This window comes from Mesitornis unicolor, unplaced genomic scaffold, assembly GCF_000695765.1.
Source record: "Mesitornis unicolor isolate BGI_N332 unplaced genomic scaffold, ASM69576v1 scaffold6264, whole genome shotgun sequence".
NCBI lineage: Eukaryota > Metazoa > Chordata > Aves > Mesitornithiformes > Mesitornithidae > Mesitornis > Mesitornis unicolor.
In genome coordinates this window covers 1-60,202 of record NW_010180692.1, presented here as the reverse complement: position 1 = coordinate 60,202, position 60,202 = coordinate 1, and the positions used below count along the sequence as shown (strand labels likewise).

Below are 60,202 nucleotides of genomic sequence, written 5' to 3'. Positions count from 1 at the left end.
GTTCAGCACCTCTGCTTACCTCGAACAGGGCAGGGGAATTGAGAGGAACTGCTCAGAGCACACAGCAAACTGCTCCTGGCTCACTTCTCCCTCACAGTCCCTGCCCTCAGTCAATAATGATCCTCTGTGGACACAGGCCCAGTACCTGACAAGGCTGCTTGTTCTTATCTTAAATAAAAGACCTCCTGGGTCTCACCGGAGAATGTTGGGGTTTTTATTGGTCAAATAGAAAGCATTACAGTTGTAATGTTAAAAAGAAAAAATACCAAGGAAAAAATAAACCAAAAGCAAACAAAAAAAAGCCACCAAAACCCAACAGATCTCCCAAGCCCTCAAGGATGTCATTAAACAAGCCCAAGGCCACAAACACAGCACCCAGCCCCAGTCTGATTTCTCAAGTGAATAAACTACAGGCAGGAAACCCCATCCTCACAAACACAGGGTTGTAATGACCACTACGTGGTGTTTCTCAGTAGCATTAATTCAGAATAATAATGCAAATATGGCACTAAAGTGTTAAACAACAAAATTCTAGCAAAGGGCTAAAGGTCACAGGAAGAGATGAAGGATGCTATTGTCCACAGCAGTTCCTTGGTTTGGTATCCACTTTGCTATAGCCAGCTCTTCACACCATGTATTTCAGGTAAAAGCTGGAAAAATGAGCTTATTTGTATGTAGAGCATGACCTAAGGGCATGAATACAGACACCAGTATGCACAAACCTTCTGGATACCTCAGAAATATCCCACTATTGAAAAGAAAGGTGTCTTTGGACAAGTAGTTTTTTTCTGGAGTACCATAATAAGTAGAAAACAGCACTTCTCCAATTCCAGCCTTAAAAGCAGACCACTGAACTCGTCTGGGATTATTTCTTCCCCAGACTGTATCCCTCAGGACAGGATCTTACAGCAGAAGGGCTGACTCCAAGTGACACAGCAAGGAAAAACCAAGCTTTTCTCCATGCAGAAAACCCCACAACAGATGATGCTGTGTCCTGCACAAAAATACAACCAGCCCCAGGTCCTGACCCCAAGACTGTAAGTGCAGAAGGTGACAGCTACCACAATGCGACTATAAAGGAATTCTCAAAATAAGCCTCCGTGGGACAGTGACCGGACCAACACCCGCCAAGCTGTTCTGAAATGACTCCTGCGGCCAAGGGAGGACCCAGAGCAACAGCAGCTCTGGGAGCACTGGAGGAACAGACCAGACCTTGCTGCATCAGCCCACAGTGTAAGAATCATTTTTAATAGATGCTGCAGCGTGATACATTGACCACGTTCACCAGGCAAGGAGGGGAGCTCTGTGTGGACACGGCTCTGCATGTGCCACCAGGCTCCTCTCTCGAGCAATTCTTGCTCCAAAGCCTTTTGCAGAAGGAAAATGTAAACTCTCAGTATGTGAGAAACTCTCATACAACTGACGTCTGCTTTCTCAAGGAGAATCCAAAGAGGTGTTTGGAAGAACCCCTCTGATAATGCCCGTTTTTTATACTGCACTTAAATTACACGAGTAGAAAAGTTATGCTTATTAATAGTTTAATGTATGAAGGAAACATCCAGATTTCTGAATATGAAGGTACATATCTCACATTAATTTAAGTCTACATAAAGTAGAGCCTCTATACTGACATATTGAAATTTACTTTCTGCTTAGCCATTTGTTATGTAAACAATTGTACATTTATTTGCCATTCTAAAACTTCAGGATCAAGCTAAATTTCTGTGTTTGCTCAGAAGCAGTTTACAGTACTAAAACCAACCAGCCAAAGAACAGCTTCAACAGAAAGTTATGTCAAAAAAAAAAAAAAAGAAGAGGAAAGGAAAGAATAAAGGCTAACTAAGTTGAAACGTATGATGGTGGGGAATGGGCGGTCACAATGTTCACAGAAAAAGGTCAGTTAGTAAGTTCTTCTGCAAAAAGCCTACACACTTCAGTCAAGCACATCAGTAGAATGATCTGGGAGCACATAAACTGTTTCTGCCGTTTGTGTCTTCCTCTGCAAAAAAGGAATCCCAGGCGCTAGCACGTTGATCCCACTCAGCCAAGTTGGTTCATATGCACGCTGTTCATGTGAGGTGTCCAGGTTCCAGTCCACACCTGCAAGAGAGACCCGGTCAACACCGTGCTCGGGGGCTGCTCAGAACAGCTCACAAGGCCAAGTTACACTGCAGTGCAGTGCAGTTTTCACTGCACCAAAGTAAAGCCCGGCATCAGACAACGCAGCAACCATCAAACCACCCCAGTTACTCTCATCACTTGTTTTACTCTGCTGTAACTCAGGCAAGAAGAGAGGGAACTGGGGTTTTCATCTTTCTGCCCGTAGCTGTTAACCTTGGCCACAGGTCCCACCTTCCTCTTCCTTTCTACTTATTTTTAAGCTTTCCACAGGAAAAAGCACCTCTCCTTAGACCCAGGAAAACAAGGACACCCTCCAAAGACGCCAGGTCTGCTGTCAACGACAGTTAACAGGACTCTGTAGATCTGCAAAGTTATTTACAAGGACAGCACCTGAACACTTGCAGCTTCCAGAGCAGGAGACTGCCTTTCCTCTTCACCTTCAGCAAGTTTGGGCAACCAAGAACTTGGTTTCTGGCACTTCAGCTATAAACCCCCAATGCATAACAGCACCCTCAGCTCTGGAGAAACCCAAGGATAACAAAGTAAAGCCTTCTCTGGGGGACAAACTTCTCATGAAATCAGGAGTTGCCCCACAACGACCAGCTCTTCCTCTGCACACCTACGAGCTGGCAGCTGTCCTGTGCAGCCTGGACCATTCCCAAGCAAATCAAGTCCCAAAATATCTTTATTCAGTAACAGTGTAAACGAAACTCACTGTGCAATTAAACACAAACACAGGATACAGCATAACAGGAGCTATGGATGCTCCATGATAACATTAGTGGCTGGCTTGAGTAGGAATAAGAGGTTTAGGAGCACATAATCCCTGTACCTAAGTTATCCCTTTACACCTAATGCTGGTTTTTCCCCTTTTTGGGAAGGGAAGGCTTACGCAACAGCAAATAAATGGCTTTTCCCAAAGGAAATCGATTGTGTGTTCCCAAATGCAGAACTGCACAGACAGAAATCACAGTCATTTAGAGTAAAATATACAGCGTAAGACTCCTGTATCTAGACTGGCTACAATGCCACCAAAAAGGTGATCTGCAGCAATTAACCAGATTAAATAGGCAGCTTCTCTGAGGTGCACTGGATCTTATCTTCACCACCCTGCTTCTTACCTTAAAACGGAACAGTGAATATAAAAATTGCGAGATTACCGTCTGAGGGCCGTTGTTTTCTGTGGAATTTGAAACCATCTTTATCAGTGAGTTCCACGATGGGTCAGCAGCATGAGGCCCATTAAATATAGGGCCTCCAGTACCATCTGTGATGGGGGCTACGGGAGGAATCATTGCGTTCCCATACACAGAAAAAGGCATACCCTGAAGGGGAGGAAACAGCACGGATCAGTATTCATCCACAAATATTGCTACTACTGCATGGACACCATGACAGAAGGGGATTCATGCTAAGGAAATTCTGTCTTAAAGCAGTAATGAAACGCCTCAATTTAGGAAAAAATTTGCTATGCATCCTTACTGCATCACAGACAAGGGGTTTTTTATTAGTTCAATGCTTCTGCAGCACGCTGGGGACTACTTAGTGCTAGAGGTTATGCGTATTCAACTGCACGGGGAACGGTGTCTCTCTGCTGTTCACCTGCCTCGTGCACCGACAGGGAAACGGAGCCCAGGAAGGTCCTTACCCCCACTTTGGGGAAGTCCATGTATCCTGCAGGAACGGGCTGATGGAATGTACCGGAAGGCGTCACGATTCCCGTGCTGTCTCTCTCCATGGCTTGGTGCGAGAACACCCCTGGGTCAGACATGGGCCTGTGCATCATGTGGCTCCCCATCCCGCTGTGACACCAGTCCACTTTATCTGACAACACAGATGACACACACCGCTCGCTAACCATCCCCTCGCCAGCCAAAAACCCCCGCAGGTCCCACCTGACACCATCTCACGATTCCCTCCCCCCTCATTCCAAGCAAACAACACACCAAATAAAAAAACCAACCCCCCCAAAACCAACTTGAAACAAATTCAGCTGCCTCCTATAAACTGCATCCAAGACTCCTGAAGCATTTGCTGAGACAAGCTGTCCCATCAGTAACGTAAGTTTTCGGTTAATTCTGAAATACTCAGTTTATGTGACTACAGGAGAGCCAAGAGACTTGTGTCAGTGAAACGGAAAGAGAACTGGCGAGAACAAGGAAGACACGCGTTGAACATAACCAATTCAGAAAAATAAACCGCATGGTTGTCATCACAAAAAGCTCAGTTTGGGCTGTGAATTAAAGTATTAACTCTTCTGTACTAGATCATCTGTTTACCAACAGAGGGAAAATACAGAGTTACCTTGAGACTCCTGCATTTCCCCTCCTGTTCTATCAAGTGATCCTCACTCAGTTCATCCCTGGAAAACCTGTGGGTTTATTTTCCCTGTTGTTCCTTGCTTGAGTAACCAATCTTCCCACTCAGGGTGTTTCAGAACCCTGATGTTTCCTGAGACCTTGCTAAAGCACAACGAAGCGGATGGAGGGCAAACTCGAGTCCCTGCTGTGACTGCTGCAGAAAAAGCACTCCTGCATCCTGAGGCACTCACTCCTGCATCATCCCTCAGCTCCAGAGGCAGGTTAGGAAAGCACAATATTGGGGTTAACTGCAAAGGCAGGGACACCCATCAACGCTGCGTACCTTGATTGCCACCTATACCTTCGAAGGACCAGATGCCGCTGTGTCCCACTGGAGCTGCCAAGTTGCTCCCGATAACAGATGGGGTCGAAGTTCCAGTTTGTCTAATGCGTGCAGAGCGTTCAGTCCCAATGGGAACAGGAACTTTTCTGTCCTGAGAAACGTTACTGGGTTTTTCTGATCCCAAGGACACTGCTGAAGGGGTGGGAGATGGTGCTCTTACTCCAGAAGACACCGACTGAGCGGGAGATTCTGCAAGAAAAGCAATGAGGACACTTCCTAATAGCAGCCAGATCCTCTCCAGTCACCACAGACCCATCCTTTCATGGCCAGCCACGCATCAAACAAGTGACAGTGGGGTTTGATAAAGCCAGATCCATACAGCAAACACTTCCAGACTACTTTAACAGTTTGTTTCATATCACAGACATTCCTCATTACTTTAGACTCTTAGGTAAAATGATTATCGTGCCCTACCAGCCCAGCTGCTGGCCACACACTGCTGACCGGTCACCACAGAGGGGTCAGAACCCCAGCTCAGCGTTACCGTGTATCAGCAACAGAGGATTTGAGGATTACCACCACAAGCAGAGCTGCAATAAGCCCGTGGTGGTGTTGGGTTGGGTTTTTCGGGTTTTAATCCTGATTTGTTCTCTGTGGGGTATTTTTTTGCTTCTTTAGCCACTAAGAAAACCAGACTAGAGAGCAGAACCTCCATAGCAAAACTTTATCTCAAAAATGTGATTGTATAAAGGTTTAAAACACATCAAAAGCCCTGAAGTTACACCTAACCCAAACCAGGCAAGCCCACTTAAACCAGGCAGTACCTGAGGCCACTTGGGTTATACAACAGCTCTCACCTTGCTCCCCCTGACCAGAACTCACCATTTGATGCTGATGAACATGGAGGCAACAAACTAAGCGGGGAAAAATGCTGTCTGTTGAAGTTAGCAGCCGCAGGCGCTCCGCCAAGAGGCGTCCCAGGCGCGTAGATCTGACCTCCCGAAAGGTTGGAGGCGAAGTTACCCAGGTGTGTAGAAGACGGTGTTACAGAAGCGTAGGGTGAATCCATACTGACAATACCTGCCAGAGAAATCGGCACAAGTGACTCCATGCACACAAGGCCTGTGAAGAGCTGTCCCATATCGTGGAAATAACACAGAAAACTTGGCCAATAGGGTTTTTTTGGTTTTGTTACCGTCTTCCAAAGAGAACCGGGACTCTCAAGCTGCACGCTCTGTATGTGGCAGTTGGGCTGTATACATAAGAATCATTCCTGACTTATGTTCTTATGCAGGTACCTTGAATGCAAACAAGTTAAGGGAACAAAACACACGTTCCGATGTAACTGGACCTCAGAGAAGTGACTAAGCAATTTATTAACCTGTAATTTAGGTTTCACAGATTTAGGAAGTATGATTTTGTACCAGGAAGAGTGGAAATACTACTAAGGATTTGAAGACTTTCTCCATTCCTTGTTTATTTAACATCTTTACGCACCATGATCAACACTGAGGTGTTTTTTCCAACCCAGGGACACATCTTCACTTGTGTTACAAAATGGTATTTTATCAAGGCCCAGTTCTTGAAGAGCAACTCACCTTAGCCAGGGTATTCAAAACACAAGGATTACAACTCCCCTCATACTCTCCTCATTGAAGCAGGGAAAGAAACATTTCGAAGCCTTTAAAAAGTTTCCAAAACCACTCAGGAAGCCTGCTACCACCCAACTGCTGTGCCACTTCTTCTCTCATCCTCGCAGTCTAAGGACAAGCAGCACATTATCCCACACTAGGAGAGTCATGAACTGGTGGTGGGGAAGGGAGACGGAAACACCAGTCAAGTGGTTTGTACGATCTCGGCCACCACAGGAGAACGTGGCACGGCAAAAAACACCTCAGCTCGACTTTTATCAAGTTCATCACCTGCAAAATAGTTACTGGATTTGAAAAGTGCCACTTCAAAAGGAGGATGGACTCCACTTGGCTTCCAGAAACAACAACAAACTCTACCTCAGCGCCCTTTCCTTGCAGGCCAGATGGCGCTTTGCTACAATGACCACAAAAACCGAGGCAGAAACCATCAGGTGGGCAGAATGAAAACACGCAGCGCTTATCAGTTAAATGTATTAAGGCATAAACGCAAAACACAGGCTTACCTGAGGGACTTGGAGCTGGCCTCTGTAACGGTGGCCTAAAACCTGGGGCTTTGGAAGTATCAGACTGATGTAAAGGATCTGAATTTGGCAAAAACGAAGACTTTCCTGACAGCATGGACTCTGGCGTTGTCTGCGACGAAACGACGGACCCCCCCCAGAAGGCATGAGCAGACGTGGGGCTGTTCTCGAACAGCGTGCTGAAGGGCCCGAACGGCAAGGTGGCGCTGAAGTTGTTACCCATGGGCTTGCTTGCTGGGTGGGCCGAATTCTGAGAAGCACTTTGTGTACTTAAGGTAGAAGGAAGCTGCACCGCAGAAGGAACGCTGTTGGGCCGTTTGATGTGATTAGCGTTGAGGACCGCGGCAGGCGAGTTCTGCACGGGAGCTGGGTTCTTATGGACGCCGCCGGTCGCGTGGACAGGGGGTCTGATGGCCGGGGTCTCCATCTTCGCCGCGGGCTGGGAAGACCCCACTGACGTCTGAGACATGGGGTAGGTCATCGGGGCGCTCGTCGGCCCCGCCGCGGGAGCGGATGAGCTCGGCGCCGCTAAATTGGGAGGCACAACCATTCGAGGATCTGGCGTGGGAACCTGAGGTTGCTGAAGAGGGGGTCTCGCCTCTTGCGGAGGAGCTCCCGGGGGCTGCTGATGAGCAGGGTGCACGGACGAGCTGCCGGCGCCAGAACTGGGCTGCCTACCGCTGGTCGAGCCGCTCGCGTCCGCCGCCCGCGGAGGACCCACGAAGGCGCACCTTTATTGGGAGAGGTCGCCGCGCAGTCGGAAGGGCTGTTTCTGGAAACGCCCGCCGGCTGCGCGGGAGGAGAAGGAGATGACGGGGAAGATGCGGGGTAGTGTTCTTTGGCAGTAGGAATTGGATACGTGGCGTTCGTAGGCGCTGTGCTCGTGTTACTGGCCGTGGTCGTCACCGTGGTCGTCGTGGCGTTCGAGGTCTTCACAACCGTGACGAAGAGCTGTCTTCTGACCGAGGGCGAGCTGGGGCTGCCGTTTGCAGAAGAACCAGGCACAGTAGAAGCCACCGAGCTCGTCGTCGCTGTCGGACTGGTTGTCAAAGAGCTTGCCGAATTCACCTGAGAACCGCCGCTGTTCTGACTGTTATGGCGAGGCACCACGTGAGGTTTGGGCGAGTTGGTGGCTCTTGCAGGGCTCAACGGCCGAACAGGAAACGGACCCCACGTGGACTGGGCTGGTGGGAAGGTACCTCCGAAGTGCGTCATGGGCAACCGAGGCGGACGGATTTGCTGGAAAGTCTGAGCAGCGAGTAAAGCGTGTGCAAACTGCGGAGGAGGATATGCTAATGGGAGAGAAACTTGGAAGCCAGGCCGCACATTATTCACTGGGTTCTTAATGGTTTTGTGAGTGGATGCTGAAGAAATTGCAGGCACGGTGAGCGCGGAGGCAGTCTGAGATGTTGAAGAAGCTACGGTGGTCACTTTGATGCCCATGAGAGAGCTGTTAGCAGCTGTAGTGGCGGCAGGCGTCGACGACCCTATTTTGGAGTTTGCAGCTGAACTTTTCAAGCGGTTCTTTGGAATAAGTTCATCGATCTCCTTATCCGGATCCTTAATCAGAGCGTTGATCAACTGTGTGGCCTGTCTTGTGGATTCCGTGCCACCCCTACGGAACAGAGGGGAAAAGGAAATTGCACCTAAAGCGTTCACACACATCGCAGCAATGACCCACCCTGTCTTCTGTCATGCTCACACAGAGAATCAGCTCTGTCTGCAAGCTGAGATTGGCACATTCGTGCTGCTGACAGCTATTTAAGAAGCTCAAGTCGAAAAGTCTAACTTCCCCAAAACCCCTAACAGTTAAAAGTTTCCTCCCTCAACAGGCCTATATATCCAGACACGTCTAAACGCAGAGTCCTGCACTTACATCTCTGCTTTATCTCACAGCTCTTTTCATACAAAGTTGATGGTAGCGGTCAGCGGTTTTTCTTGGCTTCCCCACCTCAAAGAACTGTCTCAAAGCCACCTCGCAAGGGACGACGAGGCCAAGCCTTTCAGTTTTGTACACAGAAGCGTGTTTCATAATGAAAAATCTTCACAGGAACGAGCAAATCCAGCAGCCTGCTTCCCTTGTCATTACTCTGCTATTGCTTACCGTATTGTTATTATTCTATCTCCAGTTTTGTCCTTCTGTTTGTCGATGTCTATGTGCGCTCCCGTGCACTCGCGTATGGCGTTGATGTTGCATCCTCCTCTGCCAATGACTCTGGAAATTACGGTTGACGGAACAGAAACCTTCTTGGATCTACACAAAAAGGAAACCAAGTGAGCTGGGGAACACTTCAACGGGCTGGCAGTCAAAACATCTTTACGAAGGCTCAACTTAAGGAGCAGCAGTTTGGGGAAGTTTATCAGTTCTACTAGAAAACAACACATGCAGCAATCCCAGACATCAACAAGGGGCACTTGGGGAGTGTTTTGCTTACCTTCTCACAACTTCCTTCCAGCCTTCTTCCCTCTTCTGACCACGCTTGGGACTCGCAATGGTGAGTTTTCCGTTTGGAGAAGAAAGGGGAGAAGGACCAGATTTTGTGCAAGTAGACAAGGAGTTACTTGTCACTTCACTGATAACTTCAGACAACCTGGAAGAGAGGTCAGATGCTGTCACTGCGCAGTCACAAAAAGCCAGAAGGTTGACTTGCATTTGGCTTATTCTTCAGCACCAACCCTTTTTCTCTTTTAACACAAAAGCATCGTATTATTATAAGAAGTTGCTTAAATTGTAAGACTCGCAACTCAAAATACCCCAATAATTCTCTAATTCCAGATCCACAGCAATGGTTCTGGCTTCACGACCTACCACTTAGTTCAGGTTCTTACTGCAACAAGGTTTACACTCCTTAGACACACCACAGCAAGGGATTTAACAACACACGCCCACGAAGACAAGGGTGCCCCATTCACACGTAGGGCAACCACCACCTCAAAACGGCAACTTACTTGATGGATGATTTGCCAGTAGCTGCTTTCCTCTCGTCCTTGGGACAAGTGACAAGGACCGACGGTTGCTTCTTGTTGCTCTGCGTGTTAGGAACGGCGGTGGAAGAATGATTGTCGCTCTTGTGGCTGCTGTTGCTATTGCTGCTCTCGTCGCTACAGCTGGAAATCCGCATGTTGTCGCTGTCACCGCTCTCGCTGGTGCTGCTGCTCTTCGACTCCCCGTTCACTTTCTCTGGCTGGCTATAGGAAATTGGGAGCTGATCATCAAACAGAATCTGGACGTTATCGGGGGTCACTTTGTTTTTCCTGTTTTTTCTTTTGGAGCTCGTCGTGGTGATCGTGTTATTCCTCTTCCCATGGGAGCCTGCTAAAGTTGTCCAGGTTGCAGAGATACCGATGGTGGTTGTAGTGGTGGCACTCGGAGGCTCCGTTGGGACCTCGGGATCATCTGATGGGAGAGTGAAACACGGTACTGGTTTAGCTGGCTTGAGGAACCATGCAGTTTTATTTCCCAAATCAGACCTGTCCTACCAAATCACTCATTGGTAGCTTCACAAGGCTCCAAGAAACAGGTGGATCTCTGTAAAACTGTTGCTTATGTCACACCGTGGGGCCTCTCCCCTTGTTTATGCTAAGTCACAGAGTTTCCTTCTGCTCTGGGAAAAAATGCAGCAGCAATTGAACAAATATGAAATTGGATTCAGGCACAGAAAGAGAGACACAAGCAATCAGGGGGCATAAACAAGGAAAAAAAGGTCTTCCCTTTCATTCAGCGTATCAGAGAAACATCAGTGAAAGCCATTTCTCAGCACACTGGATGAAGCTCACTGTCACAAGACACAAAAAAGCCAGGTTTCAATGGATAAGATGACATCGTTGCCATTTTTTCAGCTCATCCTTACTATGATTCAGTTCGTGAGCTAAAAACCCAAATATAACTGACCCGGTTTTAAGTAGCGGGACCTGGGAGAAAAACCCCAGGGCAACAGCATCCCCCGGCGAGGCGAGCCCACGGCTCTCCCTGAGGCTGCTGTCAGCAGTTCCACGCCACAGCACAGCACCAGGGGAGCCATCGTGCTGATTTACGGGCTTTACAGAGCAGCCAAACAAAAGGAAAGCTCAGCAGGACATAAGAAAGGCTGTGTTCAGATTCTGACAAGAAAAGCCATTTTTCATACTGACAATGCAATCAAGGCCGTGTTTCCAAAATAAGGCAAATATTTTCAATCACCTTCAGCTTTTAGCTTCTCTTTCTCCTGAGCTGCTTGAAGTTCAAAATTCTCCTTATTTTTTGCCTCTATTTCTTCTAGTTTTCGTCTCTGTTCTTCTTTTTTCTTTCTCCTTTTCTCCTTTCTCTTCTCTCTTTTGGCAGCCAAAGCCAGCCTCCTGCTTTCTTCTCTGAGCTAGAAGTCAAGCACGTGGAACAGCATTACAAGATGTCCCATGCGTTTCAAGAAATGGAAATGCTTTATTTCCTAGGAAGCTGAATCTGCATTTCAGACAAAACATTTATGAAATGGAAGCTACAATTCTTAGGATACGCATTCTCACGTATTCACTTCTTCCAAACAGACTGCTCATTCGTGTTAACAGGAGGCAGATGCAGAAACAGCACAGACACCACACAAACTTCAGTCAGAGTTTCCCAAGGTGTATTTTCAGGATCCTGTGCATAACCTTTGAGTCTCAGCAGCACAGCCTGAGCAATGCTCGTCTCCCTTACGAAGGTTAGAACATGAAATGGTTTCACCTAGCTTGGATATAAACCCTGTGCTCGTTTGATGCTACACTTGTACCTCCATCTTTCCATTGCATTTCTGCTATTGCTGACTCATCTAATTTAAACTCTGCTTTTACCTTGAGAGCTTGGACTACATGATTCTTGTAGTCCCTTCCAACCCGGGATTCTATGATTCTACTACAGTACTATGGGTTCTAGTAACATTATTAGCATATTTTTTAATATATAAGACACAAAGCAGGGTTTAGACCTGAAATCCATACCTATATGACTGCAAAACACCCATCTATAACACACTTGACTAAAAACTCTACTCAGAAATCCTCTTTTTGGTACACTACTATTCCAAAGAAGAAACAGTTACATTAAAGAGTTTCTTGATGCAATTTCCCTGAAGAACAGTCAAAAAGTAAAGCCCAACGTTTACCTGAACACCCCGATGCTGAGCTCTAGACACTGCAATTACAACAACTACACATACTCCTGTACTTCAATATCTACTTTCACCTTCAGTACATGGTATGTACTTGCACTTTCCTCTTGAAGGAAAGTGAAGTTGAGAGTTTTATCCGTTAAGTACTCCCAGCTCCAAGCTCTTTCAAACTTGCCTTCTCCAGGTCCAGCTCCTCTAGGAGGATGCTTGCGTTTTTGTTGGCTTCGGCAGCCTGGCGATCTTTGGCTTGAACAATCGACTCCATACACAGGTGGCACTTCTTCAGCATCTCCTGAAATGAGAAAGTACATCAACACTGCTGGAACGAGTAACGCTGCGTGTGTTTGAATACAGCCACAGGTGTGAGGTGCAGTCAGTAACCTGTGTCTCACTGTGCTACAAACTCTACAAAGACAGATCACAATCTGTGCTCGTTATCAGGACAAAAATGTTTATGAATTAAAGGGAAAGGGTCTGAAAAGAGAAACAGCAACAAAAGTAAGTTACCAATCTAGCATTAGCACTTCTTCAGCCTCAACACTCAAATTGCACAGAGGATCAGAAGCCTTATGCCCGTATTTCTGCACCAGTTGCTGCTCTTGTTTCTCTTACTACAAAATAGTTTTTGACCTGCTCATCCGGACTGAAGATACGACTGAACTTGCACAGGGAAGAGCAGCAGTCCACTTGCTATGCTATAAGAAACTGCTTTACCCTCTCAAGCATCATTATCTTCTGCGTAGTACAAACCTTTTCAATAAGATCATGAATCTCCATCCTCAGCTCACACACTCTTAGCAGAGGTTCATTCTGTTACCTCCACCCTACTGCAAAAGCAGTCCTAAATGTCGTACAAAGTTACACACAGGGAGGAACGCAGAGCAGAGTGAGATAAGGAGTGGGATAAGGACTTGAAAATAGGCACAGACAATAAATATCACCACCTTCACTACTACTCTCACATCACTGAAGCGTTCAAAGTTACTGTGGCTGCGTGCTCCCATTTTTTCCAATGCTTTTTCTGAGAACTCCGATGGGACCCAATTTGGCTGCAATCTGGCGTGCCAGAACGCTCAAGACCATTTGTAACAGCTGCTCTAAAGCGGTGTCACAGCACTGCTCCTTCTCTAATATCTTCTCTTACAATCTCACCTTATCAGTAATGGTTGCTATGTATCTCATGCATTCCGAGTCCGATGGAAACTGGTTTACTTCTTTCACTAGGTAGCGCACCACTTTGACGTGACCCTGGAAAAGGAATTGGATGGATGTCGTTTTGTACCAGGGCAGCTGCTTCTGGTTTGCCAAGAAACCCTTTAGTTCAAGCACGCGTTGCAGAACATTCGTTTTAAGCACCTTCACGTGCTGCTCTCAACACATTCGTTTTAAAAATTAAAACTATTACCACTTCCTCGCTAGTGAGGCACGTTTCTTTACATTTATTATGAAAGAAAACACAAGAAATTACCTGTTGGCAGACTGCCCTGGCTCCAGCCATGCTTCCACGTACTTCTTTTCTTTTGGTAGTTTTCTAATGCCCATTTACAGTTGCAGGCTCCTACCACTGTCTGCAGTTTCTCAAGTACCGCAGCACTTGAACTACGCTCCCTTGCAAGCAGCCATTATGTCCAGAGTCAAACTGGACTAAAATGCACTTATTTTTTGCTAAAGTGCTTGTTGTCTCTTCCTAAGAAACCAATCCAGTTTCCCTGCAGGTCTATCACATATTCTTGTCACCCCACACAAGTACACTGCAATTTTCACCTCCCAGATCCATGACAATCAGCCTCAGTAAGAGCTTATGAAGCAAATTCCTGCTAGAATTTAACACAGATATTAGACAGGTGACACACAAACCCATTTTTGAAGATTCAATTCAACACTAAAATTAGTTCATATATTTTTAAACATGCATCTGTCAGCTACATCTTATTTATTATAACGGCGTAAGGATGATCGAGACACCGCTACGGCCGAAGCTGCAGTTCACAGCCTACCTTTCGAAAGGCTGCCATCAGGGGAGTTATTTTCCTGTTATCAGCAGCATCCACGTCAGCCCCAGCCTGCACGAGCAGTTGGACCACATCCAGGTGCCCTCCATTCGCCGCCAGCCACAGTGGAGTATTCCCCTTCTTGTTGCGCACATCGATGTGAGCTCCTCTGCAAAACAAACGCCTTCGGTCAAAACGCCGCACCGGGTCCGTTTGATGTGTCAGCTGGACATGCAACACCAAAACCATGGGGTAAAACTCAACACCCATTTGTACATTAAATGTGCGTTCACAGAGTTGCCAAAAGTAGATTTTGGGGTTTTTTTTCTGATGCTATCAAGATGCTTCTGTTGTTCTGATGCTCAACTCAGCCTAAAAGCACTTTTACTACTCTAAATCATGCTGTTTGTCAGCTGTCTGAAGCTCCTCTACCTCATTAGCTCCCATCCATCAGCACACTCTATTCTTCATTAGCTTACCAAGAAGAACTTGCAGCACTTGAAGGGCAAGCCAACAATCCGTGCTACTACTCAGAAAACAAGATATCCAACAGCTACTCAGAAACATAATTACACCAAATGCGCACTGTGATTCATCTCTTAAAAATTAAGAAATCATTAAGAAGTATGTTTTGTGCGCGTCTTCTGTTCTTTAAAGATTTCACCAGCTAAAACAGCGATGTGTCATGATTCCAAGTACCATGTATGTGAACCTTACAATAGACTGTTTATTTCTAACACTCGCAATGCAGTGAGACAGGAAAAACACCGTCCATTTGGACAAAGCAAGCACTCTAACATTGAGGACAACTTTGATCCCTTGTGATAAATAAAAATAGATCGCTAGTAACCTTTTCCATTCCCATGTAGTGTCTATTGGGAAGAATTATTGCACGTTGGGAATGACTTGGTGTGAGTAGGGCCACGTTCCAGATGTTTCTCCTCAAGCACAGTACCTGCTAATGAGCAGCTCACAGAACTTGTAGTGCCCCTTGTCTGCTGCAATGGTTAAAGCTGTGTCTCTGGAGGAAGGGACCGGAGGAGCATTCACATCGGCACCTTTGTCCAGCAGAACTCTGCCCACTTCTGCGTACCCCCCAGAGGCTGCTTCCATCAGCGGTGTGAGACCAGTCTAGGACACACGAGCAGGGAAAACAACAAGTTATTCAGGGATGGGGAGTATTTTTATTACAGAACAGGATGGCACATCTGTGGCAGGTCTCTCTTTTTCTCCCTCTCGATATTGTAGCCATTTTTCTAGGGAACAGCCTCCCTTGCAGTTTCAAGAGCTGGGGTCAACCAAAAGGCTCTCAAGCACACACAGCCCCTTTCATTTCTGCATCAGCACTGTGATATAAGCAGCTGGCCAGACAGGAGAAAACAGACCACGAGCATACGGTTGGACTCAATGACCTTTACTTAAAGGTCTTTTCCAACCCAGGTCGAGATACCAGCTATATTTTGAATACTTTTTTTTTTCCCCACTCTTTAATTAAGGCTTCAGAAGAAACACTTAAGTATTGATGCACTGTATAACCTTCAAAATACTAGCCCTTAAGAGCAGCCGTTATGTTTCTTTACAATATATGGTCTTTCTCTAGATGGCTTCAGAAAAAGATGAGCTGTCCCCAGCAGCCATGACCTTCTCTAGCTCGGTTCACTTGCACAGAAGGCAAGACAGGCAGATGGACACAGCAGTCCTGGCTTGCAAGCGTCTCTTTTTGGAGACCTGTTCAGCCACTCGCTCCTTACCTTGGCTCTGTGCTCCACGTTAGCTTTTCTGTCGAGCAGCAGGCTGACCACTTCAGTCCTGCCTTGGAAACAGGCCAGAGTCAGGGCCGTGTTCCTGTTGGTCTCGATCTGGGCATTTATGTCAGAGCCCATGTCCAGCAACAGCTTGACAGCAGCCGTGTGCCCGTTCATGGCTGCCAGCATCAAGGGAGAAATGCCCAACTTGCTACCAGTTCTGGAAGCAGAAAGAACAATTAACGTCTTTCAATAATAATCACATTTCTGAAGTGACTTTAACAAAACCAGTGAAGGCAGAGGATTTATCCAAGGCCAAAAATCAGCTACACTGCAACTGCTAGTGAAGCCACAAAAGGTTCTTCACTGTAGCAGTGCTTAGGAACACTTCTGCTTACAGATACTACTGCATTAGTTGCTGTAAATTTTAAGGCATCTCTTATGGGGAGCATAACTTGTGTTTAGACTTTTCGTTTGGAAGTTAAAAGAGCATTAGAAAAGCATAGTCAAAACCTTTCATTTCTAACTCAAGGGGTAAGAAGCCCAATACGAATGTGGTCCACGTAGCTGTCAATAAATCCTTCTGGAAAGGGCAAAATCCCAAAAGACTACGAAACCCAGGAGAGAAGAGGTGAGAAGGGAACTTGCCTGGAGTTGATTTCTGCCCCAGCATTCAGCAGAATCTTGATGATGTTCACGTAGCCACCAGAAGCAGCGAGGCTCAAAGGTGTGTAATCAGAGACGTTCCTGTGCTCCTTGTTTGCCCCTCGAGCTAGCAGCAGCTCCACCACCTGCAGCGGTTCAAGAAATAACACCTGCTTTCCTCCCAAACTTACAAACGGCTCTGAAGCCTAAATACATCATTGACATCTTCCCTCAGTAAGACAGCGATTTTACTCAGTCGCTTCCCAACACTCCTCACCTCCACGAACAGATGAGGCTGCAACCACTTCCCAAAGGCACTGTAAAACTTCCTTCAAAAATGGATCGTGATCACCTACAAGCACGCTTAAAACATTCATAACTGATTGTGTAACGGAATTTTATTCTTCTTTGCCATTTTTAAGACTGCCAAAACCAGAGATTCAGTTTGAATGCAGTATACAGAGCAGTCTTGCTTTTTATCCTCTCCTGTTTTAACACTCAGGTCACTGTCACATTAAAAACTTATCCTCAAACCAAAGCTGTGGAGCAAACACAAAGCAGCTGCATGTTTTATCTGACACTCTGGTTACACCACTACATCGTACTGCGTGTAGACCGTATGTGCAAATCTCATGCAGGAGCCACTGGAAAAATTAAAAGTTACATCCCTTGTTGGTTGTCTCTGTACACAAAAGCAACCGAAGTACTTCTTATGTTATCCCTTCCTTATACATTCGTTTACAACCCAAAACATTCACAGCCTCACATATTCTACAGGAAGCTGACATTCTGTGATGTTTCAGTTGCTCCCCTTTCAGCTTTAAAGTGTAAAACGTGTTTAGATTAGACCCGGATGGCTGAAGCCAAGGGCTTTTCACCCACACTATTTTGTCCTGCAAGCACAGGACAGCCATCCTGCCACCTACACAAACTGGGGCGGGACAGCATCCCTGCATCATCCCCGCTGCCCAAAACCCAGCGTCTGCCAATCTGCTTTTCCAAAAAACATGACAGAAAACATGATGTGCTCCTCCAAGAAATGCTGCTTGAGGAACACGGGCCACTCCAATCTCAAACTGCCCCTTGCTGAATGGGGCTGCTGGCCACAAAGGCTGCTAGGAGGGACTTCCTGAAAACTGGGCCTTTCCCTTCACCAGAGAGCACCTGATGGTCACTGCAGCTATTGCCCCCACAGGCTGAAATCTTCCCAGTGGCACTCCAAGCAGGCCAGAAGGGCTGCACGTTCTCAGTAAGGTTTTGTCCAGGGAAGTAATCACCACTTAAATGCCACAGTCCCACTGCTACCACAGCCTGCAAAGTGGGAGAGGTGCCTCCAACCTCATTAGTGCCCAGATGGTCACTGACAGAGGAAGGTGATGCTGCACCAGGTCATACAGCTTTCACTGGGGCTTTTGTAATCCTAGCAGTTAATCCAAACTGGCAACGCTTCTACATCGACAGAATTGTACATTTAGGAGTTTTAACCACCATTAGGGGGGGAAAAAGTATCAAAATGTTTTAATATATACAATACCAAACACAGTATATCACATAACCTTCAAAAAACTGCCCCTACATTTACTTTTAATCCATCATTTGCAAATGTTTGTCTCGTTTTCAGTCAGAGCCACTGGAGTCACCTACAGTACTCCAACATCCCATGGCCTATACAGAACTCATTAGAAAACCCTCTTGGCTCATTTAGGGAGCCGATTCACATCTAACGGCAGCTTCTCAACAAGAACACTTCATATCTCCATCTAATTAAGCTGGTAAGAGCCCCTTAATGAGCCACTAATGATTACAGCCATAAGGTCATCTGCACAGCACTGGACCAGCGTACAAAAATCAAAGCAGCAATTTTTATCAGATATGCTGCAATACATGACTTGGAAAATCGGAAGCTCTTTGCATCCTTTTTAAAAAGCATCACCCTGAAAGAGAACAGTGAACTAAGTTACAGTCACTTTTCTGGAAGACTGCTCGGGTACGCTGGCACAGTAAATAACCTACAAACTACTGCTGAAGAGTCAAAGTTTCACTTCACCTCTTGTCTCCCTCCCGAACACGCCAAAGACAAGGGAGTGTCCTTGGTTCTCTCAGACTGGGCTTCAATATCAGCTCCGTTGTCCAGCAGGATTTCAACAACACCCACGTGGCCGGCTGTGGCAGCCAAAATCAGCGGAGTAAACCCTGCAATAAGAAAGGACGTCTGAAGAGTCCACATTCGTAACATCAGTGACTGAAGTTAAACCACGAATAACGCAAGCCTCAAAGCTTCACAGGAAGACTACGCTGGTTATTTATTCAGTGCGGTGCACTGGAGGAGCAGAGGGTCCGTCCTGCCACAGTGAGACAGACACCCACCTTTCTTGTCCCTGTGCTCGATATTCGCTCCTCTCTCCAGCAGCGTTTGGACGAGTTCTTCATGGCCACCAGCACAAGCAAGTGTCAACGCTGTGTCATGATTACTCTCAGTCTAAAAGAAACCAACATCACACATAAAAACAAGGTAAATATTTCCCTTTTCCGTTACAACCCCTGCTGTATTGCCTATCAGCACAGGTACAACTGGGACAAAGTAAGCTCCTACAAGCTACAAAGATGATCAAGGGAGTGGAGCATCTCCCTTCTGAGGAGCGGCTGAGGGAGCTGGGGCTCTTTAGTTTGCAGAAGAGGAGACTGAGGGGAGACCTCATTCATGTTTATAAATATTTAAAGGGTGAGTGTCACGAGGATGGAGCCAGGCTCTTCTCGGTGACAAACAATGATAGGACAAGGGGTAACGGACACAAACTGGAACACAGGAGGTTCCACTTCAATTGGAGAAGAAACTTCTTCTCAGTGAGGGTGACAGAGCCCTGGCCCAGGCTGCCCAGAGAGGTTGTGGAGTCTCCTTCTCTGGAGACATTCAAAACCCGCCTGGACGCCTTCCTGTGTAACCTCATCTGGGTGTTCCTGCTCCGGCAGGGAGATTGGACTGGATGAGCTTTTGAGGTCCCTTCCAATCCCTAACGGTCTGGGATTCTGTGATTCTGTGAAGCTGATGAGATGTCTACTGGTCATCTCAGTTATCTTCTGCATTCCAGTTCACAACAGCCAAGTGCCACAAGCACCTGCCCTAGCCCAGACTGTGTTTCCAAGGGTTTCTCTTCCTTTCTCACACCTTTCCTAGTGTCCACACTGCCCACTCCTCAGCCATGTTACACATCATCTGGAATTATGCATACAGCTATGCTTGCTGGGATACACACATGGCGTTTGTGATGGCCAGCAAGTCCACATAAAGGAGCCCTCTTCAAAATTACTTTAATACAGCTACACCTCTGCTTTAGTGCAAAGGAGAGCTTGCACTATGTCCTCTTGTGTAGAGGTCTACAAAAATTATTGGTTTCAGTACTTTGATACTTCTGTCAAGGTTGGCGATCTTGGCCAGCAACTTCAAGCACAACTGGAAAAAGCAGTGTGCAACAACTCAGAGCTTTTTGTTTTGTCTTTGGAAACCAGGCCAGAGAAATGTTTTAGTTTCTGTCAGAAGACAACTTTGCTGTTTCGCATAATTACTCCACTAATGAAGAAATGAGAAGTACAAGTGTTTAGCTATTCAAAGGAGCACAGAGGAAAGCGGGATGCGACTCTCCGGGGAGCCGTACAGGCTTGCTAAAAGCCACAAATCCAGTCTCCAGAATGCAATTTATTACACAACAGAGCTGTTTACTATCCATGAATTATTCAGGATGCAGAAGCAAGAGAGCCTCACGCATCGGGCCGCAGCTACAGCTCACCTGCGCATCGATATCTATCGCAGGGTAGATCGGCAGCATGGCTGAGGGAGAAATGATAGGGCTCGGAGTTGGCGTCTGAGGCTGGGAGACTGAAGTTGCAATGCTGTGGGTAGGAGTGTTTGACATTGCAGATGCTCTTCCGCTCACTGCTGTTGAACAGAAGAATGACACTCAGTAAAAGCAAAGCACTTCACATGGGATGTTGAACTTGACAGCAAAGGGACAGTGGGACAGAACTCCCACCGACAGACACAGCTCCCTAAATACTTCATTTTCCATGAATACCCAAGCTTTCAATGTTTAAACTCTTGGAACTGAACAACTATGAAAAAGGTTAACTGGATCAGATCAAAGACACAAGTATCAAAGTGGCACGTTTCCTAGAAGCCCACCACAAAAAATAAAATCATTATTTTCATTAAAAACCAAAGATCTTCGCTACAAACGTCAGTCAGTATTTGGACCAAGAGTTCCATACCTTTAGATGCCGGCCTGCGGGACAACTCCAGTCAATGGGTACCTATGCAATTTTTCTTAAAACAGTTGAAAGATGCTCAGGGAAAAGTCCGTGCGACCTTCAGCCCTCGCCCCAGCCCCACAGAGGTAACACAAAAGCAGCAGTGCTAGCGCCAGGATGCTCACATGGCAGAGTTGTCGCAACGAGAGAAGTGGCAGCTTCCTAACAGCCGTTTTACAAGAACTCGGGTGGAGGGGTTAGGACAAGCAAAAGGCAAAACCGCTCTGACAGCGACCGACACGACACAGAACAGCCCCGGCTGCCACGCTGCCCTGCAGCGCACGTCATACCTGTAACGGTTAAAACTACAGCAGGAACTCAACTACAGCAGCCTTGGGGTTTCTCTGCTTTTGGGTTTCCTTACAACATCTCTGCGTTTTCCCCCTTTTTTCTGCCTTTTCTCCAGGTCTTTGCCAGGGGTGACCAGCAAAGGACAGAGTCAGGCACCAAACCCTTCTCCTGGCAAGTTGGCAAGAGCGCCTTGAACTGCAAAAAGGAAAGCAGTGCAGTTTCCACATTGCCAGTGTCCATCTAATGCACACCACCCAGCCACATTATGGAACAGCAAAATAACACCCCTTCTTCCCCAAATTTCCCAGTCCTGTTTACTTTTCTAACAAGTTCAATAGCCAGCCACATCCCAGTTACCAAACACTGATCATTAGCTCCTGTGTTTAATTCAAAGCTGTAAGTTTTTCAACAGATGCCACATAAGCTGCATCCTAAGATGCCAATGAGTACTCCCTCCTCTGGTTTTAGCCTATTACTGACTTCATCCCTGCACTTCTTACACCAAGTCCCTGCAAATAAACTACTAAAAGCTACTGAAAGGAAACAAAGAAACCCAACTCCTGACATAAAAAGTATGATTAACTGTATATTTAAGAATAAATCAGGATTCAAACACCCTTGATCTTTGTATCCAATTGCTTTTTGAAGTCTGTTCTCTTCTTACAGGACAAATGACTCTAGGAATGGATGAACGGAAGCGTACAGAAGCTGAGCCAAAATATTCCAGGTGTATTGGGTGTGCGTGAGGGGCTGCAGAGGTGGCTCCTGGGAGAAGCTGCTAGAAGCTTCCCCAGCTCCAATTCAGACCCACCTCTGCCTGAGGCCAGGCCCATCGGCACCTCTGCACATAAAATATTTAGGAGGGGTGCAGTGCATGGCCCCTCTGCCCAATGCCAGCCCACGCCAGGAGCTCTTCAGGACCAGATTTGGAGCGGGATGGGAGAGAAACACCACAGTGTAAACAGGAATGGGTTTACAGAGGAGTCAGAGTCTTCATTCTCACATCTGGTCTGAAAGATTCCAATGAAGATGGCAAAATGGACTGGGAACTAACCATACACATGCTTAGCTTGGACGATTTAAAAGCACGATCATCAGATAAAACACGTATGAAAAAAGTTAACCCTGCTACAGCAGCTACAGCTGCTAGGAATTACTGCTGCAGCCCCAGTCTAGGGGCTGATGAGCATCCACTGTACTGCAGGAGGCACTGCTGAAGCTGCCAGACTTGAAAAATTAAAAATAAATTAAAAACCCAAGTAGTTATGAAGGTCTCAGCTCAATTCAAGTCTATGTTTTACAGAGGAGAAAAGAAAAAGCGAGCCCCGTTTAAAAGCCAACAGCCCTCTTTCCACAAAAAAGCAACCTTTGCAACCCATTTGTAAGAGGCTTTATGCATGCCAGTGGAGGAGAATATGCATGTTGACTTACAGCTCTCACATAGACGTATTTCAGGCGTGCTTCAGCAATAATTCATGACAGATACAGCTCGTGCCCCTACAGCACATTTCACTGACACGAGATGGTAATTTCTACGGGTAGTGACTTCCATTATATTTGTTTCAACACCATCCAAGCAGAGATCAAATTTTCAATGATCACACCAAGGGCAATGAACAGGATCTTTACAGTGTCCAAACAAACACTCGAAGTTTCCAGAAAGCCAGAAGGTTTTCACCACAGTCCCGAGCAGTGAAGAGCACCCAACCTGCTTGGTCATCGCATCTGAACGCACTGACAGCCCAAGCTTCATCCTGCTCCTCCACCTACTCCAATAGACCAGTGCCAAAACCTGACTGGAAATATGCACTTCAGCATTAAAAGATCACTACTTCATGCCTGGGGTACTGAAGTCTTCCCAGCTAAGTTCACTAATACAGTATTTTAATATTTACGTGTCTTGGTACAGGACCAGCTACCGGTTGTCTTCACATTACACAACAAGGTCAAGCTCACATATCACAGCACAGTCCTTGCATCAATTTTTTTCCTCACTTATCTCCATGTCCCAAATCAAAAGGTGTGTCTGGAAAAAAGCCTGACATTTTACAAGTGAACATGGGGTTGTTCATGATGTTCCAAGTTCACTACTTCCTCAAACAGTTCGTATTTTCAGTAAGTGCAACACGTTACAGAAACCAAACACCTTCATAGCTCCACTTCGTCTTCGTGTTGACCACTGAGTGTCTTACTAGCGTTGTCTGACTGTGGGCACATCGCTCTGACACGTCTACTCCTCATCTCCTGTGATGCCAACAGCAGGTGGATAAAAGCACTGTTTCACGCTGCATTGCAGCAAGCCAAGATGAGGGACTGAACACAAAGCCATTACAAGAAATCTATCGGATACCTCTGTTTTTCCCAGCTTGTTTCAAGCCAACTCTAAAGGCTTGGTGGTCCACACCTGTCTGTTCTCCTCTGGCCCCAGTTGCTTTGTAGTATTTTAAGCTACAAAAAGCTGTGTTTCTGCCACACGTGCTTACAATGAGCACGGGACACTCCAGATGAGTTACAAGCATCCCAGCACGAACACACAGCATTGCTTCTGTGCAGTGACGGCTCCAGGGATGAGGCCTGAAAGCCAGCCCATCTTCACCATTACTGTAGGGGCAAGGCAGACTCAGTCCATGCAAAAACAACTGCACGGCAAGAGATGGAAGTCTCTTAGCACGGCAAGGCCAGCGCCTCCACTGCCAACAACCAGCTGCACTCACACCGGTGTGTAAAAGCTTGCATCCTCAGCTTCTGCAGCTCCTGTGCAGGTTGTCAGGGGGACAGCACTGATCATTTTGTGGTGCTGGTGCGCTGTCATTGTTTTTTCACTATTGAGTTTGAGAAGAACTTGCAGTCAATGCCTGTTCTTTCTTAAGTGTAAATTAGACAGTTACAGTTAAACCTGACTCATCCCACAGGTAGCTCCCAGGAATTCACCTTATCAAGTGCTTCAAGATTCCTGAAATTCTTGTTGAGGCTCTGTTACAGGACATATCCCTTCAAACAGTTATTACTTTAATTAAAGTTTGCTTTTAAAAACATAATTTTAAAAAAAAGATGTTCTTAAACTACTTAACATGTGCAATATTGCCATTAATTAAGCACAGGGATGAATACGAGATTAGGTCTGCACAGTTGAGGTGAAGCTTGCTTTTTGTAACCAGTGCTACAAACCACGGCTCTTATGAAACTGAAGCCATCTCAGAAACACAGACCCAAACCAGCGGGGATACTCTCCAGGGTACACAAAGTTACCGGTAACCTATTTAGATGCTGCTTCGATGTTCTGTGTTACACTGAACCCACTGCACCTCCACACTGATGTGTGGGTCCAAGCTGGCACTGAAGCTGTATATATTCAGGTCTGTGTCTGCTCTCACTTAAAACGCCCCTAAAATCAGCCACTTGGCAGGAAAGCAGAGAAGGAATCGCATCTGCACAGCTCTTAGCAGCCTTCCAGAGCACGATCCAGACCTCATCCCCAGCTGCACGCGTGGGACTGAGCAGCACAGAAACACTCACTGCTGGGTACACCGGGAGCGCCTGACCTCTGCAAAAAGGCACACGGGAGCATCTGGGTACCTGTCAGATCACCTAAAACCAGAGCGTCAAGACGCTGCGTGCAGTTAAACACAACACGTGTCTGAACTCCAATGTGAGCTTATACCCAAGCACAGCTTAAGTGCATGGCACAGATTCTTTGTAAGTAACTGGATGTACAGCATCTCCACATCACAGAACCACCAGTGCCCGATGGACGTAGCTTTATCTACCTGCTCGTGCACCCAGATTGTTTTTTACCATCATTCATTTAACAGCTTCAAACCTAACGCTGCTTTTTCAGAAGAGACTCTGTAGCTCCCTGAAGTTTCAGCAATCTTCAACAAGGCCTTGCCTGAACATCAGGTTACGCGTTGGGTGCCTAATTCTGAGCTCATAGTTTTAGAAGTATTGTTTCCAACACTTTAAACCGTCACCACCTGGTGTTTTTAACCATGACCAGATCTTCTATTCACTCTGCACCGTTCTCCTGCTCCAATGACCCTGCAGCACACGCAGGACCAGCTCCGCACTTCTGCTGAGATCTGCCTTTCCTCTGGCTCAGCCCCCATCCGAACACGCTTCACAGAACGGACTTGTCCAAGTGGGCAGTGCTTTTAAAAATGGAAGTTCATCAGCTTAACCAAGAGCATCTTGGCAAATTTTTCATTGAGCGATGTGATTTTTCAAAATCATAATTGCTAACCGTTAATCTGTATTCAGCTAAGCAGTCAAAGTGAGTGTTTGAACAACTGCCTTAACACTCACAGGGGGCTAGGTGCAACTGGAGCAGGTGTGCACAGGAAAGCAATAACATCTCACATATTCTATGCTATTTAAAACCTGTTCAATTCTTTTCTTTTCCTAATTTTTCAGGCCTTAAAGCACTGACGTAAGTGGGTAAAGAAGAGTCCAAAATTATTAATAACGTGGTACACCTAAGTTTGTTTTTCGCTGGCAAAGCAGCCACTTTTATGAGGACTTTTAAGACTCCTAAGATCACCATCTCCTTTTTCTTCCGAACAGAAGTGAAAGCTTCCAACGGGCAGACTACCCAGCTAGAGCAGGTCTTGTTGAAAACACAAGCCTACGGGCTCCTTACACACTGTGGGCTGGCTGTGGTGCCTGCTGGAGCGCTCCAGCTCCAGCTCCGTTCCCCGTTAGCTACTCCAAAGCACCAGGCGCCGGTAACGGCCGACTGAGCTACAGACAGGCCCAAACAGCTCCTGTAGACCTAACGCATACCCCCCAAACTACACACAAATAAAAAGGCCCCTTCTGCCATACCAACCTGACAAACAGGCACCAGTTAGCGCAACAAAGGGAAAGGCAAGGCTGCAAATGGAAAAGGTAAAGCTAGTTTTCCGAACGCCGAGACAGGGACGGGAGGCCAGCGGTACTTGCTGCAGAGCTAGCGGGAACACACAAACACACACCCAACACACACCCACCACACACCACACACACACACAGAGAAGTGGACAAACCCTCGACTGGTCAAGCAAATATTATACCTGCTCGTAACAAGGTAAACCCACCTGCCATGATGTCATCCAGCGTGTCATTGAGCGTCTGAGCAGGGCTGGCTACCATTAACCCTTGCTGTGTGTCTGTCAGTATTCCTTGCCCCAGCCCTGCTAGTTGTGCTTGGCCCAACACTGGCTGTCCAACTATAACACCTTGCAGTTCTGTAAGATTTGCGATGGACCCCGGAGGTAAGGAACCTGCCGCCAGAGGCAAAGCTTGCGGCATGGCCAGAGGCTGAATTGGTGCAAAACCCGTCTGCGCGGCAGCTTGCTGAGGATCATCTTTAAGCAAGATGGGGTCCACTTGCTGCAATCGTGCATAGTCTCCCTCTGAGAGTTGTTCTCCTACCCCAACGGGAGTCAGTAGTCCCAGATGCTGGCAAGACTGCTGCTGCTGCTGCTGCTGGAGCTGAATTCTTTGCGCTTTCACCTCTAGATATTGCTTTTTCAGCTGCTGCTGAGTTTTCAGCTGTAACTCCCGCTCCACTTTCTGCAGTTCCTCCAAGATCTTTTGTTTCTTCTGGATTTGCTCCTCTCTCGTTTTGTTCAGCTCCTCAATCTTCTCTTTGGTGAGCTGGTCAGCGTGTGCCAATTCCAAGGACTGCAGCTGAGCGTTCTTCTCTATGGCTTCTTTTATCCTCTGCTCCAGCTCTGTCAACTTGCCCTGAGCCTCTTCTACAATGCTCTCTGGAGACTGATTGGTGATGTAACCCTGTACATCCTGGTTGTTTGCTGGCAAATGACTGCTGGACTTTTGTTTAGAAGCAGCTGTGTGAAAAAGAAACCCCCTCAGAACCAATGGAAGTGCACAAGAATGGCATCCTCATTACAGAGCTACTGCGGGGACGCTAACTGGCCCGTTACGCACCAAGACGCGGCGCCCGCAGAAGGTCAGCGCGCACCGTGAGGCCCTCAAAGGAAACCGTACCTGCCGCTGTCAGTTTTAATACAGCGGTCAGAGGGCAGTTTACCGGTACAGGTTACTGCACGTACGTCCCAAATAGCCCTGCGCTACGTTGACATATTTACTCCAACCATCGTTACGCTCTTGCCAAATGAAGCGGTTGCCTCAAGAGCCGCTGTCCTCGAGCGGTGCTACAAGGTCAGTGGGAACAAAAAGAAAGGATATGCTGTCTCTGCTCGACGTTTTGCGTCTGGCATCGCGTTAAAACACCAGCACGTGGTTACAGCCCTGAAGCACAGCCAAAGCGATGCAAAAAAACATCTCGAGGGACAGGTGACTCTATTCTCTGAGAATAACTCGACACGTTTTTAGGAAGGGCTACGCTGTCTAGGCCCACTGCACCCTGTCACTGCTGGTATCCAGCTCTGCTCAGCTGACAACAGCGCTAGAACCCAGGAGAGCCGTTTCTATTTAACGTGATCTAACAGGGTATGTTTAGCCACTACGTTTTATCCTTAGCAGACATGATTTCGCCTGTGTCAAAACTCAGCTCTCTGCCCAGGCAAGGCCACTATTTCAGCCTTCCTGCAAGAACGAGCGATGGACTAATCCATTTCATCTTTTATGAAGAAGTCCACAGTAACACAGCTGACATGGTCTGCCATACCGGTTGGAGAAGGAACAATCGGTTAATTTTGAAGGGTGAAAGGCAAATAAAAAACCAGGATTTGAGTCAGTGGAGGTGCCCAGTTTCTTCCAGTCATCCTCGCTGTATTTCCAGAACAATACAAGTGCACACACAGTATTAATTTTATGACATGCACGCCTGTATTTGCACTATTGCTGATCCTCGACAAAAATTGTTTTGGAAGAGAGTTCTTAAGTACAGAAAGCGTTAAGTGTCAAAAAGGCAGTATCAAAATAGATGCAAATTTAGTCCTAGGAGGACCTGAGCCACATCAGACTAAATCCTTTAGAGCACAAGAAATTCCGCCTTCAATCGAATCAGTCAAACCCACTCCGAGGCTGCTACCCTAAGGAAACACAAGTTACCCAATCGCTACGGTATGGAGATTAACACTGGTTTTACAGCTTCCGTGACCAAATTTCTATAGGCTTCTGGGTGACAAGTTGCATTAGTCCACTATGTCAGACTAATAGATCTTAAACGTATTTACTTAGGCAGATTTCTTGACACTTTATGATTACAGGGTTAGATGACTGATACTTCGTATCTGGCGGATAAGCAATCCTTCAAAAAAAAAATAAATATGAAAACCAGCCGTTTCCTTGGCTGAATCCATGAACACTCTTCACAGGAACTACTCTGCTACAAGTGCAACCCTCTATCTTCTACCTGGGAAGGATATTTAGAAAATAAGCTCCAGAACTAAGACTGACCTTTATTTCTGATGGGAAGGGTTGTGGCGACATTAGCAGGGGGTTTGTCAGGCTCCTGGGGTGGGACGACCATGGGCAGCGCCTGCACTGGTACACGAGGAGCCTAAAATGTTGGATACTAACAGATTACTTTTCTCATACTCTAATCTAATTATAATTCAATAGAAGGTAAACAAAACCTGTTAGAAAAGCAGACTTTTATGGCAACTAATAACATGTAATACGTTTTTGTTTTCAGTTTGCTGAGTTCAACAGTTAACAATTTGAGACCATCCGATTCGTATACACTTGGCATTTTTAACCTAGGAAATCACTTGCCAAAATTACTTGCCATCTTGGTATGGTGCAGTGCTACGCTCCAGTAAAGCAAACACAAGCCACAGTGGGCTACCAATGTAATTCTGAAGAAGAGCCTCATTAAAGCAGACCTTTTCACTTGCTGGGATGTTTCTCCCCATCTTTTTTCCCAAAAGTCGTTTACGAGCAAGAAAAACAGTGACAAAAGCACTACACAGCGATGCTCTAAGAGCCTTCACCGTTTTCACGGCAGCCTCAAGTGATTTTCAGTGTGATCACCTACAGTTCAGTAGCTCATGAAATGACACGGCTCACTCCTCATCTTTAAACTCCAGATTAATTGGCAAGAAATAAAACCCGCAAAATAAGCCCCCAGACAAGCAGCCCTTCAGTCTTACCCTATTTAAATCATGGGATGGCGGGGTCAGCTGAGTAGCATCAGGTGGAGGAGCAGAAAGCAAGTTGTTTGGGTAATCTAGAAGGTAACAAACCACGCTGGTATGACCACCTTTTGCCGCCTCTATTAACATAGTCGAGCCATCCTAGAGAGGGAGAGATCGCTGCATTAGAAAACAGCACCAAGACACGACAACACAGAGGCATTTTTGGAGATACGACACAGCAGATATCGAGACTGCTTTAACAGATATTTGCATACATCTGCATTAACTCCACATCGAAGCTTAAGGACCCTGTTAAATATTTCCAAAAAACCTAGTACTTGTAAAGATTCTCCTTCCTTCCTCTTCCACAGTTATCACCTGGCAACCTTTACATTCACAGTATTCAACAGACCCGCACTCCTAACTCCGACTTCATGAGCATAATCCCTGCTCATGGGAATACCACCACTTGCATCTTACTTCTGCTCAGGTCACGACACGTTGGGCCGGTTACACGGCATGTAAATGAACCAATTCACCTGGACATCTAGTTTTGAGACTAATGAAAGAGCACCTCGGAGGAAAACAAGGCAGCGGAGCGACAAACCTTCAGTCTGTGCGTAGGATCAGCACCGTGAGCCAGCAGCAACTCCACAACTGCTAAATGACCTCCGGCACAGGCCAGCGACAGCACCGTGTGATCGTTGTTGGCTGTGGTCCTGTTCACGTTAGCTCCTTCAAAAACAGAAGGGAAAAGACAATTTTACAAGACTGCAACCCAATCTCCTCTTCCAAAAGCGACAGGAAGTTAATGTGAAAACCTGGTTCTCCATGGCTGCAGCCTTACAGCTGACAAATTACACCTAACAGGCTGTTATTACTATTATCAAAAGACCATTTAACATGTCACAGTCACTGAGCCCAAGGTCTTGCCAGCTGCCTAACAGCTTTAAGGAAACGACAAAAAGAAGCTAAGATGCAACACACGGACCCATGCGCCTCGGCACCAGAGAGCAGATGGCCAGCTGTAGCTCTGCTACCTTCCTCTACAGCCTACGCACAAAGTTCCATCACACTGCAAGTTTTAGGCCAGTATCACCCCATCCTTCAATATCATTCAATCCTTAATATCAACTCCAGAGAGAGCAAACAGCAACTCTGAGCTCTGCATCAACTCTATGCATTCAACAGAGATGTAAAGCTGGAGTCTGGTAGTTCTGACATCAACCAAGTTGTATTCAAAACTTGGAATCAAACAGGCACGTGAAGTTATCTTCTGTACAGACAGCTCCCAAAAGCTGCACCAGGAGCAACCACCACTACTGTCACTGCTTTCACTAGGAATTAGACTGGAATACAAGTATTTTTACTAGTAGCTGCTGCTCCCACTAATGTCACCAAAATCCAGAGGTGATCACAAGGTGTCTGGTTTGAGAATCAATGACTCTGAGTTAAAGTTTCTGAAACAAACCCCAGGCAGTCACATCAGGACTGACATGGTCTTAACTCAAGCATTCCTAGCAATAGGAAACCAAAACCTTTGCACGCTCTTACCTTTGCTAATCAAGAACTGAACAGTGCAAACATGACCTGCCCTTGCAGCTTTCATGAGAGGGGTTCTTCCACCTTCTGATTCATGCTCCTAAAGCACAGAAAGAAAGGCTTACAATTCAAAATTCCACAGTAGCACATCAAAGTATGCAATCCAACCTTTTGATATTTTGAATGGAAAGACACCAGACATGCAAGATCCCTTTTCACAACTTACAGACACTAATAAGACAGTAACATTTCAACTGATTTATATTGCTGACAGAGGACAGTATCTGCCTGCCTTTGTATGGGTCTGAAACTCCTGGACAAGCAGCATTCAAGCACATGGTGGGGATTTTAGTTAAACTAAATGTGTTCTGCCATGCTTCCTACACTTCTTGGTAACACACTGGTATACAAGCTTACTGAATAATGATCTGTTTACCTTCATCTCATCTTAATTCCACCACAGTCTCCCCAATAGATCACATCAGAACAGAACTATCAGCTGTTAGCTGCTTAAGGAACCAGGTCCATGCATTAACCCATACCCAGCCTAACAATTCCAAGCTGAATACCTCTCAGGACTAAGGAATAAAATCCCCTACTTTTCTGTACAAGCAACCTTGAATGGCTTGGAAATGCTTAACATAGCAAGCACCAAAGTCCTGCATCTGACCTACATGCTTGTTTTCAGCAGTGAACATGGGACCAAAACCACCACAAGCCAGAAAACAACATACACGTCATTCTATTTCCTAACTATTGGTTTTAAGAAGGTAATGGCTTACCAGATCTGCGCCTGCCTGCAGTAAGACATCTGCTACATCAGTATGGCCATTTTCACAGGCGTACGTCAGCGCCGTGTCACCCGTCGCTGTGGTTGCGTGCACGTTAGCCCCTGGAGCAGCAGGAACAAGCGTGTAAGGGCCATGGGGTTCATACAGAAAACATGCAGGTGGTCTCATCATCTTCACCAGCTCAGATCACAAACCTCATTTCCCACTTCCAACCCAAAAGCTATGAAATTGGTAACTTAACCAAACTCCAGAGAAACTCTGAAAAAGGCAAAACCCCTAGAGCTCCAGTTCCAAGCAAGTTCACACCAACTCCATCTTCAAGAGCCGAATTAGGGTCCAACCAGAACTACTTAAGGTTCCACAAACCTTTCCATCAACTTCCAGAAGCTGCTAATGAAAGTGTAATGGATATGGGAAAAAGGTATTTTATTTTCTCAAGGTTACTTCAAGTCTCTGCAAGACGGTTAAGGAAATGACTCCATACCTGCAGCTAATAAATATTTCACCAGCTCCAAATGACCCTCTTGAGCAGCCTCCATCAGAGGTGTGGAACAACCAAGTTCTATGTCAGCTCCTGCTTTAATAAGGAAATCTGCAACCTCCAAAAACCCTCCGCAGCAAGCCAGAGTTAATGCAGTTTCTTGCGTCTCCTCTGTCTGAGCATTGATGTTCGCTCCTTCAAAACAAAGAGACAACAAAGCACCAAAACCACACATACATCAGAAAACACAGGTTACTGAGACCAGCATCAGCAGACAAAGCCGTTTTGTGATGCATGGGGCATCTGCTTATTACTCATCTCGTTTCTACAGCTGCAGAAGTTGCCTTCTAAAATTATGGTGTATCTAACGACACTATTTCAACTTCCTTTACACTACTTTGGAAACGTCTCTGAGGACCTCAGAGCGTTCTCTGCAGCTTTGCAGCAATGCCACAATCCCAAGATACGCCAAGGCCACCGTGCAGCGTGCAAGTTGGCCACATTAACTGCTTAGCAATCGATGTCTGTCTGTAAACACCAGTGTGACTTTGTATTAAGAGCAGAGCAAAGAAGATTTAGCAAGAAAACCACAGCAACAAAAACCCAAAGACTAAATAATCAAAACAAAGGGGGCAGGGGAGGGTTCAGGAGTTAATTGAGCAGGGAACAAATTACTTTAACTTGGCTTTTTCTTTATTTAATTTAACACATGTGAACGCCTATTGAAATACAGCCCAGGGAAAGCACCCCAAATAGTTACCTTGACCAAGTAACAGCGCCACCATCTCCTCATGGCCTTCTCTCGCTGCTTCCATCAGCGGGGTGTATCCCTCATCGTTCACCTCCTCCAAGTTAGCGCCACGCTCGATTAGCAAAGCCGCCAGCTCGACGTGCCCGCCGCAGGCCGCCAACGTCAGCGGAGACTCAAAGGAGTCAGCAGGCATGTTGACCTGAGCTCCGCTGTCCAGCAGCAACCTGGCTACTTCCACGTGGCCGTCCTACGAATTCAAAAAAAACAAGATCAGAAGATGGTCAGTGTAGAAAAACCGGTGTTCCTCTCCAAAGCTTTAAGCAGTCACCAACTCAAATTCAGAATAGAAACAAAGAAAATACTTGAGCATATGGTCTTTGTCATGTTTTCACTGTGTTGTAAACCCAGGAACTACTGAGGTGACTTTTCAGCTCTGTTTACACTGGAGGCCTGACAGTGACAGATGCAGGTGCCATTCGGTTCTGCCTTTGTTTAGAAAGGGGCAGAGATCAGCGCGGTCACTGCGGTCCTGCACCAGCACAGACTCTCCGAGCTGGTTTTCTCCACGAGGAAATCATCATCATCATTCAAACTCGGAGTAACCCTTATGGGAAAGGGCCCGACACACAGCACAGGAGGCCTGCACCGAAAAAGCAGCAGCTTACGGAAACACAAGGCTATGCTGAGGTTGTCACTGAGCGAGGTAACTGCACCTTGATCTCACATTAACCAGTAAGCAGCAAATGGTAGCCATTGCCATCCTCCCCAGGTCAGAAACTACAAACCCAAACCCCTCTTTTCCAGACAAAACACACAACTGCATCTGACAGTTTTAGGCTTTGCTTTCAGTGTTTTATACCTTCTTCTGATATCCAGGGAGCAAAACATGATCTTCTCTCAGAAAAAATATCTAGGACATATTAACTAGGACATATCCACCTTTTACATGAAACGACAACACTACTTTAGGGAAAAACCTCCAAGACTCCATAAAGAAGCTTTCCTCAGGGAGATGCAGAGATGGAGCCTCGACCACCAGGCTCTGGCAAGACAGGCCCCTAATCGTTCCTGACTGACTCACACCGTGCCTAGCAAACAGCAGCATAAAGGTTTGCTCCACAGTTTCTTCTTCTTCCACGGGCCAAGCAGCCCTGAGAACAACTGCTGGTGTTCAGCCACACCAGGAACTTTTACCTGTGCTTTATGAAGCTTTGCAATAGGGTGGTGCTACTCAGTTCTTCTACAACAGCCTAGAAAAGCCTCCACGTGATGACAAGAAGCCATCTCTCCAGCCTGCACAAGCACACCCGGTGTATTTGAAAGTTCAGCCGCTGTGAGCAATCAGCCCTCACTGCACACGATTAGATTACTCCAGTAAAAGGAAGCACCAACTGGACAAACCTGCTTTCTGCTCTCCCAAGGCAAGTCACATTGCCCAACAACTCATCTGCATCACACTGATATTACTGCCGCCTACAGAAAAGCTCTTGGGCAGAAGACTTCCTAAATGCCTTGCAGGACAAGGTTTGAACGTTTAAACAGGTCTGGAACACCTACTCGAGTTCAATGCTATCCTAGACAAGATCTTCTTCTGTTACTGGAAAGCAACAATTGCTTCTGCAGAAAAGCCGTGCTGGGATGAGCAGTCTCTGCACTGCTTTATCAGTCTGCAGCAGCAACTCTTCTCTCTTCTGCAGAGCTGGAGGCACTGAGACTCCCAGCTATCTGCCAGTTCCCAGCAGCAGCGTGGAAATGCCTACGTAGGAACAGTTTCTTGCAGGAATAAGGGAGATTGATTTATTTCCCCCTCCTCTATTGCTCAGCATGTATCAATAAGAAAGAGGCCTCAACACTTCTGTGAGTCCAAGGGACCTCTGTCAGTCTGCTGGTGGAGGAAAAGGGCAGAAAGGGTGGCAAGGAAAGGCAGCTTGCTCCGTGGCTCCAGGAAGCAGCAGCTTTCCCTGCTGTGCTCTGCCAACAACGTTAATGGTATCACCACCTTCCTTCCAGGGAACTCGGTGCGAGGACAGTGCCCATGATATTTATATGGCCATCTATTAAGATTGCAGAGTGAGATAAACAGTAGCTGCAGTCTTGTTTATCTACATGCCCTTCTTTCTAATGACTTCTCAAGAAGTAATGGTTTCTGTTAATGACTCCCCTTTCTGAGGCCATTAACTTCCTTGAACAGACATAACTAGCTGATCTGAGTTATTTCAGGAAAGGGAAGGCTAAATCAGGATTTGCAGCACTCCTCTGTGACCACAGATTCACGATGAGATGCTACACAAGCCTAATGACATAAAAAAAACCCAACCCGTAAGAAATCCAGTCAGAGAGGATGGTAAGAAAGAAACATAAAAGACAAGTTTTCAGATGAGGGACTTGGAATATGTCAGCACAAGGCATAAACAAACTACTGACCTACCTAAGCACGCTGCAGCTCTGCATCCTCAACAGTGAGGAAACCTCTGCAGCTAGCACTGCACAACAGGCTACTGAGATCCAGGGTCCAACCCGTAAGAAATCCAGTCAGAGAGGATGGTAAGAAAGAAACATAAAAGACAAGTTTTCAGATGAGGGACTTGGAATATGTCAGCACAAGGCATAAACAAACTACTGACCTACCTAAGCACGCTGCAGCTCTGCATCCTCAACAGTGAGGAAACCTCTGCAGCAAGCACTGCACAACAGGCTACTGCGATCCAGGGTCACAAACAAAGTGGGGGCAACTGGGGAGGATGCCCATTGCTGCTCTGTTTTGGTTTGCTTTCTGTTCTCCAGCAGGAAAAGTTTCACACCAGTCTCAGTTTTAGAAACACAAACCGACACCTGCCAGACTTCTCACTCTGCTGGCTCACCCCTGCCAGCCTTTGGCACGGAGCAGCGTTAACGAACTCATGGCAGTGCATTAACTGCATTAACTGCTCTGAGGGGGGAACCAGAGTCTAAGAATTCCCAGAGGAGACAAAGGGAATAAATGGGCACATTTACTCATCATCAGAAGAAATCTCCAAAGCAACTGAATCCTCTTATCTCAGGTAATATATAGGAAATAGACTTTCTGTTTGAGGCACCGTTAGGTTTGAACAGCAGTGTAAGTCTCGTATCTGCATCACCTGGAACGCACACAGCCTATCTGAAACCTAACCACATCCATTTAGGAAGTTTTCTTCACCACAAAAGCCTGGAAGAATCCCAAGTCTGGCACTAAGTATCTGATTATTATTTTATACCATTTTGGTATTAAAATACACCTAAACATAACCCTTGCTATGGAAAGCTTCACAAATATTTGTGTTCTACAGCAAGGAACTATTATCTAAAAGTCAGAGTTGTTCTCAGAACAGTACTAAATTCTGTAAGAGGTTAATGTATTTTACACAGTCGTTTTACAATTGCCTCAGATGGGAAAAGCTGAAACATGAGAGTACTCTCATTAGTGAAGAGCTGATAATTGCCCTTTGCAGCTGGACAGACAGAAACGCAGTTATTCAAAGGATGGGTCAATAGAGCTGTCCTGCTAATACACACCTGACATGGATTTTAGAAGTCCCTTAAGAAGTCCCTTAAGAAGTCAACTACTTTGTTAGCAACAAGAAAGACAAGTTTGAATTGTGCTGTATCAGAAGTGCTGTTTTCCAACCAACGCCTTGCCCCATTTCTCCTGCCCGAGGGCCACCAAGTGCAGAGGAGAACCAGAACACCCCAGTTTGGTTCAGTACCCAAAAACAGCCAAAAGCAATGGCTGTGTTCATCTCCAGGACGCGAAGAGCGCACACCTCGCTGCTCCAGCCACGCAGTCCTTACCATGCAAGCCTCCATGAGAGCAGTGTGCATCTCATCCGTCTTGTGCTCCTGATCCGCACCAGCTTCCAGCAGAAACCTCACCATTTCCAGATGGCCTGCATGGAAAAATAAGTATTTAACATCTAGAAACAACTCTGACAAGCGTATTTCACAAGTCATACAAAAGGCCTAACGTACACAATCCGTTGTTAGTTTGAGTCCTGTCATTCTCAACTTCGGAGTTAAGTCACTGCTGTTATTATAGCCTGTTTTTCTGAGCTACCAGGTTATTGGTCAAGTATTACAGAAATGATGTTACACTTCCAATAAAACTGAAATTGCTGCTAAATCAGAACCATATGAATACCTCATCTGTGACAGAGAGGGTAAGATTTTTTTCCCCCTCTTCTTGCTTGATATGAAGGCTTTAGGGTGACAGTTTCTATAAGCAGCATTGTAACCAGTCCCTGAGCTCACACCAGCCCTCAGCCCATAAAACATGAAGCAGATGGACCTTCACACTTGCAAGAATACTGAAGATTCAACCATCTGTAAGAGTCCTCCCCAGACAAGGACACCTAACAGCTTTTGGAAAGTGTTTGCTTTCCACCACTCCATCAACTCGTGGCTGCAGCTCCCCAAGTCCACGTGTGCGCCCACGTCCACTTCACAGCCAAGCCCAACACGATGTGCACACGTAGAAAACCAAGTCAAAGGGAAAAAATGCCATTTCATAACACACCGGCTAAACCTGAGCACTAGGAATACACCCAGCAGCACCGTGAATGGCACAGCATGAGGCTGCTTTGGCTTTCCACCCTTTCCTAAGAAAGTCAGCAGCGTATTTTTATAATCTAAACATGAGATCTGGAGCAACACAGAAATGCACAAGGAATGGACAAAACATACATGGCTAAGGGGGAAAACCACAAAGGCCTGAGTATCTTCACTTCTGTTCTGTCCCATCTATCACAGTGAACAACTGACTTACCACAGGCATCTCTGCTTTCCAACCTCACCTCAGGATTCAAAGCCTAAGCACATTTTTTCAGGAAAGGAATGCTTTGGGGTCCCACTTCCCTCATTCACACACAGCCTTTGCTCTGACAGCCACCACAAAAGGAAACTACCACCGCTCATGAGGGTGCTCAGCAGCAGCGAACCAAGAATTCATCAAGGCAGGTAAAAGCAATAGGTATGAAAGACTAAGAGCATCTTCCACTGCTACTGACATCAGTTACTTGACAATGCCAGGAGCCATGCTAACAGCTCTAATAAAACACGTCCTGAGTGACTACAACACCAACTGCTCCGCCGTTTGATCGGCTTCATCCTATTAATTAAACATCTCCACCATTTGCTTGGGTGATGCCAGACACTACTACTTTAAGGGAGGCAAGAAAGGCCTGTCATCTAGGCAAGGCCCTAGATTTTGCACGTTTTCCAAATGCTAAGTCCTTTAAATCTAAGTAATTGCTGAACCTAAGCAGATGCATCTTGTAAAATACAGCTACATTACAGAAAGCGTACCATACTTAACTCTACGATCAAGTGTGTTATTTCTTCACCTCATTACTTGTTTAACAGAGCATAGAAAAATCTGAAGCATTCTAAAGACTCAGGAGTTTTGTATCTTGATGCTTACACTCCACACACTGACCACTTCCCATACAGTGCACACGTGCTCCGTGCTATCAGAGTCACGACAAAAGCAGTACAAACTGTTTCTAACCTTTAAGTTCATGTAGTCCTAGACTGCAAGGCTGAATAAATACACGTTAGAAAAGGCCTGCCACACCTGTCCACACTCATTACACCTCAGCACCAGGTTTGGCACTCAGCACTATACCTTTGTAGCAAGCCAGCGTAAGCGCGCTCTCCTTAAACTCATTGGAATGCGTATTTATGCCCGCTCCGTTCTCCAGCAGCACTCGGGCCACTTCCACGTGGCCAGCACTTCCCGCTTCCATCAGAGGAGTGTGACCGTTTTCATTATGGTCCTCGATGCTGGCGCCCGACTCCAGCAGCACCTTCACCACATCCACGTAGCCTCCAGCACAGGCGTATGTGAGGGCTGTATTGCCTAGAGCCAGGAGAGAGAAAGGTTTGAATACGTAACTCAGAATTTGAAAGCGTTTCTATATCGGGAACTTCAGCTTATGCTCCATTTCACCCCTTTCACCTGGCTACCTTACAAAACGCTTTTCTTCTCAGGCCACAGACTAACAACTACAAGGAGAGGAAAAAAAAGCTTCTCTCCCAGCTAATGCCAACCTCTGTCACAAAACCCACCCTTCTCCCGTTCACCAGCAGGGTCGTACTACGCTGTAAAAAGGAGAGCTGCAGACAAGCAGCAGAATGAACCTGCTGCTTCTAAACCAAACCTGAAACACCTCGAAAGGGCTAGTTGGAAAACGTCCAGTCTCTGCAAGGAGACGAAACCAGTCTCCGTGGAAAAACTACAGGAACACATCTGAACAATAAAAAGCCTGCCTTTATGAAAGATATCTTGAAAAACGTAAAGGTCAAAGCCGTATTGCTACTCAGAACTACTTCACTGAAAAAATCAAAATAAGGTGTCTTCTGACAGCCCCCCCTTCTCATCATCCCGGGTCTCTAACCCATCTGTCAGTGACTGTTAACTACACAGCATCGCTCCGCTTCAATGACAAACCAAGAACATTTCCCAAAGCACAAATGCCTACCAAAGTGCGTGGGAAAGGAGCGCAAGAGAACGGGGGCCACCTTTTCGTGTTTACTGATTTCCCTTGGTTTCCTCAACCTGACACCAAGTAATTTTCAACGTACACAGAAACTTCTCAGACTGTGCTTAAAACACCACATGGCACCAAAACCTCTGTACACAAATAGGCTTCGGTTACTCATTGACCTTATCCACCTGTACATGTCTGCAACCAACTAATATTTTACAGCTTCTCGAAGAACAAAACCAACACAGAAGCTAAATAGCAAGACCAGAAGGAATGACTCTGAGCTGCTCGGCTGGCTGAGAGATGCTCCTCCTGCATTTCCAGCCCGTTTCCTGCACACTGCAATTCTCACTTGTTCAGTCGTTTCCCACAGGCTCTCGCACACTCTTTACCTGTTGATGACTGTGCATTCACATCAGCACCATGAGCTAGCAGCAACTTGACGATTTTGACGTGTCCACCGTTAGCAGCAGCCATTAGAGGTGTTATGTCTCCTTTAATGCCACGGTCCTCTACATTAGCATGCATTGCCAGAAGAACCTGTGAACAGACGGGTGATCGACAAGTGACAAACCAGCGCGTTGATGGCTAGAAAGCTGCGCCAAGCCCCCACCTTCACCACCACACGGTTCTGTGTTAGGAACACTTTCAGAAAGCAAGCACGACGAATGCATTAGCAGCATTCAGTTACATCCACACCTTCACTTGCCAGCTCACTGACATTTTCCAGTACCTTAACACCATCTTCCAGGTGCTATGGGCTGGAATTCATTAATTCTACGCTGATTTTTTACACAGTATGCACGTACTGAAAACGGCTCGGAAACCAACCTGCGCAAGCTCATAATATCCCGCTGAGCAGGCTAAACAAAGGAGGCTTTCCCCTTCCTCTGTGTGCTCGTTCACACTTCGGCCTTCAATTAGCAGCTTCCGCACAGCATTTACATCTCCTTCTGAACAAGCCTCTGCCAAGCTGCGGCTACGAAGACAAAAAGCATTTAGAAGTGAAAAAGGAGCATGCTTGAAATGCAGAGTAAAAACCCCGTGTGCCGTGAGGATGCAGACAACACAAAAGAAGGCACCAACATCTAAAAACCTGCCAGCCGCTATTTAAAGAGGTGCCATCTTTACCTTGTCTGAAAACTGAGCGATGTGGACGCTCAACCACTCCTGCTGCTCACTTTTAACACAAGCTGACAAGACAAACATCTGCAGGAAGACCATTTACCCACTGCTGCAGCATGGACAACCAAATCAGAACACACGTGGAGAGAAGGCACTACCGTGAGCTGACTGATGGGCTCAGCCCTACACATGCAGCATCACGTTATGTCGTACAAAACCTCCTTTTAGTCAGCATTTAAGAGTCTGAGATGTGATCTCTCTCCCTTTTGAAAGGCTAATCATACAGCACTGCTAAGAAATCACTGGTGATTTCCATGACTAATTTCTACGTAATATTCAGTCTCGGTCTATTCCTGCTCTGTAGTTCTAGTTTGAAAACAGGTTTTGTGCCACTCGTTTTCTCAAGCAACCACTACTTATCATATTCATGTTCTTGTTTGCCTGTGGACCAAAGGACAGGGAAATCATCTGGGCAACTTAACAAAACAGTTTTGTTTAGCAATGTAACTCTTAATTCAATTAAAAGAAATCACCTGCATCCCCCTTCCATAACGAAACAGGTAAATACCCATCTGTCCTGTGCTGGAAGGCCCAGGATTTTCTAACAATCCAACATTTCAGCTGTGGCCTAGCTCAGCCAAGCAGAGAAGGGTCATTTTCTCCAGTTAAGCCCCAAGCCAGAGTACTTGTGGTTCTCCTGTCACTTCATGAGTTCACACTTTTATCATTCCAACTCTGTTTCAGTCGAAAAAGGGTCTACTGGATCTCTATTTTCAACTGCTCTGATGCCACCTTCAGTCTATATGGCCTTCATTCTAAAGCAGCTCTTGCTCTGTGAGAATTCAAATTCAAGCCTGACACATTTCTCTACTCTGCTCCAAGTAACTGGATCAATAACTATACATCCAGGACCGCTGGCCTCATCCATCCCACCCACTGCCTTTTCATCAACACAGAACTCGCTCAAAAAGGAATGGATAAAGGAGGGAGTCATTATGAGACTTCTGCAAACTGTATTACTCAATGCAAACACGAGCAATTCTTAAAATACTCAAGATTCAGAAGTGGGTATTTGTGTAGCAAGGTCTACCTTATACCTGTGCATCGCAGCCACTATTTCATTTATGCCACCAGACACCATTTAATACATGGAGATACATTTCTCAAATACGTCTGTTCACTCCATTTCCCACAGTCATTTTCATTTCCCATATCCTGTGTCCTGGTAACAACTTTGGCAATGGCTCATGTTCACAGGAGAAGAGGTAGACGGGGTTGGACTGAATGATCTTTAAGGTCCCATTCAACCAAAACCATTCCCTGATTGCAGCTGGGGGCAGTTGTTTCTAGCTGAAACACTTTGGTATTGGTTTTTTTGTCCCTAAGCTAGTTTCATGCTATCACTGAATGACCCATTTTGGGAGTTGCTGTTTTTTGGCACAGTTCTAAGGCCCAGGCTATTTAGCAGCTTAAAAATTTTCTTTGTCTAGCTCATGAAGTTAAACAACTTGGAGTGTGATTTCTGAATTTTAGGCAACATTAATTACTTCACTTCCCACTGCCAGACCAGCCAGTCCAGGAATATGTAACAGCAGAACCACAGGTGGCAATTTAGTGCTAACTCCACTTGAGTAAGGTCCATCATCCTGCAATCAAAAGTGATACCGCAAGGAAAAACTGCTTCAAAAAGCAGCAAACGGCTGGAAAGCACGCAGTGTAAGTTCTGGCTTACTTGTCCGTCTGCCCTGCATTTGCTGTGCTCTCTGCTCTCATCCGGGTAAGCGCAGCGGCAGCTTCATCCAACGCGCAGCTGACCGAGGACGTCAGCCTGCGGAGCACCTCAGGATCTGCGAAGGCTTTCCCGTCCGCCGTAGACAGCTTGCCTATTCCTTGCGTTCCAATTCACAACACACAGGTGAGCGTGCCAGAAAAGGAGAAAAGAGAAGCTGAAATTGAGCCTAGGAGATCTGCTGGCAGAAACATTGCAGGCACAACGAACTCCAGCTTCCAAAACCAAGGGCTGTTTAACAATTTACTACAGTACCTTAAAAGCTGCACTCAGAGGCGATGTGCACAAATGAAACCCTGCAAGCCACAGAAGGCCTTGTTTTGCAGCTATCAACACCTACATCGTATACGTGACCAGTAAAGCTTTTTATACAGTAATGGGTATAAAACAAAGCCTCGCTGAGCATTTGAGGTTTTGATACAAGGCTGCAAGCCAAGGCCAGGGGTCAATTTTTACTCAGGCGTTCAGAAAAGCACCACTGGAGGAATCTATATTAGAAGCACGGCCTTCACAGGAAACCCTGTTTATCCAAAACTCAGAATGCTTTAAATGCCTTTCTTGCTCATCACATAACCTTGCCAAGCTCACACCACCTTACGTTCTGCATTGATATCATGGTCATATGGATTAGACTTATGCAAGCAGTTCCAGCACCATCTGATGTGGAAGGGCTTTGGGGTTAAACCCGTATGGGACACGAGGACTTACCTGCAGCTTCAAGTAAAGCTTCTAATCTGGCCTGGGTTTCTGGGTCCACTGTTCTCAGGTCAGCACCATCGGCAGTACTTGACAAAAGCAATTTTGAAGCCGTTTCCAACATCGGGTTTTCGAGATCATCCTGATCCAAGATAAACGACTCCACCTGAAAAATAACAAACCTGGTTTGAGAGACCAGAATATACTGAAAACGCAAAAAAACCCCACAGTTTCGTTTATCACTTAAGCACTTGCTTTTTAAGTACTTTGCTGGTCAAACCATCTCCAGTTGATACAAAAGGGCATTATTTCATCAATGACAGCAACGAGGTTTTCCAAAACCACATGCAAAGAACGTACCTTATACTGTTCTGTCCATCTGCTCTAAGGGCAGAAGCCACATGATAAACCAGAGAGGTTTCAGTTTATCTCTACTCCACACTGTACAGATTTCAAGTCCAACTTCACACAGGGAAAGCAAAGTGAACTAACAGATATCACTCCCAAAGGCCTGAAGGTAGCAGCTGCCCCAGGTTTCTATGCAAACTGTTGGCTGGGGGTTTTTTTCCTCCCCAGAGCACCAGAGACACATACAGCAAAGAAAGAATTTCCAAGATTTCCACTAATTTCAAAATCGCTGAAGACCTCAATCATTGCACACCAGTGCCAGCTGAAAACTAAAGCAAAGTGTCTCAGCAGCTTTTGCTGCCACTAAAACAAACACCGCAATCCTCTCCGAAATGCGGCTCTCCTGAAGAGAAAATTGCTTCTAGCCCAGCGAAACCAGGACACCCACCTACCCTCAAATGGCATCTAACTCTGCTTGCAAAATCCACTACAAAATTAAAACATTACCTACGGAACACACAACCCGTTATATCTGCCTTTTCCAGCAAACAGATGCTGAGTGGTCTGAGCTTTCCTCAAGTTCCCTTTGCCCTGTGCTCTCCACTGGTTCTGGTTGTGAAACGCAGAAATTAAGAGCAGTCGATTGGAGAGGAAAGCCCCATGTGTGCATTTGTGTTGCAGGACTGGGTCAGGCAGTTCAGAGAAGACAGAGAGAAGAGTTCATAAACACACCCGTCAGTCTAGGAACTCATCAGTGGACCCTTTGTTAATTAGATTAGAAAGATCAAGCTCAACAGCCTCAAAAATCCTCATCTTCAAGAAATGCAAAATGGAAATGCCAATCTAAACGCCAGTCTGCCAGACAAACCAACCACACATCGTCACCCCTACAACGTGACTGAAAACTCCAGACATCTCGGGATAAAAGCAGCCACTGTCTGCAATACAGCAGGAGTCTATTTCTACGTGGAAAACAGTTTATCAGGCCAGAAAGACAATTTATTTTATTCTCCAGTTCAAAAGCAGTCTCACGAGCATCACGAGCTCAGATCCCTGCGGATCAATGCCCCGAGGATCCCAGTGGGCAGACAAGCCCAGAGTGACCAGTCTCTCCCAGCACTCCTGAGGTCTCTCCCATCCGTTCTGTCACCAGTAAGAGCTCGCCCAGCAGCTTCCCTTCTGCAGGCTGCCTCCAGCCCAAACCTTGCAGGGATGTGGTACGAGCACAGGGCTCCAACCTGAACACCTGGCTTGGGTAGGAAGGAAGAGTGAGAACTGCTTTCAAAGTGACTTACATGGATCACTTGAATGATACTACTGGGTTAATTAAAACTATCTGTCCATTCTGGGCAATACCCTATAGATGTGTAGTTGTGCATCTCTGAAGCCCCCTTCCAGCCCTTGGAAGCCTCTTTGCCCTCCTCCTCCCAGCTGGGAACACAGCGAGCTCAAGGGGATGACTTGCAGCTTCTGACGAGAGTGGCTCGTGTCTACAAGTGGTGGAGGCAGCTCCTGCTTTCCTCCCCAGAGCTAAGGAGCAGTTGACTCTGCCTTCCCCAGCCCTCCACTGGTGCTGCCAGCTCTGCTCCAGGCATCTTCTAGGTCAGCTTTAGGTCGGTTTTGGTTCATCTGAGGACTCGCCGTTGTCTTCCCGCTGCAGCACGGGAAAGGAGCTCCTCCGCTGTTCAGGAGCCAAGCGACAGATTTCACCACTGCAAACGCAAGCTGCTCACCAGTTGGGAGGATTCTTGGCTCACCCAAGTCAGACAAAATCCCTGCTTCCCAGACTAACTGAAAAATCTCATCTGAGCAAGAGATTTAACAGCTGGTCGTGGTTCTGCCTAACACTATGAAATATTTGCTAAGAAAAAAGTCAAAATAGGAAAACGACTCTCCCCCACTCACATCCTCTCCCCTCAAATTAGGTCTTTTATGCAGTTTAGGTTTCCAATGGAAAAATCTTCCTGTTTTCCTTCCAGCTAAAAATGAGCACAGCGTGATCAAATGAACCAACTACAACCAAGGAAAACAGAGTAAAAGCAATCCATCCACAAACAATACTGAACCGAGACAACCACAGGTCACCGGAAAACCTCTTGCAAGCATTTTGCGAGCGTTTACATCGTGTGCTGTCATTTAAACCATTCCAGAGCAACACCTCGAGAAATCACATCATTAAATAAACTGAAATAACTACTTTACAACCTTAAATACAGCTGTATGCTCTTTCTAAGGTATCAGAGATCCATCTTCAACCTGTGGCTTTCATCAAGCCTCCTGTTACGTTCCTCTGTGTTCCCACGATGACTTTTCAGCCGGAGCACTTCAGCAGATCTCCAGTCTCTTCTTCACACAGCTCACCACGACACAACCCCGCACAGGGTGGGCATATGAGTGACCAGCAGTGCCAAGTGCATCTGCTTTTGGTAGCACTGAAAATACCATTTTCTTTTCTCAGAAAACGCTGCCTTCTCTACAGACGCTACAAACGAAAGACAAAGCGTTTCCACTCAGCAGGCCAAGTAAACAGACATTTCCTTTAACAGTCTTCAGATACATATTATTTCCCTTAACTGAAAAAACACGTAGAACAGTTGACAAATGCTCCACCTTGCCTATCAGATACCCAATCTGCGTTCTCAGTCAGCGTTTCTCCCATCAAACAATACTCTGACATAACCCAATTGTTCAGAAGTCCCTTAACAAGATTTCTCCTCCTCTCTCATCCTGCAATAAAAACCTGATGTTCTGCGCTCCCCTAGGTTTACTTTGCCCGTAATCATTTCTAGTCTGCGAGATGCTTCTGCCAGTCGAAAAAGGTGCCAAGGGAACTAAATGACCAAGTTCAGACTGGTCTCAAACAGGACAGCCTGCAGCTCTGATGCACTGAACACAACTGTGAAGAGAAAGTAAAGAAGGGCTTAGAGAAGGACGCTCTTAACAGGCACATACATCCAAAGCTCACAGGGATTTCATGCTACAAGTTCCTTCCTACTGTTGTAGGCAAAAGAGCTGTTCTACATTTCCCAAGTACTGTAACACTGGCCTAAACCTACATACTCAACATTACCTGCTTTTATCACCTCTTATGAGAAAGACGAGTTCTTCTCCACTTAGCAAAGCCTTGCAGCAAGGCCAGATCGGGTGCTGCATACCTTCGCCTGTCCTTTTCCCATGCACGCTCCCGCAGGACACACACACATTTCTATGCATTTCATTTTCTCTGTTCCCTGCAGTCCAGACCCAACACCACAGCCGTTCTGACCCTCTCTCCTCAGGGTGATCCCTTCACTCCTCTTGTTTGCCCCATCAGGTAGGGGACATAACACAGCGGGATTTCCTCTGCACCACACCAGACTCAGGAGGCACAACTTTTTCCAAGAACTATTTCATCAGCAGGGCTGTAGCTTCTCTTTCATCAAGTCCCATACTTCTGCATTTTCAGTGCTGTTTTGCCATCCGATACGTGGTTGTACAGACACCTCGGCCAGGTAAAAGCTGATCCACCAGGACTCGTGTCTCTGCATCCTGAAAACAACCCTGCAAGATCTCAGCAATTTTTTGTTTTGATTGCCACATACCAGATACTGAATATGCAGTTTAATAAGTGACCACAGCACAATTCAACTCCACGGACACTGCACAGCTCCACTGATAAGAAATTTTAACAAGAACCCAAGAGCAAAGCTGAACCCTTTTGCTCCACTATTGACTTTGGTGCCCTTAACGTGTCACTTGGTTTAGTGTCCCTCTTACCATCCACACCTAACGCTCAGTAAAATCTACACTTGACACCCATAGTCACCCACAAAGCATTACCAGAGAGCCTCACCATGAGCTAAACTTGATCAACAGCACAGAACAAAAGCGACTGCCTAAAGCTTCATTTCTGAACAACGGCAGAAAACAGCACCCAGCACCCACTGAAGCCCCTACCGCAGAACGACAAAAGCCCCTTGTTTCCCCATCTCATCGGTGAGTAGCTGCCACCAACAGCTCTGGCCGCTCATCTACAGAGCGCCTCTAGAGTTTATTTATTGCTGTCTTACAGCCTGTCCTCAGTCACAGCAGTGCTGTAAGGACAACTCACAGACATTGAGATAAAGCTCCTCCTTACCTCAGGTTCCCCAGCTGATTTCAAGAGCCCGAGAGCGCGTTTTGCTGGTTCCACTCCCTCCTGCTCCTCTTGAAGGGCACCCCGCACCCACACGCTATTTGGGTGCTGCCGCTTTCCAGCGTTTAGTCAGAAGCGAACACGGGGCCGACACTCAAAATGCCACATTTCACGTGAATTACAAAAATTGCCACCTATTACTGTAACGTGTGCCATCCGAAAGCGGATGCACGGAGACAGCGGGCAGTAAACAGTTGCTTAATTCTACGGTGCATCTGGGTACACGGCGTCATTAACCCAGCCACAATGCTTGCTCAAAGCAACATGAGCGGCGCCCTCGGCCGAACCCCCGGCTGCACCTTCCTGGAAGCACCAAAATTCCCCGCCGTGCGCTAGCCATGCTTTAGAACACGACAGTGTTTCACTGCCTTGAAGCCTTACACGAAGGCACGCTTAAAAAAAGAGTAGTAAACAGCTCTTAAAAAAGCACCAAGCAGCAGTGAAATCCAGTTGAAGTGTCTGGCGGTTGGGCTGCGAGGAGAGATCTTGAAGGCTGCGAAATAGCAACTCACGCTCATTAGCATCATGGGATGAAATGTTTTTAGGCTTCAGTGTTTTTAAGCTTCATAAACAACAGCATCTGAAAGCAGATCTGCATCAACTACACGAGCCCAGACAAGGGGTTTTAAAGGCTCAAAAAACCCCTTTCATTAAAAAATACGCTCTGCAGTTACTACAAAGCCTTTCCGAAGAACCCAGCGTACAAGGGACAACTCATGGCTATTGTCACGGAGCCAACGTGACCGCCTCAAACACAGCTCCACCAACAGTCCCCTTGTACCATTTCTGATTTAGGTACAAAAGGACTTACTGCCAATTTGCAAGAGCTGCGACAATTGATTATTTCCAGTTGCAAAACTTTCGGAGAGCAGTAGGCACTTTGAAAGACCATCCGAAATAGAACGGGAATTTTCAAGCCCACCATGTATTACAAAGCCTCCCTCGGGCCGAAACAGCCACAATTACCAGGTCAGTCACCAAACTGCAGTCCCGCGACGCTGACAAGTTACAGCCTGAAGGGCAAGGAGGCTTCAGAGTCTTCACTTTCTCAGCTAAAATGACTCTCGTGTGAACAGTTTAAATCCTGATTTACATGAAGAACATGTAAACAGCGGAGCCTGAGCTACACTTACACTTCCTTCCCCTTGTGCTCCAGCAGCTCCTACCCGAGATAATCTCAGCTTTCGCTCCAGACCAGTTTTAGTGCTCACAGCTCCAGAGCTCTCATCATTTCTGTCCCTGTCCCTCAGCTCACTGACACAACGGATTGCTTTCACAGCCAGCATCACTTACGTACCCACAGCAGCTCCATCTCACAAACTGAGTGTGCAGGAGCGCACGGGCAGGACGGGGCACACACACAAACCTTTTCCTGGAGATCACGGACAAGCCTAGAAACTGCCCTGCAGTCCAGGATCAGGGCTTTCTTGTGCTCACTCTTGGATGAAAAAAGGCCCCCAAGTATTTCTGGCTGCTGAACAGTTCCACTGAGCATCTGCTGATCACTTCCTACAGCCTCGTAGCCTTGGGGATTGCTGTGAAATTATTCCAAGTTATTGCAAGGCACTGCACACACAAAAAAGTCATCTTTCATACAACTTTCATGAGCATTTCTGTAAAATAAAAGATCTTCTGCTGCTCACTTCATGAATATACCCTGCAAGTCAGTCTGACACAGAAGAGCAGCTTTTATACTATTATATAGTTCCTCACAACCCAAGAAAATAAAGCAACGCTCCCAGTGCCAGAACAGTCTGATTCTGACTGATAACCAGTTGAGTTCCCTTTGCACAGCACCGCTAAGTATTTTTTAACATCTCCGACCTAAACACTCAGCACTCATCAAGGGATTCGTGAGGTAGGAGTGAATCAGGACAAAGCAGTGACATATTCAGAACATGGCAAACCCGGCCAAACAGTTCAAGCACTCATTTTTCACTTAGGCATCCAAAACCTAACACGCCAACAGGCAACCCAAAAACTCTGTGAATTACGATGCATAATTCATCGTGGTTTTAACCTTAATGGGCTGTCCAAGTCTTCATGTGCAGTTTTCAATTTGAAGTGTGAAGAAATCATTCTGAGCTCTAGAAACAGAAAACACTCGTTGCTCCCAGGTACTTCATAGCGCCCGTACAAGGCACACGCACTGCGCTTTGCTGTGCATCTCAGGGAGAAGTCAGCTCAGCGTAAGAAAGGGCAGGGAATGGTTTCAGATCCTCACCTGACCCATGCTAAAGCCACAACATCAGTGCAGTCCCTTTGGCCCTCAGAACTTCCCCTCTAACAGATGCAACATCCATTGAACCAGCTCAGTGGACAGGCAGCTTACCAGAGAAACGCTCTCATCTGAAACACCCAAGGTAAGCAAAACTTGAATTCCATATTAGAATAAAACAGTGGGAATAGATTTGGACTTTATGAAACTAAGTATTAAGGGCAAGTGTATGGTCCTGCCTTTTCACCTAAGGCGACATGTTTTCAGGTGAAATTGCCACTTAATTAGCACAGACTTGAAGCCATTAATAACGTATGGTAGCAAAATCCCATTCCAAGCCTTACTGAAGGTGAGCCTCTGGCACTGCTCGTCACTTCTGTAAGGGCAAAACAGAACATCACAAACCTCACCACCACCTCATGGATACAATGTAGCTCCGAAGTGGTGATTTACTGGATATTTACACAATAAACCACTTTCTTCAGCTAAAGATCAGCTTCCTGAAAGGGAAAGCACACCCTGAAGCCAAGTGAAACACCCTCTCTAGCTCCACTCAGCCCTGCAGTTTGTGCTTTTTTTCACCAAATCTGTTTCAGATGAGCTGCACGGCTTTTGCTACCACAGCAGCATCCCCACTGCAGACACCGAGTCTCCCAGCAGCGTTTCTGTCCCGCACAGCGAGGATTGCTCCCAGTGACCTCGGACACGTAATCACATCTGTTGTCCTCCTAACACGCACTGACCCTCCCCAAAACTAAACGCCTCGCGCAGCAGACATCTCAAGCCTGGAGCTGGAATGTCTCAACCGTGTCTTGTCTTTTACTCCATCGCTACACGCTCCATTTCAGCTCCTGCTGCTAGGAAAAAATAAAGATGGGGAGGGAGGGGCATGGTGAGAAGAGAAACAGCCCGCGCTGCTGAAACGGCAAACAGCGTCCTCGGCACCGGCACCACCGCTTTCTGCTGCAGGGACACCTGCATCACTGCTGCAGTGTGGCTGCGATGACGAGAGGTGCTGATGTATTCGCAGGAAAATTCCCTCCTCTGCTCTCCCGTCCCTATCCCCGGCATTAAACACCCAGGAAGGGACGGAGACAGGCAGACCAGCACCTACAGCTGCAGGAAGCTTGTGCAGCTACGAGGAATGAGACCTTCAGTTTAGTATTTTTTCCCCATTTCAAGCCTTTATTCCAAACACTTGGCACACTTCCACACCAAGCCAATTTATGCATTAACCGGTATTCAGCTGCAATCGCTCGTGCGAGAAAAATTCCATGCCAATGTGAAAATAACAACGCCTCAACTCATTTTCTTGTGATGTTCCCTGCCCTGGTTTCACGTTCATGGGGTAGGGTGGGGGGGCAAGGGGGAACACAAGTCTTAGTCTCCGATGTGAATAACAAGACAAAACAAAAATCACAGAAAAGCAAAACCTATCAAAACACTTGGTCCAGAACTGCCTGCCGTCGTGCTTCTGAAAGCTCAGCTTGGAACAATACTTTTATGTTAGCAATAACAGAGCTAACACGTTCCCAGTTGAACACGCATACGTGCTTTTAGCCCCGAGATGTGGTGGTCTGCATCAGAGCCACCGACAGACAGCCCCTCTACCAACGCTTGTTCTCCTACCACTGCAGAACCAAACGTGAAACCGCTTCCTGCAAAACGACCCTGCCAACTGCAGGAAAATCAACAGACAGCCTGGCTCTACCCAGGCAATTTGTGCTGCCCTTAGCAAGTCACCTGTCACGTTTTCCCAGGCAGTCAAAGTCCATCTACCAGAAACACACAGCCACGGTGAGACAACACAGCCGAGCTGCCTGCCGTCACGCTCGCCCCTCGTCACCGAAATCCCCCAGTGTCACACCGAGACACCCCCTGCAGCCCCCTAAGACTCTCTCAAGTACCTGAGGTAAGCACCACTTAAGCTACTTACCAAGTTACTGACAGGGCCGCAGAACCCGGGCCCGCTCCGTGCCGCTGTAAAAAGCTTAGAGGGGTTACACCGCCCTGGCCACCCAGCCCTCTCTCCACCCAGGCTCTGGAAGACAAGCTTTCTGAGCTAAACAAATGGCATTTTAGCCTTTTCCCTCTTCTCCCCCTGCTGAAGGACAGCTCAAGGACTCTAAGTCTCTCTAGATAAGCTTGCGCTTAAAACCCATCCTGAGGAATACAAACACCATCTCAGACTGACCCCAAATGGTGACGTGGCCAGTTCCGATAGATTTAATGGGAAAAACAAAGGAATACAGAGAACATAAGGAGCACAGAACAACTCAGCTGTACGAGAGTCTTTCCAGTTATGGCAATCTGTACAAATTCTCAAGTACTTGAAGCGTGACTCTGCTCTAATGGGATTTTTTGACACCTACCCAAGGAGCACCTCGATTCACAGCAGCACCACCAGCACCTCTGAACAACATCTGCACTACGGAAAAAGGCCTAAGCAGTCCTGCTGTGCTGTTACGTCCTATTCCTCACTGCCCTACTTTCGAGGGACTAATTATTCTCTTAAGCCTTGTTTAAGGCAGGTGAGCTGACCAGAAAGAGAAAATCCTTCTCTAAGAGTTGGTCACATTCCTCTTCCACCGGACTCACCTTCTGCCTTGACTCTGTGCTCCAAGGAAAGATCTCATGGACTTACTCTCAAGACAAGCATTTCCAAGCCCACAGTGAAGGGCTTTGTTGCACTGGCAGATCCACATCAACCCGTTTAGAACCTTGGAGCATCCTCCTTTAAAAAGGCACCGAAGAAAAATGCAAAAACTTTAAAATCTTAAAAACCAACCCTGAGCTATGACAAGCACAAATGCATTGTTTTAATTCTGCCGTCTCTGTAAGAGACAAGCTTGAAATGCCAATGATAATTTATTATCTTTGCCACTGGCTAACTTCAAGGACCCTGTCTGCACGTTTGTCATCCGCAGAGTCCTCAAGGAGAAATATCTTGAGCTCTTTCCACAGCTCGATAAGCAGACATCGCTCCTGCTCTCAGGCTTCGTTGTAACGGATCGAGACCCTTAACTAATCCCTTGAGATGGGAGTTTAGAGCAGTTGAGCACAACTAAAGGTGGCCCAGCTTCTCACAAGCACTTTTCCTGGACTATTTCTCACCTTTTCCATTTCACTGGCCCGATGCATTTTTATTGCAGTCCCCGTTCAGCGATGAGCACACCCATCCATTTCCAGCTGAAACAAGTTGTTATTCTAAGGACTGTGGATCAGCACAGCCGAACAATGGAAACACCACATGGTAACTTCTACACAGACAAAGCCGGCAGCGCCAAAGCCACACGCAGAAACAGCGCTGCGGGGCCTTGCCTTCACCCGCGTTTCCTAACAGCACAGTTTAAGTCTGCTGAAACATTTCTCTGGGATTTGAACACATGCTTATTTCTTGCAACGAGGCCAGGCCTCAAATGACCCAAAGCAGCTTCTCTGTAGCCCATGCCAAGGAAGCCGCTGAACTTCACAGACTGTGCCGACTCAGAGGAAAAAGAGAGCAGGCATCTACAGCTACTCGTGTCAACCACGGGCAAGACCACCCTCCCATCTCTCATTGCATGTCATTTAGAACACCACAATATCATGTTCATTGAAAATACATCTTCCAAAATGAAAGCTGCTACCAACCCTTCCACACGGTGAGTTTTCACTGACAGAGTATGCTCCATTTCTAAAGTTAAGAAGAGGGAAACCACTGACTTCCCCAGTCTTCACGAAGAGATGCTTCAGATTTGCTATGCTGAATCTGCCAGAAAGCATTTCTCAGTCAGCTCCACTTCAACCCCCAGCCCAGGCAGCTTGGCTGCCTTCCTCCCTCTTTCTGCAAGCAACTACAGCGGTGGTAAATCAGCTACGCTGTTGTCAAATGACTTCTTTCTGTGGGCTTCCCAACGCTGTAAAGCCCAACTTAACCCAAAACCAGAGGTTAAGTAGTCGTGCTCATTTATATCACCACACTTCCCAACAGAAGACAGACTACTGCACTCGCTGCAATACACACACAGGAAGACCTCTGTTCCCCAGTATTTTCGACATGCAGGGAAGCTATTAAGACTACAGCATTTTGCTGCAACAACATCAGAAATCAAGTGATCTATCGTCATCCACACACTTTCATTCCCAAACACAGATATTGAGATACACAGATTGGTCAGACCACAGGACAAGAGAAACAGTGGGAACAGAAATACAGGATTAAACAGCTTGTATTATGGCACACCAAGCTACTGTCACCCTTAGGACTTTGTCAGATCTCCCAAAGCCTAATGCACTGCTGCACTAACTCAAACACTGCATCACCCATCTCTAGGAACAACTCCCCTTTCCCCAGAGCATCCAAAATAACAGCCCTATGGTTTGCCCACCCCCAGGGCCATGCACACACCCCCCCAGCGCCACACACTCCAATCCCATCCCAGATTTTTTTCTTCTCTGGATCAATATGTACACCTCGCTGGACCCACCAGCTCTGTCCCTGCCTTCTCTGCCACAACGCCGGCAAGGGTACACATCAAAACAGGGGCTCCGAAATACCAAGATGGAAGAAACGCTGTTCTGCACTCCAGAAAACGCTGTCACACACCACGCTCCCTCCCCTCCCTTCTCCCTGTCTGTCCCTCCATGGCGCAGACTGTCTCCTTGTCTGTGCTCACAAAAGCCAAGATCAGCTTTAGAGGAGAAGACCTGTCAGTGGCAGACATCCATCTCCCAGCACAGCCAGAGAGAACAGCTGTCTGCCTCCCACTGCAGTCTGCCTGCTTTGCCCACGACGCACCACCTCTGCTCCCAACAGGGCCCTTTGTCTCCTCCGAGACAGTACCAGGGGATAAAAGCCTTGAAAATAAATACTGAAAAACCAAAGCTAATAAATACATCCAAACGAACAGCGTTTTCAGTGCCCTCAATGAACCAATGGTACTGAGCAGCACTGTCACCTAAGCTGCATACTTACTCCTCATTGTTCCTGCTAGAAAAACCCTCTCAGATACTCAATTCTGATCACTCACACATACTCCAACACGTGCATTTCAGGCATCAGGGCCACAGTCCCCGAAAGGACATGCAAATGTATCCTACCATTCACTATGGCTACTGAGCCTGAAACAGTGAGCAAGCGATCTGAAGCGCGTAACACCAGTTGGTCTTGAAACAGAAATAGTTTTACACTGCCCACATGTTTTCTTACACAAATTTGGCAGGAAATCATTGCCTTCTGTAAGCAGTTTTCATCAGCTACTCTTCACACTAGCAAGTGCTCTGCAGCGAAGGATGAAGCAGCAGAAGGGAAGGAGGACGTGTGGAGGAGGGACACGATGAGGCACCGCTATTCTGCTTCGGTCCGACTCACAATTCCCTTCGACATCAATGAAAGTTGTGTGCACGGGCCTGTTCACAGGAATACAACAGCAACTTGTGTGTTGGGATGTAAAATAAAACGCAGGAACGCTAGAACTACTTTTTCCTTCAAGCAACACAACACGCAGCTTAGCGTTCCCTTCCCAAAGCAACCAGAGCACTGGTCACTGTACCGGGCACCATGCACGTCTTGAGACGACTCCATCCCTCTCTGTGACCTTCACACAATAATCTATTCCAGGGATGAAATGAGTAAAGAAACCTTACGCACAAACTAAAATTCACCTTTCCTGATGCTAAGTGGTGGCTCCTTTAGTCAAGCCACGTTATACAAAGTGACCAACAAACAAGACGTGGGGACACTAATGCACATTAGAAACAAGGAAAAGGATGCGATGCCTTGAAAATTACATTTACTGCAAGGACAGGCTTTTCCAGCATTTCTCAGCTACTAAAAACTACTGAGACATAGCAGATGTGCATTTTGTTTGCAATCTTCCGAATGCTTAAGTAAAACTGCTATTACTGTTTAGCATATGCACGTCTTGTTGGTTGGTTGGTTGGTTGGTTTTCTCCTGCACAGATGAGCATTAAGGACTTGGCCAGCACAGTGCTCACTAAGTCCCATCGTCTGCATCCCGTGTAACCCATGAGGATCAGGGAGGGGAAAGCAGAAACTAGAGGTCCTCAGAGAATCTTTCCAATTACTGTGAGTCATTCCAGTGTTTATTGGTATTTATTCTTGTCCTGTAATGTTAAATGGAGAAATAGCTATGTAACTGTCCCAAGACAACTGACCACACTTAGAAAACCTGAGCCCAACGAAAAACTGAAATGCAATGCTGATTTCCTTTCCTTCTTTGGCGTTTACAGTTGAAGGTTCTGGTTGGTTGGTTGGGGTTTTTTTTCCCAATAACAGAACTGGTATGGCCTAGTTTACCCATCTTCTCTTCTAATGTGGAGTGAGAGGATAAAGTTACAGGAGGAGACAGTCTAGTTCAGTATCTGATCTGAATTCCTTCGTAAAAAACGCTCAAGGCTTAAGGGCAAAGAGAGCAGTTTTAAGTGGAGTCCTTCCTTTTCACCATTTACTCTGCATGCTAGGTATAAAAATCATGTGCAAAGTTCCTTCAAATCACTACTATCACAATTTTGATTTCTACTCTCCCCTTAATGCTTCTCATCACATCCGTTCCATGAAATTTTGCATATTTATTCCATGTTTATATGAAAATAGCTCCAGTATCAGCTTCTCAGTAAGACGAGATGCCTCACGAACCGTCTCCTCTCCTTCCCTCACAAACTCCATTCAGCTCCATCCAGATCGCAGACAAACTGCTCATACAAACTTCCTTTTCCTAGTACAACACAACCGTCCACAGCAAGGGACAGACCATCATACTTCTTCCCAAAACACCACATGAGATGTTCAAGCCCATCCCCTACCAGCAGGCAGGTCACTGGTTTAAGTGTAACAAAGTCAAAGAAACTGTGTAGCGCAAGAGGCGGTGCTCAAGCAGAGACAAAGAGCCACCACCTACACCAGCCAGTTATCCCATTTCCTTTGCCATGGTTTTGATGCTGAGACAGTGTAACAGGTCCTTGTCAGGGGGTCACAGCCCCAGAGCATGAGCCTTCCTACCAGGCCACACCGCCCACGAACTCCTGCAAGGCAAACACCTGAGATTTCATGCACATGCAGGAGAAGGGATGAGCACCTTAGCCATCAAAAGAGCCTTTTTATACATTGCTACTGAAGTTTAAGGCAAAATATAGGCAAAAATAAAGAAATAAAATCCATCTGTCTACAGTGTGTCTCAGTGCCATGAACATTTTCATTAAGTACTCGATTGGAACCAACTGCTTAAGACAGAAGAGTCTGGGTTGGAAGAGACCTTTGCAGATCATCTGATCCTGCCTGCAAGTCAAGGCAAGGCTTTGGTTAAGTTATCCCAATCAGCAAGACACAGTCCCTGAATAATGCCGACCTTTCACACCGCAGTTACTCAAGGACCAAGGTACTTACTGCCCTGCAAGTTTTACACACAGTAACTGCGTTTCCGTATTACTGTATCAAGAACAAACCGTTACTGAAAACGGTAAAGCAATAAAACATAAATAACAACTTCCAATTATGCCATCAAGCTTGTAATCCCTTCCTGCAAGTCAAGGAGAAACAGCTTAAGATGCAAATAAATCATATCTACCAGTTTTTACTTCTTGCTTGTCACACAGGAGAACCCCAGATCCAGCAGCTGAAAACGAGCTCCCTGCCCTGCAAGAGAGCCTCACCAAAATAACCGGAAGGGCCAAGGCAACAGAAAACAAAGCTAGGGTTTGCTTTGCTCAAGACCCAACTCACAGGCTTGTTCCAAGCATTTTGTCAGTCAAAAGGACAGAGGAAGCAGCATGAGGGGAGAGCAGTTTCTGGGGAAGGGGAATCGCCTCCCTAGCTTTGTTTGAAAGCACTTGACAATGACACAGAAAGAGACCCTGGGAACAGGTCAGACAGCTTCACTCATTTCCACTCACCTCCGTGAAGCTGCAGACACCCGAGGTAGCAGGGCCTGGGTGACTGACACTGTTCTGTCAGCCCCACTGAGCCAGGAGAAGGCCACAGCAGCACAGGAGTTTTTTACTACACCAACAGTTCGGCACAGCAGATCAGTATGGTGGGGAGATTTTCAACCAGTCGGCTCAGAAGGAAGCAGCCTTTTAAACACCATGGTGGGGGGTGTCCTCACAGTGTTTAGGTTGGGGTCCTCTTGTCGACATTAGTTTCAGATTTAAGAGTATACCTCACAAATCACACTATCCTGGGCCCACACAGGAACATGAGCTTCCAAAATTCACCCCCTAGGGTTGGGACTAGTTGCAGCGCAACCCTAGTAATGATTGCACCTAGGAGCAAAAAACTGAGAAGTTATACCAACAGAAAAAGCCTTGTCCTCAGTCAGGCCACACATCACCAAGTATGGCCAAGATACACATATCAGAAGCAGCAAATGAGCAGAAGCTAACTGCAGATAAACTGCAAGGTACTTGCACTTCACTCAACTGTATTGTCCCACAGTACTTTCCATACCAGATCCAAGTACCACAGCCAGGACAACGTTTATCTTTGCTGCTGTCAGCTCAAGTTCTGCACTGAGCACACCTCTGAAGGTGGCACACACACAGCAGCCACGATGCCAATGAAATCCTCTAGGCTAACGACCATTTCTGTCTGCTCTTGCATTAAACTTGCTGAAGAGTTATTCTAGTTTTGTCCACTGATAGCAAGGAAGCATTGGGGAAAATGATTTCTAACAGAGCTCTGCAACTTCAGTCGGGAAACAAGCGAGAGACTATGCTTACACCTTCCCTTGTTCTTCCTCTCCTTGAGGAGAGCCTTCACTCTGAGGCAAGCTTGAATGTGATCTATGAATTACTTGATCATTATCTACCTTCTTAACTAACAAGTGTTTTTTGTCTCAGAAGTGCCCACTTGCTTCTTGCAGCAAGGACCCCTAACACAACTAGAAACTCTGTCTCCATGCTAACCTAGCAATTGAACAGGCATGCTACAGAAAATGCCTTTTTTTTCTGCTTTAAATTATAACCAGCTTAGAGGGGAAGACATTCTTGAAGATTTTATCAATAGGCAAGGACTGATCCCTCCAAGTTTAATTAAATACTAAGAAGTACAAAGTGTGTTTAATAAAACAGAGACCACGCACAGAACTCGCTGCCTATTTTTTTCTCTCAGCCTTCACACCACTGAGTGTCAGAAACTGCTCCACAGGAGAAAAAAAGCCCCGAAACAGGACAATAAAACATGTAACTTTTAAGGGTGTGTTTATGGCGCAATAGAAAATTCTGGGAGAACCAAGTTTAACTGTTTGAACCCTTCCGGGGCATGCTGGACTTATACCTTGCTTCTGCTGAGGCACTAAGAGTTTATAAACGGCTTCTACTGCTATCAGTGTTTCAGAGATTCATGGACAACTGACACACCTGAAGTCAGACACACAGTAACCTCATTTTTAAGGCTGTTTTACCTGGATAGAGTTGTTCTCACGACCAGGAAAAGAATTGTGACGAAATTATCAAAAGAAAAGTCACTGCATCCTGCTCCGAGAAGCAAGATGTAATTGTTCAGTTCACACACACAAACCTAAGATGCTGCTTCACTGATGCAATTCATTTGCTAACTGCCTTTCCAAAAAAGAATATTAACAGACACCAAGTATTTTACTGATCTGACATACTGGGGAAGCTGCACATGATCATCACACTTAAGGGTGGGGGAGGGAAAAAAACCCCACAATAACAACCAACCCACAACTTTCAGCATTCACTAAGACAAGCGAAGTACCAAAATGTTTGTCTGATGGCAGAAAGCCCAGTTCATCTGCCACACAGACAGATACGGGTAGAAATGTCTTGGTCGCATACATCTGTACCAGTTTCTCAAGCAGAAACAAGCAGTTTTATTAAAACTCTGGATGTAATTACGTTACAATTATGACTGGTTTCAAGGTTCACAAGGAAGTTAACACCAAGTATCTCCATTGGTTTCATATTTTCGAACAACACAAGTATGGCTGTTGTGGGGGAAAAAACCCTACAGATAAGCGCTACCAAAAGCGCCTGCTTTGTCTAGATTTTGGCAGCGGCTTAAGAAGGTAGCAGCTTCTTGTCACAATAAAGAACACACGTAAATATTCTGAGAAGTCATCTGGCAATGAAATAATGGTTTTGGTTGCAAAACCGTGAAAACCACAACAACAGAAATGGTATTTCCTTGAACTATTACAGTTACTACCTGCTCACAATCTGGAATAGAGATCTGTGTCGCTCTGAACAGAAGTTTCACTCTAGGATTCCTAGGAACATCTCCCTTCATTTGGCTGAAAGAGCATTTTCAAGTTTCACTCCCAAGAAGGGAAAATGTCATTTATTTCATAACGAAGGACCTACTTCTGCAGAGGAAGTCAAAGCAGACTATACCTAGGCAGAGTGGAAACACAGTAACAGAAATGGCATAGGCCTAACACAGTGCAAGACACAGGAACACTGACAAAAAAGAAAGAAGAGAGTTATGACGAGCAGTTGTTCTGCAGAAGGGCGAAGAGCTGTAGCGATCTCACTGCAGTGTCAGCTCCCAGCACAGGCAGGGACTCCAGAAAGCCCTCACTGGCGGTGCAGCCCTTCACCCAGCGCAGGAGGCCTCTCTGCTCCCCGGCACCGCTCCAAGGGTTGCTGTCCCCTCCCCAAAAGGCCGGATACGCGGGGCAGGGGTGCTCAGCGCCGCCAGCTCCCCAGCTCAGCGCACACCACAGCCCCGGAGCCGGGGAAAGCCCCA

General features: G+C 46.5%; 1 protein-coding gene across 1 annotated transcript; it reads right to left on the bottom strand.

The window, feature by feature from the left end:
- Positions 1-1,521: 1,521 nt before the first annotated feature.
- LOC104539582 (ankyrin repeat domain-containing protein 17-like) lies at positions 1,522-42,920 on the bottom strand (the record flags this gene model as incomplete). Its single annotated transcript, XM_010183152.1, is given in 34 exon segments — positions 1,522-2,100; positions 3,282-3,446; positions 3,770-3,945; positions 4,765-5,013; positions 5,647-5,844; positions 6,920-7,660; positions 7,663-8,552; positions 9,042-9,191; positions 9,373-9,528; positions 9,887-10,334; positions 11,118-11,289; positions 12,236-12,352; positions 13,213-13,308; positions 14,058-14,220; positions 15,007-15,182; positions 15,803-16,016; positions 16,445-16,587; positions 18,489-18,634; positions 18,809-18,920; positions 20,227-20,375; positions 26,107-26,862; positions 28,400-28,502; positions 29,095-29,238; positions 29,687-29,814; positions 30,634-30,721; positions 31,404-31,513; positions 31,897-32,088; positions 32,654-32,891; positions 36,455-36,549; positions 38,283-38,516; positions 39,537-39,684; positions 39,976-40,123; positions 42,002-42,158; positions 42,767-42,920. Coding segments are annotated over 34 exon segments (7,416 nt in total), but the record flags the coding sequence as incomplete, so codon positions are not given.
- Between the last annotated feature and the right edge of the window lie 17,282 nt (positions 42,921-60,202).